Below are 71933 nucleotides of genomic sequence, written 5' to 3'. Positions count from 1 at the left end.
AAATACTCAGAAAGCCCTATTATGGTGGCACAGATGGTACATGGAAAGAAACCAGTCCAGATGAATTGGCACGACTGATGGCCCTTGTAATGTTTTGTGGCCTTGTCCCAGTTAGTTCTTTTTACAGATACTGGAGCACCAAAACCCTGTACCATGGCCTGTGGGCACGCAGCATAATGTCAAGAGACCGGTTCAAAGCATTGATGGCAATGCTCCATGTTGTAGATCATGGTGCTGAAGATGAGCGTGATAAACTACGTAAAATCACTGGCCTGTTAGAGACTTTCAAGGTGACGTGTAAAGCACTTTACCAACCATTCCAGCATGTTGCTGTGGATGAAAGAATGGTGAAATCTAAACATAGGTCTGGTATTCGCCAGTATATAAAGAACAAACCCACAAAGTGGGGAATTAAGCTCTGGGTGTTAGCTGACAGTTTGAATGGTTATACTTATGACTTTGACGTTTACACTGGCCGAAATGTTAATGCTGCACCTAGTGAGAATGGTTTGGGGTATGATGTAGTGATGAGACTCTGTAGCTCTCTTGCACACCAGGGGTATCATGTGTACTTTGACAACTTTTACACATCCCCAAAACTAGTAAAGGACTTGTTTCAGCTCCAGATGCCTTCTTGTGGGACTGCAGCTGAAAACAGAAAAGGTTTCCCTGACTCAGTAAAGAAAGGGAAGCAGTGGGTGAAAGGGAAAGATAGGGGAGCTATGAGGTGGGTCCGCGATAACTGTTGTTTGGCATTGCAGTGGAAGGACAATAGGCCTGTGACCCTTCTGTCATCTATCCACTCAGCAAATGAGTTCCTGCATGTGCAAAGGAGAGAAAAATTCGCACACAGGTGGCATTGTATTAGAGTGAAACAACCCAAGGCTATACATGACTACAATTTTTTCATGAATGGGGTTGACCGGTCTGACCAGCTTATTGGGCAGAGCACAGCCTTGAGAAAGTGCATGCGATGGTGGAAGACTCTCTTCTTTCATATGATGGATATTGCTGTCGTAAACAGCTTCATATTGTTCCAGATTCACCGGGCTGCAAACCCTGATGTAGCTGCGCTCAAGCGACCACAAAAGTATTCTGTGACCGAATTCAGAGAGGAGCTTGTCCGGCAGCTGGCTGGCCTTGAGGAGTATGGAGAGCCCCCAGTTTATGCTTCTGTACAAAACCCTGGGGAATTTGTCTCTGATCACATTCCTTCTGTCTCTGATACAAAGAGAAATTGTAGAGTCTGCTATGACACCAGCAAACAAGCACTCAAGGTTGTTACAAAATGTGATGCCCCTCAATGCCAGGTCTACTTGCACATAACTCAAGACAAGAATTGTTTTAAAGTATGGCATACAAAGAATTATGAACATAGAAAGAGCAATAAAAACAAAAATGAATTGTGAACACAGAAATTGATTAGTTTTGTTCCTTGATTTTTGTTGATTTATCTTGTCATAATTGTTCATTGACTGCACTTTACATGATTGTTCATCATCAATTAGAAACACTGTCTTAGTTGATTGTTGATTGACCGTTGCTGTTGATTGATTTTGTATTGTTTGTTAAATATAAATAAGAAGAACGTTTTGGTACTGTTTATAGTGATTGACAAGAAAGTATTGTTTATTGCACATGAAAACAGGAGGCACTTCCCATTACCATTGATCTGACATTGAGTGTTCATTTACTATTGATTGTTTATTGGAAATGCACTTACTAATGAATTTACATTTATTATTAGATTTTATTGATTGACTGACATGCCTTTTCATCCTAAATAAGAAGCACTTTTTTAGTTGATGGTTGACTTTTTGTCCATTGCTGCTTATGTTTATTGATTGTTATTTTTCGTGATTGATAATTGCACTTCTTTATTGAGTTACCACATCTAAAAAAAAATGACTTAAGCAATATGTTTTGTAATAACTTATGTTTGCAAATAAATCAACTAAATACCATCAAAATTGATGTTGGGTGTTTTGGTGGTTTACAAAAAAAAAGTTAAAATGTACATATTTGGGTTTTTTAGGTGTAAATTTTCAGCGGTCACTAAAAGGTTAACACTTTCTTTTCCAGAAGGATTTGTATTACCTGTCCTAAAGTATAATGAAACATACCATATATAGCTCTGTCTCATTGATATATGGCCAAAATAACTTATTTTGACCATTCTGTCTGGATTTTGAGGTCAAATGTCAAATTGGGCAGTGAAGACATTCTACTCTGTAAAGATTCTATAATTTTCTGCAAACGTACAGGGCATAATGAATTGACCATAACTTTTGAGCAGAAAATGATAAATTGATTCTGTTTTTTTTCATTGAGTAGGGGACAACTTTGCTAGTCTGTCATATACTCTATGTTTTTCCCTATCTACAACAGAAAATAGGGAAAAAATAACATTTCTGTTGAAATCTGTAATTTTTATGATTTTTTCGGATTAATTTTGAGCATATTTATAAAAATAATTATGCTACCTTTACACATAATTATTTATGTTTTATACCATTTTAAAGTGCTCTTTCTTCTGATTACAATGGTGTGTATATTTCATCTCTGCCATGTAGTATGGCCACACAGTAAGGTTATTTGTGCCATGAGGTCATCAAGTGTGGAAAAAATGGAATGTTCGGGGCAGTCAACAAAGGGTTAATGTAAATGTTTATTTTAAACTTGTATATACTTATGATGATTGGTTGATGATTGTGTAACAAAGTGTGTTGACATTATTGCAGATTTACAAAACATGACTTTATTAAAATTGAATATGAAGCAAAAGAGAAACAGCTGTCACATTCTGTGGTTATTACAGGTTAGAATTATCTGTACAGAGACATTTGTTGTCATTTTAATTAACAGCTGCATATTAGAACAACTTTTAACAGCATGTACAAGTATCTTTGAATTGCTCCAGCTCCACTCCACGACGCCATGAGCCTGAGGAGATTTCGATCAGATGGATCTCCATTTCTTTACAAGAGGTCCAATTTGGTAATTTGACAGGCTTGCTTGCTTTTGTGACATTAAAAACTCTTTAGCAACTTCGAACTCAGCGTCAATTATAGTCGATTGTGACAGATCGAGAATATGCTTTATGCTTCACAGCTGGTAGGAGGGGCATCAATGACCGCTAGGGGGGGGGGCACGGCCCTCGAATGCCCCCCCCCTTAGCGCCGGCACTGCTGATGGCGTTGTTCCATTCAAACAACGATGGTAGGCGTTTGCAGTTAAAAGCCGTGTACCTTTAGCACTTTTTAAAATGTGATCCCTGCCGAAATGTCTACTACATACTTTTGTGTGCTGAGTTACAACAAACCTTGTCCTTCTTATTTTATGCATCCACTGCGCTCGAAGGACGCGGTCCTTTGGAAAGCGGTGGAAGCTTATTTCACTATTATAGCGACTCGATCCGGTGCAAAATGGCCCACAGCAATGTTTGTTTGAGCCACCCTCCCTTTCCTGCAACTTAAAACTATCCCTCACATTGTATTTTCTCTTTTTTCTGAGAGCTGAAGTCAAGTTATTCCGTCCGTCCATTTTTCCCGCTACCGTCACTGAAGCCGGAAGTTAACCGGAAACTGACTTGCCGATCACTGGCCGGATCGGAATTACGTCACGGGGCTGGTGCACTCAGCCTATTGGGTGGGTTTTAAGTTTGGTGAGTGTTTTTTTTTATTTACTTATTTTTATTATTAATATTAATATTATTGTTATTATCATCTTTGTTTTTTCTCTTTTGTTTTTCTTTCCAACCCTTTTTCTACATGTATGTTTGTTAAAAAATACAAAACAATGATGGTCACACATGTAAAAGTACAAGATATATTTGATGTGACGTGTTCCAATAAACAAATCTTTAAAAAAAAAAAAGTAGAAGTACTCAGATCTTGTACTTGAGTAAAAGTAGAAGTACTCTGATCTTGTACTTGGGTAAAAGTAGAAGTACTCTGATCTTGTACTTGAGTAAAAGTAGAAGTACTCAGATCTTGTACTTGAGTAAAAGTAGAAGTACTCAGATCTTGTACTTGAGTAAAGTAGAAGTACCAGAGTGTAGGAATACTCTGTTACAGTAAAAGTCCTGCATTCAAAATGTTCCTCCAGTGAAAGTAGAAAGTACTCTCATCTAAATGTACTTGATGTAGCGACAGTAAAAGTAGTCATTGTTTGATTGGTCCATTTCAGAATAATATCTCTGATATGTTTTATAATTATTGATCATTAAAGTGTTCTCAGAGCTGGTAAAGGTGCAGCTAGTTTGAATGGCTTTGTATACTGCAGGGTAGCTGCTGGATTTACTGCAGGTGAACTACAGTCTGATTTAAGGGTTCTTTATATTTACCATCATTAATCCAGATCTGTAAAGGGACTAAAGGGATTCAATAAATGCAGTGGAGTAAAAGTACATCATTTACTTCTGAATTGTATTGGGGCAGAAGTGTAAAGTATAACACAATTGTAATATGTAAAGTAACTAAAGGGATTAAATAAATATACTGGAGTAGAGGTACAAGGTAGCATACCATAGAAATACTCAAGTAAAGTAAAAGTATCTCAATATTGCATTAAGTACACTACTACAGTAAATCTACTTAGTTACTTTACACCTCTGATGGACTACATTTCTTAATCACTTTGCTGACCCTCTGACTTCCTCTCGTGCCACCATCAGGTCAACATGTTTTAGTTTTTTTTAAACAAATACCTTAGCTACTTTGTGTTTGGTGGTAATTAGCAAATGTAAGCATGCTATCATGATACTGTTTAAGTTTCATAGGCTGTTTTGGGAAGGGAACATTGTAAGTATGATCCCTCATTGGTATCGAACCCTTTTTTGGCTGTTGCAATATTTAGATCATATTATAAACTTGACATTTTTTCTGCATTCAAAATGTTTCAGTTAACTTCCCTGAACTGAAAACACACTGTGATAGAGTTAAAATAGTTAGCGGCCTGTCATTCAAGAGTTATCCCGCCCTAAAGAATTGTCTGCTTTATCATGTATTTTACTCTAAATGGAACCATCATTTACTAAATGAATATCACGCTGTATTGCAGAAGACATGAAACGAAAGAGCGAGACAATAAACAAGTTAGTTCAATGTTTACTGAGGTAAAAAAAAGAAGAGAGAATTGGGCTCATTTTCTCAAAGAGTTGCCCCCTGTGGATATTACAGATATGCAGCTTCCACATGGCAACCAGCGGATTTCTTTTTGGGAATGGCAGGGTTTCCCGCAGCACTTTACAGCTTAGGCGGCCGCCTAAGTCAGAGGTTCTCAATTGTTTTTCAGCCAAGGACCCCTTACAAGATAGAGAATACACCAAGGACCCCCCCCCATTCTGATTTGTGACTTTGGGCTATATAAATAAAAATTGACTTGACTTGACATGTATGTCCCTTGGAATAATCTGACATAGCCTATTTTTTGCACTTCTATAGTCTTAGTTATGTGAAAGAACAACACAAGAGAAATGTATTAGAAAGATATTAGTATTAAAAATGTTTGCACCATCTCAACACAGAATACCCATAAAACAATCAATCAATTAGCTGCAAGTAACACTGTACCTAAACAAAATATCAAAGGGAAATCAAGAGAAAAGTGATCATTTGAAGTGCATTTTAGAACCTACACACACACACACACACACACACACACACACACACACACACACACACACACACACACATAAAGATAACACATCAAGTGTTTCACTCTTAGTTAAAACTAAATGATTTATAAAAGTCTAATCACAAAATAAATGCAGGCTATAAACAATTGAACACATGCCTGCATTGCACCATATATCAAGTAAATTGCTAAAAACTGCAACTGCATTGATACAATCCCAAACCACTACTTAATGGCATACGTAATGGCAGCCAGCTCTGGACTATTGGAGTGATGCAAGGCAGTCCATGAAGCTGATTGCTTCTCTCTGCAAGTGAAGACACACATATCAAACTAAATCAATAAATGCAACATATCTGACATTTCTGTTGCTCTCTCACACACACACACACACACACACACACACACACACACACACACACACACACACACACACACACACACACACACACACACACACAGGGGTTAAAGTGGGCCGGAACGATCCAGAACAGCGTTCCGACACCTTCGATTAAGTAATATATCTGATTGGCAGTTTCATACATAATAATGTCAAGCGAGTTCACAGGGCTGCCAACTCTCATACAATTGACATTTTTCACACGCACTCAGCCACAAGCCCATTTTCTCAAGCAGTGAAAAACAAATCTATAACTGATAATGTCATGGCGCGAAAAGAGGACACTACCGCACATTGCGCAACAGCAGCCCCAGGCAGCAGACCATCTGGATAGCGAGAAATACACACACATTTATTATATTGTAATTTATTCCCATGCGTGTTGCTCAAAGTTATCTCAGTCAGTCTCACTTCTGCGTCTCACCCTCTCCTCTCGCGCCATGCGCACCAGGCAGGAGTGAGAGTGAGTTACCGTGGTTACGAGGACGCTCTGAAACTTCTCGCAATCCCCAATAATACGTTATTAGTCATATAACATAGTTTTACAGTTTTGGTTAACATTATACAGGGTTAATGTTTCTTGATTAAATCCAAAGAGGTTAGGCAAGGTGGTGTAGACATGCAGGAAATGTGTTTTAAATTACTATTTTTTCACACACAGACAGCAGACAACACCATCACCTCACACAGATCCACCGCAGCAGGGAGCAGCCTCCGCTATTGTGTGGGGCTTTCGCGCCTTAGCAATCCTCTGCGCTACCAGGTAGGAGGCCCGCTGCACTTTAGCAGAAACAGACGTAACATTAACCATCCGTTGTTGTTGCTGGCGGTAGTCCTCGCCCTTCCTCTAAAAAAAGCCCGGTCTTTTTTTACATAATCTGTATGCTTGGTCTCGAGGTGCCTCTTCAATTTGGTAGGCTTCATCGCCTCATTGGGAAGACACTGCAAGCATATCAGACATTTCGGTTTCCCTTCCACTTCAATAAATCCATATTGGAGGTATTCCTCATCGTATTTCCTTACTTTAGTTTTTCATTTACTTCATTCGTTTTAAAAATCTGTCCATCTTCGTAGTATGCTAGCCGTGTTATATCTCTATAATGCTAGCAGCAGAGCTCTCTGACTGACGTACCAGTTATTGTTGTTTCCACGGTAACGGGTGACGCGCTTGATTTTTAAATGTATATGTAACCCGCTGCCTCTGGCGCGTCCGCTGCCAGACCCTCTTCACCTCCCCTGGACTCTGCGTTGTGTTTATTAATTGTTGTTTATTTGTCGAGGAGCGAGCGGAGGGAAGGAGACACCGGACACAGGAGTTCGGATTGTGGCTGAGACCTTTTTTTATTCTTTGTTCCACCAGACTTCATGGACACCTTCCAGAACACAGGCAGATACACTAAAAAAAACATGGCGTCCCTCCCGGAGCAAACCTCAGAAACTTGCGTCAACAGCGCCACAGTGCCACCCTGTGGCGCAAACAGGTCACTACCTTACATCCGCCCCTTCTTTAATTGATGGCGTCCCAGCCATCAGATGAAACCAAACATGTAAATATAAACAGAACAAAGACCACCCACTTAACGTGTGGCGCTCAAACAATGAAAAATTCATTAGAGGTAATACATGTGTGGTGAATAAATGATTGGGTTGTGTCATGACTGCGTATGTAACTACCACTCAGATACTCAGTACTACAACTGCTGTGTTACACGTGGCCTGCTGCTCGTCTTGCTTTAACCCTCTGCCACAACTTCCATCCTCTTCTGATCTTCTCCTGGTCACCCTCTGACTTTATGACTTGGGCCTCACAGCTTAGTTTCTGTGGGAGACGTCGATTCCTTGGTGGGTTTCTCCTAGGGAAACTGGGACCCTGAGGGGTGTTGTCACCAACTACAGCTCCACTTGTCTCCCCTCCACTCATTTGTCCTGCATCCATGTCCATGTTCTCTGTGCTTGTGTGCTCATCCTGTCTGTTTGTTCTCCCAGCTCGTGTTCTCCCCACATTTTCCTCTGCATCCTCCGTCATCCAGTCCTCAGCTGTATCCGACTCAGTGCCGGCCTCTCTCACATCCAAAGCCTCCTCTCCCACTGCTCCTCCGCCCTGCTCAACTGGGAGAAACATACATTGTGTCAGGAGGTTCTGGTGAATCACTCTTTCTGTCCCTCCATTCTCTGGTTGCACCACATACACAGGGATGCCAGGTTGCTTTTTCACCACAATGTATGGACGAGACTCCCACCTGTCTCCCAGTTTCTGCCGCCCCTCCACATGACATACTTTGACCAAAACTCTATCCCCTGGACTGAAGACTTGACTCTTTGCTTTTCTGTCATAGTACTTCTTCTGCTGCTCCTTAGCCTGCCGCGACATCTGGTTGGCCTGAGCGTAAGCCTGTGACAGACAGTCGTGGAGAGTTTGGACATAATCACTGTACCCACCTGGCTCATTCTTGGTGGGGAGCCCAAAAATCAGGTCAACTGGGAGTCTGGGATGTCTACCGAACATCAGGTAATGTGGTGTAAACCCAGTCGAGTCATGCCGTGTGCAGTTGTATGCATGTGTCATAGCATCCAAATGCTCATGCCAGCGGGGCTTCAAGTGAGGCTCTAACGTCCCCAGCATGTTTAACAGGGTCCTATTGAACCTTTCCGTGGTCCCGTTACCCTGGGGGTGGTATGGTGTGGTGTGTGTCTTAGTGATGCCAGTACACTTGCACAGCTCTTTCACAACAGCACTTTCAAAATTGCGCCCTTGGTCTGCATGCAATTTTGCTGGGAAGCCAAACCTGCAGAAATAGTTTCTCCATAGCACCTTAGCAACTGTGCGTGCTTTTTGATCTTTGGTGGGGTAGGCTTGTGCATAGCGGGAGAAGTGGTCTGTCACAATTAGCACATTTTCAATACCACCTTTGGATCTCTCCAGGGTCAAAAAGTCCACACAAACAAGCTCCATCGGTGTGCTACTGTGGATGCTGACCAGGGGAGCTCTGAGATTTGCAGTAGGAGTCTTTCTGAGACAGCATCTCTCACACTGTTCACACCACGCCTTGATTTCCTGGAACATTCTTGGCCAGTAAAATCTTTCTCTTATCATCTGCAATGTCCTCTCAAATCCCAAGTGCCCTGAGTCATCATGAAGAGCAGTCTTGACTGCTGTGCGGAGATTCTCTGGGAGCAGAAGCTGCTCCACTGCCCCTCTCTGACAGTCTTGAATGCAGCGGTACATGATTCCATCCTTTACCGTTAGCCTCCTCCACTCCTTTAAGAGAAGGCACACTTGCTCACCCCCTCCGACCCTCTCGCTGCGGCATGGTTTTTGGTTCCGGCTCCTGAAGTGCAAGACTGGGCCAATCACAGGGTCTCCCTTCTGCGCTGTGCGGATCTCCTGCCTTGTCATGGCAGGGAGTGACTCTGTCCCCACGTCCCCATAGGGCTCACTTGCTTCTGGGAGTTGGCTGGGTACAGGCTCTGTGGAGGCAGCAGCACCCTCACCTGGAGGGCTTTCTGGTTCTGGCATGGTTTGTGTCTCCCACTGCCCGCTGGTCACCCGCTGGGGGCAAGTTTGTAGGACCTGGGTTACTTCCTGAGTGGACAAACGAGAGAGAGCATCGGCATTTGAGTTACTCTGCCCCCGTCTGTATTGGATGTCGAAGTCGAATGCAGACAGCCGCGACACCCACCGCTGGCCCGTAGCATCCAGCTTCGCTGAGGTCATCACATACTTAAGGGGGTTGTTGTCTGTCTGAACAGAGAACTTGCGTCCGTAGAGATGGTCATAGAACTTATCTGTCACCGCCCACTTTAGAGCGAGGAACTCGAGTTTGTGTGCAGGATACCTCGTCTCTGCCGGGGTCAAACCTCTGCTGGCGTAGGCTATGACCCTCTCAGCTCCATCCTGCACCTGTGCCAAAACAGCGCCAAGCCCACCCCCAGAGGCGTCAGTCTGAAGGAGAAACGGCAGGCTGTAGTCTGGGTAGCCCAGTACGGGAGCAGTCATCAGCTTTCTTTTTAGGGACTGAAATGCCTCCTCACACTCATTAGTCCACAGGAAGGGTGGGTCAGGATCCACACTTCTCTTTCCACCTCTCTTTTTCTTCCTGGGGTCACCAGAGGTGAGACGGTACAAGGGAGCAGCTAAGGCGGAGTAGCCCTGCACATACCGTCTGTAGTATCCAGCAAATCCCAAAAACTGCAACACTTCTCTCCGGTTGGTAGGCCGCGCCCACTCCTTGACCCTGCTGATCTTCTCCGGGTCTGTCCTGACGCCCTCTGCAGACACCAAGTGACCCAAATACTGCACCTCTTCCCTCCCCAGCCAGCACTTGGAGGGCTTTAACTTCAAGCCATGCTCTCGAAGCCGATCAAACACCAGCTGCAATCTCTCCAGATGCTCATCAAAGGTTTTGGAGAATATAATGAGGTCATCGAGATAAATCAGGAGATGAGTGAAGTTGAGATCACCAAAGCAGCAGGTCATGAGTCTCTGGAAGGTGGACGGAGCGTTCTGTAGCCCAAACGGCATTCTGTTAGCCTCAAACAGCCCCATGGGAGTACTGAACGCCGTCTTGTGCCTGTCCTGCTCCGCTACTTCCACCTGCCAATAACCAGATGTGAGGTCGAGAGTGGAGAAGTACTTTGCTTGACCCAGAGCCTCCAGGGCCTCCTCTATCCGTGGCAGAGGGAAAGCGTCTCTTGTGCCGCAGGAGTTGAGCTTCCTATAATCGATGCACAGCCTCAGTGACCCATCTTTCTTAGTTACGATCACTACGGGTGATGCATATGGGCTCTTACTAGGCCGGATGACTCCTGCATCCACCATCTCACTCAACAATCGTCTGACATCCTGCCACTGGGAGGGGGGGATCTTGCGATATGGAAGCCGAAAGGGCTTAGAGTCAACCAGAGGGATTTCATGCTGCACAGTCTTTGTGTGGCCATAGTCTGTGGGATTCTGTGAGAACACACCTGCATTCTTCTCCACCAGCTCCCTAAGGAGGGAGCGCTGGTGTTCGTTCTCCACCGCCGCTTCACTAAGATCCACCGCACAGCCCGCCACCACCTGATCGAAGCTCAGACAGGCTCCATTGTCCCTTCACTTTCCCCGTCCCCCTGCTTTTTATCAGGAAACTCCACAACATTGTCCACCAGGAAAGCATTGGCTAGTTGTGTATGCGGTTTGATTATAATAGCACGCTGGGACAGGTTCATTACTCTGACTGGGGCACAGCCTCTTTTCACATCAGCAAGCACTTTTGCAACCAAAAGATCTTGAGGGAGCTGCAGGGATGGGTGGCCTTCAATCAGGGCTGTGTAAGTCTTCCTCTGTGGGCCTGCTTTAATCTTGCACATTAAGTCCATCTCTTTCCCTCCAGGAATGCAGATCTTCCGGCCGGTGTACACAACAGGGCCCACTGTGTCATCGCCTTCACTCTGTTTGGTGTCTCCAACCTCCAGTAGAGCTGTGTACCACTCTGGATGGCTTTCTTTGACTTGGTGGAGAAACTGCTGGCCATAGGTTGCTTGGAGATGGCTTTTGACAGCACGAGTGACATTGGTCCCTACAAGCAGAGGGACTGTGGAGCGATATTCAGAATCTGGAACGACAAAAGCTGGTACAGTCTTGTACTCTTTTCCCATTACCTTCAATTCGATGCACAGGACACCTCGATGAAGCACTTTCTGGCCTCCAGCGCCTTCTATGGGTACTTTAGAGGACTGCAGCTTTTGCTCTCGAAGGATGGGGTGGTTACGCCAGTATGTGTCAGTAACAGTTGTTACTTGGGAGCCAGAGTCGATGAGGGCCCTGCACTTTATTCCATTGACTTCCACCTCTCCCTCGTTCCTGGGACCCACCAAGGGAGGGCCCTTTACTCCATCACTGGTCTCTTCTTTCTGCAATAGGGGACCTTGCTGCCCGCCCATGGTTTCCCCGGCTACCATGGGCGCTAGGCAGCAAGGTCGAGATGACCCAGGCGTGTTCACCTCTGCAGGGCTCACTGGTTGAGGTTGTTGAGCCCATGCTGGGTTGGGATTGGGAAAGACTTCTCTGCAGACACGGGCTATATGTCCTGCTTCCCACACCGGTAGCATGTGACACTTGCACTGGGGATGGGATTCACTGGAGGTGGCTGGGGTCTTGGGGGAGGGATGGGGACTGGAGCAGTGATTCTTGCTTCAAGGTGAGACAACTTAGCCATGTGTTCCTGTTGACTCAGGGTTAACTTTCGGACCATCTCCGTCAGCTCTGATAACTCTGAGGCATGTTTTGTTCTCTCCGTCTTCACGAGTGCACTACTCTCGGATGCAACATGCACTTGTGCATATGTTTTCTTTGATTTGTGTTGTGACTGGAACTTTTTAGTTTCTCTTGCTAGATTTCGCAGTTCAACCTGCAGCTCTCTGAAGCTGAAGAGCCTGGGTTTCATTGGTACAATCCTTGCATATACCTCTTCATCATTGAGCCCTCTCAGAAACTGCCGGGTGAGTTTACTATCACGATCAGGAAAGGGCCTGCCTCCTCTTTGGTTCTCCTCCACAGCCCGCAATGTAGACTCCAGCACAATAGCATAAGAGCAGGCAGACTCCCCTGGCCGCTGGCTGCACTCATAGAAGTCGGCCAGTGGATCCAAGGAGCCCTGCGTGTCACCATACTCTGCTCTTAATTCCTCGAATGCCTTCTCTGGGGTCTGTTCATGGGGGGGAAGGTTCAGGACCAGTTTCCTGGCCTCACCACTCAAGTGTCGCACCACAGTAGAGAAGCGGAGATGTGTGGGCAACTCTATTGCCTCCAGAAGATACTGCATATCACGTGTCCAATCATCGACAAGTATCTTGCTATCCGCGTTACCTGTGAATACTTGGACATTCTTTACCTGATGAGTCTGCATGAACCCGCCATAGGTCATCTGTGAGACGCCAGGGTTAGCTGTGGTTATGGCAGGAGTCCTTGGAGGTGGGCCAGACGGGTATGAGTGCATGAGTGGGTTCGTGGGTTGAGGCTGGGGCATGGCATGTGAGAAAGCGCCAGGATACATGATGGCATGCGGGTTGACTGTCGGTGTCTGTAGTTGCACTGAGGCGGGGGCCTGAAGAGGAGCTGTGTGGCTAGAAGCTGCATTTACCATATTCAGAGGGCTGGGCATTGTTGTGTTTGGATCCCATGCACCGGTGGCAGGCGCCGGAATGGGGGGATACAGGATCTTGAGGGTAGTGCACAGGGCCTGGTGCTGTATGCACCTGGGGGGCAGGAGTAGAGTGTGCATAACCAGTGTAACCTTGAGAACCAGGTTTAAAGGGCTGGGTGAGGTGCTGAACGGCAGCTGGGTGTTTCACGGAGGGCTGTGGCACCATTTGCATTTCTGGTTGGGTGGGATGTGGGGGGCTGTGAAGAGGTAAGGAGGCTTGGGACCCATAGGGATCAGCTAGAGGTGGGTTAGCAGGGCCAGTAACTGTCTGCACTGCTGGCTGGGGCACAGGAGCATCCACTGAAGACATGACACTTGGCAAATTGTAATCTGACCGATTGGTCTGATGTCTTAGTCCTGCAGCTGGTGTGACGTCAAACCTGGGCAAGGGAGCCTGCATTGTAGGTTCAAAGCCTCGCCAGGTGGGTGCTTTGGCAGGATTAATCCAGTAAGGGGACAGCACTGGGGGTAGTGGGGTCAGCTGTGTGCTTACTTCAGGCCTTGGCGGGTGCCCGTGGGTGTGAGGGTCTCTTACGTGGTGCTGTGGGCTCACCATGCCAGGGTCCGCCATGGCCCCATCACTCAAAGGGTGGATTTGGGTTCCATGGTGGGGGCTTGTTGCAGGACCATGGGAGGATTTAATGTCTGAGGCCACAGCAGAGGTTGCCTCCAGCCTTAATGGGGAATATGCATAGTCACTCCACATTTTGTCTCACTAGCTGGGGCTGAATCTGTATACTGCAAGGCTACCTCAGAATGTAAATGTTGTACGTGAGATTATTATGTCTTGTATGATAACGTGTCATGAAGTATGTGCAACACTATTATCAAATTTTAACACAACCTTGTACACAAACTTCTAAAATGTCAAGAATAGCAATTAACCACTAGCACTACCACTTCATAATATTGTTACTAAATGAAATTTCTTTCAAAGCATTTTTTTTTTTTACACAAAAATCACACACTTTAATGTCCCACTCAATGTTTGGAAGGATACGCTGGTGAAGGTGGACGTTCTTCCACTGCACTCTCCAGAAGCAGGCATGCAACAGTAAGCAACTGTCCCTTATGCCCAGCCGTATTCTTCACACAGTTTATCAGGAAGAGCTGAAACTGGGCACACCGTCCGCTCACTGATGAAGATGCAGCCCGGGCATCCAGCGTTGTTTGGGATGTAGGGCGCTGTCCGTTTCAGTTGCTCTCAGTCTTTGGTCTCGGAGCGTCACAATCCGGGTCACGGCACCAAAGATGTAACCCGCTGCCTCTGGCGCGTCCGCTGCCAGACCCTCTTCACCTCCCCTGGACTCTGCGTTGTGTTTATTAATTGTTGTTTATTTGTCGAGGAGCGAGCGGAGGGAAGGAGACACCGGACACAGGAGTTCGGATTGTGGCTGAGACCTTTTTTTATTCTTTGTTCCACCAGACTTCATGGACACCTTCCAGAACACAGGCAGATACACTAAAAAAAACATGGCGTCCCTCCCGGAGCAAACCTCAGAAACTTGCGTCAACAGCGCCACAGTGCCACCCTGTGGCGCAAACAGGTCACTACCTTACATATAGATTTGTTAGATTAGAACGTAATCTATGAACTATTTTAGATTTTCTTTTAATTATTTGTTGAACTATGAAGACTTTTGTAAAAAAAAATGTTTAAAAAAGATTGATAATTTAAATGAATGAATCTGAAAACTTTTCACGGACCCCACTTTGAGAACCACTGGCCTAAGCAACGCACATGCCGCCTTAAGGTCTTCCAAACAAAATACCAGCGATATTCGCCGTGTTACTCTGTCCTTTTTTTCTCTCATTCCAAAACGTGACCCAACGCCAGCCTCCCTTCTCTGCAGAACGCATTTAAAAAGTAATAATTTAAAAAACCGTGTCATGAATTGGAAAAACCAACCAAGCGACGAAGCAGGCCTACCTCACCCTGCGCGCCTTCTCTCTCTTTGCCTACTCTGTCGATCCTGTCATCCAGTTGTATCGGGTATTACTGCTGATATCTAAATGCTTCTCGAAACTCCTTGAAGACACAAAAATCCTCGGTTTTCTTACTTTTTTGAAACTTCAGAATTTGTATTTACCGCTATTCAATGACAGCGTTGTTTTCCCTCGATAGTGGGCGGAGCCGTAATTTCCCCCGGATGTGACGCATGTGTTACTCTCATCTAATTGACGTTAGCTCTGATGCTAACTAGCTACTGTTCCACTAGTTTGACAGCGGGCGGAACTTGTCATAAAGTCTGCGATGATAAGCCCACCTATTTAGAGGGAAGATATGATTGGTCATTAGACATTACTCTCTGTGCATTTATAGCTGGACCACCAATCACCTATCGTCCCAGTAGGCAGATTTGAAGGATTTATTTCTTTGGAAATGTTATTAAATTAAAAATTAAATACAATTAAATTAAAGTAATGAAAAGTATAACTAAAAAAAGTTTTTAAAAAAACAAAAAAAATGTTTTTAAATATTATTTTTGGGAATATCTTAGGCCCTCAGAGAGCGTCTAGAGGGCCCTGACGGCTCGCCACTGCTAAAACTCAAGGATCCAACAAACACCAACAGAAAAACCAGAACTTAAATCACAAGCTGGGCAAGGCAGGAAAAACACAAGGACACTATAAAAGAGGAGTGTGACATTTTGGTTTACTAGTAAGCTTGTAGCTAGCTAGCTCAGAAGTCAGTTAGTTAGCCTAATGTTTCTCATGAAGGCTCAGTAGAGAGGCTTTAATTGTCATGCTTTGAGATTTTAAAAACATAAAAGCCAATCTGTTTTATGTTGCTGCTGCCCCTTAACTTTAGAGGAGCTTGATTGTTTATTCAATTCATTTCAAAAAGGCAGCAATGTAAAAATTAAACCTCTCAACTTTAGGCTTCAACTTTTAGTTCCACAGTATCACATTCGATCTATGTTAAAAACTAAACTGTTGATCTAAGAGGGTTCAAAATTGCTATTTTTTCTTTACAAAGTTTGGTGCCACATGATATTAAGTTCCATCAGCTTTAAAAGTTTGTCCTTGTTGATGCAACCTTGTCTGATAGAAGTAGTCTGAAGATGGGATCTGTTGGATACACACTAGCTTATATGATATTACTTCTGAGGACCAAACTGTTTACACACATTTTGTTTGGAGAAACTCACACTCGGTCATAAAGCCTGCCCTCACAGTTTTGGGTCATAGAATCCAATGAATTTTCACATGGCAATAACGGTTATACTTTTATGCAATCTTTCTTCTTTTGGTCTCTGGTGAAAGCAAATCTCTATTCCAGAAAGCCACTCCATCCTCTTTCAGCAACTCTACATATTTTATTTTATAGCAGACCCTGAGACTTTCCGTTCTCTTTCCATCAGGCATGGTTTAGGGCAACACATTAACCTGGATCAGAGGAGATCTAAGAGCCGCCTGTAGACAACCATAGGCTCATTCATGGAGATGGCAGGTAATGTTTCCTCTTGGTTTAGACAAACTCACGGTATTCCCAAGTGCCTGTCACTGGTCATTTCCTCTATCCTAGCCGTGATGGTTACTCCACATGATCTCTTTGAAGCGACGCATTCACCCTTGTTTCCGGCCAGGACAAGAAGATACACATTGTGTTTTTGTACATTAAATAACTAAATGAGTAAGACAATATTTGTTTGGTCAGCTCTTGAGTTAAGTAAGGTTAATGGCTGTTTGTTAAGATATAAGCATGCAGCAACAAAGAATAACCATTTTTAACAGGGATAACATCCATATATAAACTATTTCACATTTGTAAATGGACGTTATTCTTCATGCTCCCTGCCACAGGATGATTTACTGCCTGATGTTCCAGTAATCCCACAGGAGGAAGTCTGTCAGTGGGACAGATGTGTGGGAAAGTCGGCCTTTCTAAGAGCCGCTGCTGGCGGGATGACGTGATGTAGAGTCAGGGAGGCATCTAAATCCCTGACCGACCCTTAATCAAGGATGGCTTCTTTCTACGTCGGTTCCTATCATTTCTATTACATTGAGTAATCAGTAATAAAACTAATTTTATACTGCTAAATGTAATACATCCAATGTGTTTTCCATGAATTTAACAATTAGAAAAGCTTGTATTCCCTTAGTTATATTAAAAAAAACATATTTTTTAGTAAACGTATTACATTTCTAATCATTGTGGATTACTAGCAGCATTACAGTGTCAGTAGAACCTAAAAAGAGCATACGGTGTGTGTTGTAAGAATCAGATGTTCTCTCTCCTCTGTCAGCTGTTCTGTTCTGTAGGCTAATACTTTAAGAGTGAATCTATACGCCTACTGCCTGAATCTGCTTTTCGGTTTCACTTTATTTGGTTCATTTGTTCTGTTTTTAATTCAGCAGGTGAACCTATATGTTCATTAAATAGTGTGAGTAAGTTTATTAAACTAGAACGGAGCGTTTTCTGTCAGCTCAGATTGTATTCCTGCTTTTTTAAACTGAAATATGTGCTCATGTGTTTCAGTGTTGCTGTATAGGCTGCTGCCTGAATATGCTTCATGAAAGGCAGGTTTTCCTCTAAATAAAATCATTTCTGATCCTGAATAACTTGGTTTCTTCTTTTCTAAGGTCCCATTGTTCCCATTGTGTTGTCTTACATAACACACTTCAGTAAAAACATCTTGTCGTTTTTCTTCTTGTATTTTGCTTTTGATGTTGAGGTAATCCAAACAGATTGGTTACATTTATTTTATATTGTGATTCTTGACATGATTAGAAGAAGAAAAATAAGAAGTAATTGTAACCAATTTTAGTTTCAGAATAACCCTCCTATCCCTGACTGACTGATATGTCAAAATGTTCTTAAAAACCAAACAAACTCTGGCCTGCTGCAGCTTTGTGTGTACGGAGAGCATTGTGCGCCCCCCTGTGGTAAACCTTAACATCTACGCTACAATGAGCTGTAGTAGTAAGTGTTCACTTTACAAACTTGATAAAGATCAACCTTCTTTGCATAGACGGCATCTTAGAACCTTTAATAAAACAAAACTAATTACAAATATGGAATACATTTCTGCTAGTACAAGGAGTTCACTAACACACGAGTTACGATCCACACAACGTAGCAGAGAGAACAACAAGCAGATTGATGTCATTGCTACAGATGAAAGCATTTCATCTTAATCTCAACACAGGCCATACACAGAGAAGTAGATATGTAAAGAAAAGCTTTCAGTCTGACTGAAACACATACATCACATTGACATATTGTTAATTCTGTTGCAATAACAGTGAGGCAGTGTGGCATTTCCAATGAGTCAATATCGCTGATACAGCATAACAACCGCTCGGATGGGACACGGTTCCCCGGCTGGAGTCTGGAGATTCAATAAATAAAAGAATACAATCTATATAATGATCAGATATGTTACATTTCACAGCAGCACACATCTCCAAATCAGCACAGTCAATGTTAGTCCCAAAATGATATCACAATATGATATTATGCTGTATATATTGATCATAAAAATAATTCAAATCTTTACTTTTTTCTACTGAAACATCTCATGCACAGGGAGCTTCAGGTTTGAAGGCATGCTGAATGAGTTTGGATGAAGATGCTCATGAAAATCATCTGTGAAAATCACTACATTCTTAGTCACATCAATGGGTTAAGGGGGGAGGTTCACACATGACAACAATAAAAAATACCAATGAAAAATACACTGAACAAAATCAAAGCGCCACATTTTGGTAAGTTTGAACTCACAGGACAGCACAGGGAACATAATAAAGTTACAGGCACTTGTTTTCTGTAATAGGTAGGTCAGTTTGAACCTGTCCAGAAAGCCAAAAACAGGAAATATTACAATAATATCAACCATTTCTTCTTTTTTATAGCTCAACTCTGCTTCCATATTAAAGTCTCTACATCTGTGTAAAGAACAGCCACAGGAAATATAAGTCCGTGTCTTCACCGAAGCTTCAACATCTTTTTTACAGTTATGAATATTACACACAACTTAGCCAGAATTTTTAGGGATATAGTTGTGATTAGAGAAACATATTATCTGCCTCAGACTTTGTGGAAAAAAAGCTCTGTGTGAGGAGTTAAAGGCCCTAGGACAGCAAGAGACCAACAAATGCTTCTAATCTAAAAAGCTACAGACCAGTATCAAATCTGCCAATTTAAAGTCGAGTTTTACAGAAATGTATTTTTAATTTTTGTTATTGTATTCATTCTAACAGTATTTTTTGAGTGTATAAATCTGGCTTTGATGCTCATTGTAGTGCTACTTCTGACACATCTAATTTGGGATGAATCAGCTATACTAATATCACTCGGGCCAGAAAGCATGTTGCAAGCTTAGGTGCACCATCATCACACACACACACACACACACACACACACACACACACACACACACACACACACACACACACACACACACACACACACACAGCAGTGAGAATTCATGGAACTCATGTGGTTAGCAGCAGCCTGCAGTTATTTCCAGGAAAAGGGTCTGATAAACCCACTGTACAAACCTACCTGCAGACAGATCAGATTAGAGACTCGCTGCAGAACATAGTGGAACATCTTACGAGCTCAAGAGCCATAAATGCCCCTCAGAAGTAGCTGGCACTTAAAGGAGAAAAATATTGAGGTTTTTAACCACCGGTGGCCAGAGACAAGACACTAATGTTACTCTGTATAGAGTGATTTGGAGTTTTCTTCTTTTTGTAGGCCAACAAGGAAGTTGGCATCGCAAGAGGCTGTCAACAAAAATCAAAGAGATTTTTTGATTGGATTTTCAAATACTCCAGAAAATAAGATATTTGGCACAAACGTTTATGACACTAACAACTAACTAACAACACTTTAATTCAGCAGGATAATCTCCACATAATTAAAACACTTTAATGATTTGTGAAGAGTATATGCAATTGCCAGTAGTAAAATGGTAATGTAAGGCTATAAACCAGCTGCATGACTAGCGCATGGTTTCTCGTTAACACCGCTTAGCTTAATGCGGCTAATGTTCAGCATGAGGACATTTAGTAGTGTCATTAGACTTGTTACCAACTGCTGTTTTTATTACACATAGCTTCGGACACCGGTGTGGTATTTACTGGCGTATTTATATCGTGGTACAAAACCTGAGGAAAACCTTTGTTAACCCCAGACGTTAGAAAAAACAACAGAAGTGGTAAAATGCTTACTTACCACACAACTGCATGTGAGTATAGCATACACTTTGCTAGCACGTTAGCCAATTAAACTTCTAAAGGCCATATGTCGTGTCCTTTTAGCTTGTTGTAGCCAAAGAAACGTGGAAATGTTTTGGGGATGGAATTGTTATTGAAGTGATGCTAATTAGCAGCATTATTGTTTGGACTTTAGCAGCAGGAAACAATGTTTAAACATGAATGGACAGCTTCTACAGTTTCGGCTCATAAACATGAACACCTGTCCCCAGGCATATACTGGCACACAATGTATACTGAGTTCACTTCTCCAGTCACTTTGGTAAGTCATCAATGTTTTAGTCGAACACAAACTTATGAGGAGCCACTGGTCAATGTAAAGTCATCTTCTTGCTGGAACTTTGTATATTCCCTCCAACAATCCATACCGAAACCAAAGATAAACAACACAGACCTTGAAGACAGATGGCAGTTACCGGGGATATTAAGTTGGTGAGGAGCAACAAGATGGCCCCTGTTCTTTACCTAGAGCCCAGTGAGGTCGACGATGGCCTTGATGAACATGGTGTCGTCGCGTATGTAGGAGTTCTTGGAGTCCAGTTTAGAGAGCGGGCAGAAGAGCGGGCAGCCGCTTGCGATGTTCATACCGCTGACGGGCCTCTGGAAGGACGAGGAGGAGATGTCTGGCCGGAAGGCATCAATGATGTGCTCCCTGTTGTTCTGGTCCAGCAGCATGAGGGTGACCTTGACACACGAAGCATTTAGGATATTCCGGATGTATTTAATGTCAAAACGTTGGTCTAAAAGCAGCTTCCTTTCGTGTCAAGTTTTACACTGGTGTCAGGACGTGGTTAGCTTAGCATAAAGACTGTCAGATGGCTTACCTCTAGCCAAAGTAAAATAATAACACAATGGAGCTCCCTCAAAAACATGTGGCTAGTTTTTTAAGAAAATAACAATAAATATGTGTGTGTATATGTACATTGTGATAGTATAAAGAGTTGGTGAGAAAACAAAGCTTATTCTAATCTATTAGTTTCTAGTTTCCAGACCACTTTGTAAGACATCTATTAAGCATACTTAAATTAAGTTTTAGTGGAACCTAAATTCAACCATAGTTTACATTTCTGTAAATGAACACATACAAGATCCAATTTGATTATTAGTGAGCTTTAGAGCAATCTTATGAGAGCTTTTTCTTGTGCGGTCATGGCCATGGCTAAAGTCAAAGGTGGAGTTAGCGGAGAAAGAAATCAGAAATGCGCCATATCGTAATATATCGTATCGCTATACTCAGCATATCGTAGAATCACAATACTATCGTATCGTGGCTTAAGTAATACAATTGTGGGGAGCTTGGTGATTCCCAACCCTAGTAATTTCATTTATACTATCACATTTATTAGTTTATTATGTTTTGAATTATGAATCTCAATCTGAAAATTAACTAAAGTCATGCTGTAGTGGAAGCTGAAGTATTAAGTAGCATTAATGCAGTTACTTATGACCTCTGGATATATTAACTTATATATTCACAAGTGCCTGGTGGCATTATGTTTACAGAGCTGAGAGCTTTTTTAATTGCCTTTTAATGAATTAGATTTGTATTATTGAGTCCTGTGCTTATTGACTTCTGTTAAGTGTTTTTAGTCATCACAAAGTTATTACTAGGATGCACTTTATGTTACCTTTTGATATGAAAATTGCTTTATTAATAAAGTTTGATGGTTTGATTCATTATGTTTTGTCAGTGAAAACTAATGTTTTTACCTTCTGGTTGAAAGGCCACTTGAGGAGTGCATCGCTGTTTCCTCTCATCACCACGAAGAAGAGCGAAAGATGTGTTCCCCGCCCCGTCCCGTCGCCGTTCAGGTAGATCCGCAGGCGCATCTTGTAGCCGTATTTACTGGTATAAAAAGCTGGAAAACATTTTAGAAGTTTGATGATGTCTTTTCATCAGTGCTGTCAATCGATTAAGAAATGTAATCGCAATAATCACAACAATAAGTTTGATTAATCACAGGTTTAAATACTAGTATAGTATTTAGTTAAATGTAATAGTAACTACAACGGATTGTATTTTCCTCCAAACCCTGGTTGACAGCCCTACTTGTATGTGCTGTGACAGTGGAAGCCTTTAATGAGACCGGTGGCTCCTCACTGTGTGGGTCAGAGCTCAGTGATTACCGGGGGAGAACATGGCTGGGGCGCGGCCGGCCACGGCGTCCTGCCTCTTCTTGGTGAAGTCGGAGATCTTCCACACAAAGATGCTGTCGTATGTGGCTGCAGACATCTCTCTCATTTTCCCCTCCATCTCCACGATGGATAGGTCCCACAGACTCACCGTCCTCTCCAGCTGACGCACCTGCAGCACAGGAACAAATCTGTCCGTGATTCTTTACCAGTGGTGTAAAGTACTTTGACTCAAGCACAGTACTTAAGTTACATTTTGAGAGAATTCTACTTTACTTGAGTGTTTAAATTATTGGCTGCCTTGTACTTCTACTACGCTACACTTCAGAGGTAAATGGTGTACTTTTACTCCACTACATGTGTTTAATCCCTTTGGTTACTTTACAGATCTGGATTAATGATGGTAAATATAATCAGCCCTTAAATCAGACTTTAGTTCACCTGGAGTAAATCCAGCAGCTACCCTGCAGTATACAAAGCCATTCAAACTAGCTGCACCTTTACCAGCTCTGAGAACACTTTAATGATCAATAATTATAAAACATATCAGAGATATTATTCTGAAATGGACCAATCAAACAATGACTACTTTTACTGTCGCTACTTTAAGTACATTTAGATGAGAGTACTTTCTACTTTCACTCGAGGAACATTTTGAATGCAGGACTTTTACTGTGACAGAGTATTCCTACACTCTGGTACTTCTACTTTACTCAAGTACAAGATCTGAGTACTTCTACTTTAACTCAAGTACAAGATCTGAGTACTTCTACTTTACTCAAGTACAAGATCTGAGTACTTCTACTTTACTCAAGTACAAGATCTGAGTACTTCTACTTTACTCAAGTACAAGATCTGAGTACTTCTACTTTACTCAAGTACAAGATCTGAGTACTTCTACTTTTACTCAAGTACAAGATCTGAGTACTTCTACTTTTACTCAAGTACAAGATCTGAGTACTTCTACTTTTACTCAAGTACAAGATCTGAGTACTTCTACTTTTACTCAAGTACAAGACCTGAGTACTTCTACTTTTACTCAAGTAAGACCTGAGTACTTCTACTTTTACTCAAGTAAGACCTGAGTACTTCTACTTTTACTCAAGTACAAGACCTGAGTACTTCTACTTTTACTCAAGTACAAGACCTGAGTACTTCTACTTTTACTCAAGTACAAGAACTGAGTACTTCTACTTTTACTGAAGTACAAGACCTGAGTACTTCTCCTACCTCTGGTCTTGACTGAACACACGCTCTGTGGAATTTAATGGTTAAAAACAGCTTTTGGTAATTATGTATACGGATATAGGTCTCTATAGAGTTGTATTGCAATCCCTCATGTATTTTACTCAGTACCAACATTGAGGTACCTTACTTGAGTATTTTATTTTCATGCCTCAGGTTTTTGCAGAAAAACACAAGTTTATAAAACATTATATTTATTTATTTTGTTGTTTTTCCTTCATGTTTTTTTTAAGAATTTTTTGGGCAACCAGTGCCTTAAATATAGTGACAGTGCAGGTCAGAAACAGAGAGACAGAGGGGAAGATGCGCGGCAAAGGGAATTCTAACCCGGGTCCACCGCATGGGGATCAAACCCCAGTATATGGCCGCCTGCTCTACCCACTGAGCTATACGACGGCCTTCCTTCATGTTTTGTAATCATTTATAAACTAAGTTGATACAGCTGATATAGAAAATGAAAAAACATTAGGGAAAAGCGTTCATTCGTTAAGCTGCTGAAACAAAGGATAAAAAAACATGTGACATTTTGTTAGAAATTAAACTAACCAAAAGCTTAGACAAGAAAAGCTTGGTCGATTAAATGGAAAATAAATAACAAATATTAAAGTAATGTTTGCATATATTTTGAATTATTTTAAGTTTTGTTATTTTAGATTTCTCTAAATGTAGTACTTTCACATTAATTACTTAAAGATCGTTTCGATGATGTTGCTTATTTATTTTTAATTCAGTAAGCATACCATTGCAGGATTTCACATTTTTACTTTGTTGAAGGATCTGCCTTTTGATGGAAAACCATGATGATCAGAACAAGCCACTCTTTCATATTCAATTCAGTTCTGCTGCCATGACAACCTTATATCCCTCCTGGATCATTAGCTTGATGCTAGCTGCAGTGCAGAGGTCACCTTGTTGTTGAGGATCTCGATCTTGTCCTGGTCCAGTCTGTGTTGGCGGTTGTAGGCCTCCATGATGGTGCAGGAGCGCTCCATCTCTCGGTTGAGGACGCACACGATGTTCTCGAACGTGCTGACTTTGAGCTCCAGCTTCAAGGAGCGGCGGCTCAGCTCCACCACCTTGGCCTTCTCGCTCTGCAGCTGTAGCTCCAGCGCAGCCGCCACGCCACTGGGCAGCGGGGTGAAGGAGGTGGCCACGGTCGTGGCACATGCACCCTGCACGGGGACCGCAGCGCCCCCTCCCCCCACCAGCTGGCTCATCTTGAGCTCCAGCTCCCGGAGGGACTGGTGCAGCTCCTGCAGCTTGTGGCTAGCTGCTTCCAGGCTCTGGGGCTGCAGGCTCTCCAGGCTGACCTTGATGCCCATGATGAAATGCAAGAGCATGTTTAGGTGTTCGTACGAGCACTGCCTCTCGTGGTCATGGGCCTTCTCTTTCTCCACCTCCATTCAAAGAAAGACACAAGCAGAATAACACTTTTAGATCAAAAGTACGCATTCACACACACATTTACACACACAATCACACACACCATTTGCCACCTGCTCGGGAGAGATTTACACTATCACACCACTTTTTTGGATTGCCATCAAAAGCATTTTGGTGTTCAGTAGTTTCATTAAATATTGAAGAAACAAAAGCAGCAATCACTTATTTTATTAAATTCCAGATGATTTTGCTGAATCTGTAAACAGTACGAAATGATTTCACTTTTCTTCTTCAGTTTAAATAAAGGCTTAAACAGTCATGTTGTATATTATTAGAAAAAAGTCAAAGCACATGCAATATACACACACACACACACACACACACACACACACAGGATTCATTTGCAGGCATACAGCAACAAGTGTGCATGCCTGTGTTTAATACCTTTGCAAACTAACTCTTTGAAAGACTGTGGTTTTACTAACATTATTTTAGGTTTTTAATAAATTCTCTGTCCACAAAAGGGTAATTTTTTTGAATTTTGGAGTTATTACCTGATCCAGTAGTGGTTATATAAGCTTTTCACACACATAGTAAATAATGATGAAAATGTCTACTTACAGACGTATCGCAGCCAACAACATGAAATCTGCATGGTGCTTTAAATTTAGTGCAGAACTTAATATGGTCCACATACTGCAAAACAAAAAAATGAAAGAAGCTTATGATTTATAGAAAGGGTTGCAGAAGAAATGGTAAATGAGACCAATGCAACAAAACCATAAGAAATGGCTTGAACAGAAACACGTGGGGTACCTTTCCTCTGGGGATCTTTTTCTTTGCACAACCCTCACAGATCATCGGGTACTTTGGACAGATCTCATCATGAGCCTAAAAATAGTATGCAATGTGAGAGATATCTGATCCAGGTGCAGTAAGGCATCATTACAAGAACTTGACTAAATATATGTTAAGTGTACATTTTGCAGCAACATGTCTGTGAAGGCATGGAGGATAGTCTCTGTGTTTATGTCCATTGGACATTCTGTAATTAAACCCTCAAACAGGAAGTTATTAAACCCTCCAGCAGGAAGTGATTAAACGCTTCAGCATGAAGTTATTAAACCCTCCAACAGGAAGTTATTAAACGCTTCAGCAGGAAGTTATTAAACCCTCCAACAGGAAGTTATTAAATGCTTCAGCAGGAAGTTATTAAACGCTTCAGCAGGAAGTTATTAAACGCTCCAACAGGAAGTTATTAAACCCTCCAACAGGAAGTTATTAAACGCTTCAGCAGGAAGTTATTAAACGCTCCAACAGGAAGTTATTAAACGCTTCAGCAGGAAGTTATTAAACCCTCCAACAGGAAGTTATTAAACCCTCCAACAGGAAGTTATTAAACGCTTCAGCAGGAAGTTATTAAACCCTCCAACAGGAAGTTATTAAACGCTCCAACAGGAAGTTATTAAACCCTCCAGCAGGAAGTGATTAAACCCTCCAACAGGAAGTTATTAAACGCTTCAGCAGGAAGTTATTAAACCCTCCAACAGGAAGTTATTAAACCCTCCAGCAGGAAGTGATTAAACCCTCCAACAGGAAGTTATTAAACGCTTCAGCAGGAAGTTATTAAACGCTTCAGCAGGAAGTTATTAAACCCTCCAACAGGAAGTTATTAAACCCTCCAACAGGAAGTTATTAAACCCTCCAGCAGGAAGTGATTAAACCCTCCAACAGGAAGTTATTAAACGCTTCAGCAGGAAGTTATTAAACGCTTCAGCAGGAAGTTATTAAACCCTCCAACAGGAAGTTATTAAACCCTCCAGCAGGAAGTTATTAAACGCTTCAACAGGAAGTTATTAAACGCTTCAGCAGGAAGTTATTAAACGCTCCAACAGGAAGTTATTAAACCCTCCAACAGGAAGTTATTAAACCCTCCAACAGGAAGTTATTAAACGCTTCAGCAGGAAGTTATTAAACGCTTCAGCAGGAAGTTATTAAACCCTCCAACAGGAAGTTATTAAACGCTTCAGCAGGAAGTTATTAAACCCTCCAACAGGAAGTTATTAAATGCTTCAGCAGGAAGTTATTAAACGCTTCAGCATGAAGTTATTAAACCCTCCAACAAGAAGTTATTAAACGCTTCAGCAGGAAGTTATTAAACCCTCCAACAGGAAGTTATTAAACCCTCCAGCAGGAAGTGATTAAACCCTCCAACAGGAAGTTATTAAACGCTTCAGCAGGAAGTTATTAAACGCTTCAGCAGGAAGTTATTAAACCCTCCAACAGGAAGTTATTAAACGCTTCAGCAGGAAGTTATTAAACCCTCCAACAGGAAGTTATTAAATGCTTCAGCAGGAAGTTATTAAACGCTTCAGCATGAAGTTATTAAACCCTCCAACAGGAAGTTATTAAACGCTTCAGCAGGAAGTTATTAAACGCTCCAACAGGAAGTTATTAAACCCTCCAACAGGAAGTTATTAAACGCTTCAGCAGGAAGTTATTAAACGCTCCAACAGGAAGTTATTAAACGCTTCAGCAGGAAGTTATTAAACCCTCCAACAGGAAGTTATTAAACCCTCCAACAGGAAGTTATTAAACGCTTCAGCAGGAAGTTATTAAACCCTCCAACAGGAAGTTATTAAACCCTCCAACAAGAAGTTATTAAACGCTTCAACAGGAAGTTATTAAACCCTCCAACAGGAAGTTATTAAACCCTCCAACAGGAAGTTATTAAACCCTCCAACAGGAAGTTATTAAACGCTTCAGCAGGAAGTTATTAAACGCTTCAGCAGGAAGTTATTAAACGCTTCAGCAGGAAGTTATTAAACCCTCCAACAAGAAGTTATTAAACGCTTCAGCAGGAAGTTATTAAAGCCTCCAGCAGGAAGTTATTAAACCCTCCAACAAGAAGTTATTAAACGCTTCAGCAGGAAGTTATTAAACGATTCAGCAGGAAGTTATTAAACCCTCCAACAAGAAGTTATTAAACCCTCCAACAGGAAGTTATTAAACCCTCCAACAGGAAGTTATTAAACCCTCCAACAGGAAGTTATTAAACCCTCCAACAGGAAGTTATTAAACGCTTCAGCAGGAAGTTATTAAACCCTCCAACAGGAAGTTATTAAACGCTTCAGCAGGAAGTTATTAAACGCTTCAGCAGGAAGTTATTAAACCCTCCAACAGGAAGTTATTAAACCCTCCAACAGGAAGTTATTAAACGCTTCAGCAGGAAGTTATTAAACGCTTCAGCAGGAAGTTATTAAACCCTCCAACAAGAAGTTATTAAACCCTCCAACAAGAAGTTATTAAACCCTCCAACAGGAAGTTATTAAACCCTCCAACAGGAAGTTATTAAACCCTCCAACAGGAAGTTATTAAACCCTCCAGCAGGAAGTTATTAAACCCTCCAGCAGGAAGTGATTAAACCCTCCAACAGGAAGTTATTAAACACTTCAGCAGGAAGTTATTAAACGCTTCAGCAGGAAGTTATTAAACCCTCCAACAGGAAGTTATTAAACGCTTCAGCAGGAAGTTATTAAACCCTCCAACAGGAAATTATTAAATGCTTCAGCAGGAAGTTATTAAACGCTCCAACAGGAAGTTATTAAACCCTCCAACAGGAAGTTATTAAACGCTTCAGCAGGAAGTTATTAAACCCTCCAACAGGAAGTTATTAAACCCTCCAACAGGAAGCTATTAAACGCTTCAGCAGGAAGTTATTAAACCCTTCAGCAGGAAGTTATTAAACCCTCCAACAGGAAGTTATTAAACCCTCCAACAGGAAGTTATTAAACCCTCCAACAGGAAGTTATTAAACGCTTCAGCAGGAAGTTATTAAACCCTCCAACAAGAAGTTATTAAACGCTTCAGCAGGAAGTTATTAAACCCTCCAGCAGGAAGTTATTAAACCCTCCAACAGGAAGTTATTAAACCCTCCAACAGGAAGTTATTAAACCCTCCAACAGGAAGTTATTAAACGCTTCAGCAGGAAGTTATTAAACCCTCCAACAAGAAGTTATTAAACGCTTCAGCAGGAAGTTATTAAACCCTCCAGCAGGAAGTTATTAAACCCTCCAACATGAAGTTATTAAACCCTCCAACAGGAAGTTATTAAACCCTCCAGCAGGAAGTTATTAAACCCTCCAACAAGAAGTTATTAAACCCTCCAACAGGAAGTTATTAAACGCTCCAACAGGAAGTTATTAAACGCTTCAGCAGGAAGTTATTAAACGCTCCAACAGGAAGTTATTAAACCCTCCAACAGGAAGTTATTAAACCCTCCAACAGGAAGTTATTAAACCCTCCAGCAGGAAGTTATTAAACCCTCCAACAAGAAGTTATTAAACCCTCCAACAGGAAGTTATTAAACCCTCCAGCAGGAAGTTATTAAACCCTCCAACAAGAAGTTATTAAACCCTCCAACAGGAAGTTATTAAACCCTCCAACAGGAAGTTATTAAACCCTCCAGCAGGAAGTGATTAAACGCTCCAACAGGAAGTTATTAAACCCTCCAACAGGAAGTTATTAAACCCTCCAGCAGGAAGTTATTAAACCCTCCAACAAGAAGTTATTAAACCCTCCAACAGGAAGTTATTAAACCCTCCAGCAGGAAGTTATTAAACCCTCCAACAAGAAGTTATTAAACCCTCCAACAGGAAGTTATTAAACCCTCCAACAGGAAGTTATTAAACCCTCCAGCAGGAAGTGATTAAACCCTCCAACAGGAAGTTATTAAACCCTCCAGCAGGAAGTTATTAAACGCTCCAACAGGAAGTTATTAAACGCTTCAGCAGGAAGTTATTAAACCCTCCAACAGGAAGTTATTAAACCCTCCAACAGGAAGTTATTAAACCCTCCAACAAGAAGTTATTAAACCCTCCAACAGGAAGTTATTAAACCCTCCAGCAGGAAGTTATTAAACCCTCCAACAAGAAGTTATTAAACCCTCCAACAGGAAGTTATTAAACCCTCCAACAGGAAGTTATTAAACCGTCCAACAGGAAGTTATTAAACCGTCCAACAGGAAGTGATTAAACCCTCCAGCAGGAAGTTATTAAACCGTCCAACAGGAAGTTATTAAACCCTCCAGCAGGAAGTTATTCAACCCTCCAGCAGGAAGTTATTAAACCCTCCAACAAGAAGTTATTAAACCCTCCAACAGGAAGTTATTAAACCCTCCAACAGGAAGTTATTAAACCGTCCAGCAGGAAGTTATTAAACCGTCCAACAGGAAGTTATTAAACGCTCCAACAGGAAGCCTGCATTTCTTGACGTGGGCCCAATTCCAATTCAACGCCTAGATACTCCAACTGAAGTCTCAGCTAATTGAGGCTCCTTCGTTCAGGTGGAGCGTGTAAATACAGCGGCAAGCTTCGGGACAAACTCCCCTCTCTTCGCCATACATGGATCTGTTATAATTTGCTTAACAACGTTTAAAAGTTTATTTTTGTAAATCTCTTTTTTTTGTTTTAAATCCGATTTCTTTATGAGCTGCTTGGTTTTTGCAACCGTCCCTGTAAATATACAAAATGTTACTATCAAATGAGCACGTCTATCATTTTTCTAGACTAGACAAGAGTTTATGAAGCTAGCCGTTAATAGTGAGTGTTTCATGAGGGACACAAAGTGGAAGGCACCTGGTCAGGTAGGGCAGCAGGTAAAGGGCCGATGCAGGCTTCCTGTTGGAAGGTTTATTAACTTACACTCCCCACTGGTTGGTTTAGAGCGGCGCTTAATGTGGCGAACCCTTGATGTGAATGCTCAAATGAAGTGGAGGTGTAGGGGTCAGTTGGGCCCTAACCAGCTACCCTACCTGACCATGTACAAAGCTGTCTCTTTCATTCATGGAACCAATGTGTTCCCTGAAATATTTACTAGTAAATTGTCCATACAGATGTTAATGACTTCAAGGTTCCATTGCATTTTTATTTTTTTACCTAGGATTATGAATAATGAATTCTATAATTATAATTATAAGTTAATTTGGGGTTGGTGTTCTTTTTTCATGACTGACCGCCTCGCTGAACATTATTCCTTACATAAATCTCTTCCTTAATGAAACACTCACAGTGGGATGACAGTCTGACCTTTATGTTCTTTAACAGGAAGGGCTCTTTGCAGTATTTGCAGTTGAGCGTCTTCTCAGGACATTCTCTCTCGTTGTGGCGCTCCTGCTCGTTGGCTCTCATCAGCTCTTTGCAGGAGGGACAAAGGATGATCATGAAGTCACAGTTTCCCTCATGGCAGGCCTGAGGGTCAGCACAAAAGAAAACATAACCAGGACAAAAAAAACCGCATGTTTTTAAAGAGGACATATTCTGCTCATTTTCAGGTTCAAATGTATGTAGTGTCTCTCCTGGGACATGTCTCCATGCTTTAATGTTCAGAAAGCTCTTTATGTTTCTCATACTGCCTTTGCTGCAGCACCTCTTTCCACCCTCTGTCTGAAACAAGAGCCCAGTCTGCTCTGATTGGTTAGCTGGCCGACTCTGTTGTCATTGATCAACCGCTTAGAGATGTGACGTACCCCTTAGCCCAGGGGTGTCCAAACTTTTTTCACCGAGGGCCACGTACAGAAAAATATACGGAGAGTTGGGCCACGTATAGAGGTGAATATCGCCTCATAAGTTAAGTTATAAGTTAGCAAAACAAATCAAATGTAGGTGAATAATGCGCAATACTTTCAAATGGTCTAAGGAAAAAACAGACTACATCTCGTCTCTCTTTAGGGGTTCATTTATTTTGTTGGCAGCTCATTCCTTAAAACAGAAGCCGCAGATTGCTGATAATGTGAGTAAATATGAAGGTTACATTTCAACCTTGTTATAGAAATACCTTTTTTTATTTTTTATATCAACTAAGATTTGTTGAAAATGTTTTAAATTCTAAATGACTAAAATTATTTGAAATTGGGCTCATTAATATATTTGAACATATATATTTGAGAAGTTCAATATAAGACCAGCAGAAGTTTAATTTGTGGGCCATATTCCATTATACTTTTAGAATTTAATGGGGGCCGATTACAAATGGCCTGCGGGCCGCATTTGGCCCCCGGGCCGTAGTTTGGACACCCCTGCCTTAGCCTATCACGTACAATGTGTTGGAGCAGTAGCCAAAAGAAGTGCGAGTGTTGCATAATGGTGTCACTATGTTACGGAAGTAAACAAAGGAGTCCAGTGGAGGTGTTTCAGGCAGGGGGGAGTGTGTAGGAGAGAAACTCGCTCTGGAGGGAACACAGGGATTTTAGCCTTTGCAGACCATTTACATGCACAAAAACCTATAGAACACACTACAGAGAGGGAAACCCCCAAAGAGCATAAAAGGACATCCCCAGAGTATTAGCCTAACAAACTAAAAATGCTCTTTTTAGTTATTAGTAACATTGAAATCTTCTAGTAACCCCAGGTTTTTAGAAATATAACAGTAATCTGATTACATCTTTTTTATGTAACTTTAACGGAATACAGATACCTTTTTTTTTCCTGATTATGTTGTCGAGTTACAGTTCGTTATTCCCAAAGCCTGTTTAATTTAAAGCTTCCTTTAACCAGTGATCAGTGGCAGAAACATTCGTCATTATGGTGTTTAGAAAGGGCGGAGACAGTGGGTACAGCAGCCACTCTCAGAATGAGTGTATGGGTGTAATGTCCCAGCCTTCTTTACCTCAAACTCTTTGATAGTTCCCGTCCACGTGCATCCTTCGTTGGGACAGACAGCTGACAAGGCCTCAACCTCTCTCCGTGATGCGTTGTCAGGAAAGGCCTGCGTGAAGAAGCAGAGGTTGTTGATGTTGATTTGTTATAACAGTCTGAGAACATTACAAACACTGTGCATCATTTTCCTGACGAGCTCTATTTTCTCTCCTGGCTCTAATTCTATTAGCACATGTTCAGTTTCAGGACACAATACAGCAGTGTTGGGTGTAACGCGTTACAAAAGTAACAGAGTTACAGTAATGTATTACTTTTTGCTGTAACGCAGTAATATAACGCATTACTTCTGAAATGTGGGTAATATAATACCCGTTACAATTCTCAGTAACGCAGTTACAACACATTTTAACCCTGACATGATGTGGTGTTCTGTTTCTAAGAATTCACAAACATCGCGAGACATTCCGACACCAGAGGAATAATTTTGCCGGTAGAATAGTAACTCAGTAAACCTGTTTACTATTGGTTAAGAGGGCTGCAGAAACAGATTCGCAATGCAGAGCTGCAGGCTCACAATGCAGAGCTACAGGCTCGGAGAAAAGAAAAGAAAAAGACAGGAGTGCGCGCAGGCCAAAGCAACAGAAGGTAGCTTTCTGTCGGGCTGCATGCCTCTTGAACCCCGAGAAGTTCAGAGACCCGTGGAAGTGTGGAAGAGAAGCTCCCTCTGGAGGGAACACAGGGATTTTAGCCTTTGCAGACCATTTACATGCACTAAAACCTATAGAACACACAGCAGGAAAGGGGAAACCCCAAAAAGCAGAATAGAGCTTCTCTAAATGCACACATACAGTATACAGTATTTAATGTAACACATTGCAACTAAATTAGCCAGAGAATTACATTTCTCAAATACAAGTTTTTCTCTACAACACATTTCCTGGTGAATGGAATATCCCTGAGAATTTCAAAAGGGATGTAGAAAAATCACAGGTTCAATGTTATAAAGTTCCTCAGATCTCGATCCTTCAAAGTGTATCACTTGCACAGATCAACTGAGTGGACCAAATTATGGAAAGGCCACCTGAGAAAACACTGTTCCTGTATACAATGTTTTAAATATCATCTAAATAAAAGACCATTGTATCTGCGTTTTTGTAAATGCTTTTCCATTTGTATTTGATATCCATGTATCCAATTTGAGTTACCGTATTTCTCTTGTTTTGTTTTGTTTCACTTATAGTGACATTTCACATTTCTTTATCCCCCTTAAACACAAAAGCACACACTCACATGCTACTACACATAAATACATACATACACTTTTTTCGTTATCACATTTCCTTACTTTTTGTAACATTGAATTGTTGTTTTGATTATCTGTTCTTCCAATAGTTTGCAATCACTTTTGAATTCTTATCATTTTTGTAGAAAATCATTTGGTGTTTTCTATAATATTGTGGGGGTTTTTTTAAATTCCGATGGAGGCTTTAAATTAGCCCAGCGGGTTTTGGGGTAATTGTGCGAAAAACGAATAAATAAGACGATATGTAGTGTAAAAACTGTACGTACACCGCCTTGCTTGAGAATGGAGGTGGGTTCCTCAAACAATTCTTCTTTGATGCAAGCGCTGCATTTTTGAGGTCCCGAACTTGAAAGGGGGAAAAGCAAACATGAGATTAGTGAAGACACATTAAAAATACTTATGATTTACCATCTGTCACACAGTATATATACTTAAGATGACCATAAGCGCCATCTAAAGTCTGCAGTCACACTCTGCTAACGGAGAAACCGTTCAGTAGAGATAATTTTGTCGCACATATAGAGTTTAAGCCATTAGTTGATAAAGTGATAAGTTCGAAACAGAAAATGAAATCAAAAACTATTTCTTGTAGAATTTAAACATTTTTATTAGTTTATTAAACAGGTTTTGAACAGAACTGGTTTATGACTAAAATGATAATTATAATTTATTTTTCAGCTTATTAGTTAAAAATATATTTTGGCAGATTTTTGTTATTAATGTAATTATTATTAGTCATTATGTTTTTTTAGAATTTCACACAAAAAAACACTTTTGGCTTTGAGGCATACGACGAGATTTTTTTCTTTGTTTTCTGTTACTTTACTGCCTGTAAAGAAATATGTTGAGTAATTTGAGTCAATTTTTTATTGAACAAAATTAGTCAATTGAATAACTCAACCATGGTTATAGTAAGAAGTGATTTCAGACATTTTACAAATAAAACAACTATTATCGTTCATTGAAAAAAACATTGGCACTACATCAATAATTATAAGCTGCAGCCTTTCACACATAATATTCAACTTTTATAGAAGATATTGCAGAACCTAGGGGCATTACCTTAAATACCTAACAATTATCTGAAATGCTTGGTTTTTTTTCTCGCTTAATGTTAGACCATTTCCTTTAATTTTTTATTTTTTAAAGTACATTCTCAAAGGGCAAAATGGCAGGTGCTCAAGCCCCCTTTGAGGTCTATCTGTGCACGTTCCTGGTAACTCCGTGCCTTGCTCCGGGCAGAGGTTATCGGGGCCAGACTACGAGGGCACCAGTCGTGCCTTCACGTATACGGTCACACAGGCTGAGATATACAGAGATGAAGGTGACAGGTGAATTGCCTGTACGCCGAATTTTGCAGTGGTTCTTTACTATCTATTTATCGTTATTTGTCGTTGTAGTCGTATAAAGTGTGACATATTACCGTACGCTTTTGTATTTAATTGAAAGATATTTGCAGCAGGGTTGGTGCCATCTCTGGTGCTAGCTCCACAGCTCTGACACTCACCTCACAATTTTGTTGAAGCAGAACGAACAAAAGCGGTGGCCACATTGAGCTTGCAGGGGCCTCCTCAGGATTTTCTGGCACGAATTGCACAAATGCTCGTCGTCCAGGTTGTTAACTAGGATTTTCTTTGGGAAGCCCGGTTTGTTGCCTTCCAGGGTGGATGGTGGAGACGGCTCCTGTGCAGCCATTATTCCCCTTTGCAATGTCGAGATACTCAGCGGGGTGTGTTCAAGACAGCAAACACAGCTGAACGTAATTTTATCAATAATTGCCAACAACGACCCATTTCTCTTTGACAATTCTCATGGGTTTCGTGTGTTAAATGTGACAGATGCTGAGGATGCTGTGTTTAGTTGTAAGTTACTACGTGGACCGCTAGGCGCCGCAAGCCCGACAGAAGAGCATCATCCAGGCGAGTCCCGTCAGGAAGCAGGCTGAGCTGCGCTGGATCATTGGTCCAGCAGAGCAGAGAGGAGCTGCAGCAAGGCAGACGCATTTAGCCAGGGAAACCCCCGGAAATGTTCTCATTTCGTCTTCAAAATAAAGTCAAAGTATTGTGTTTTTTATCACGAGCATGGTCATTATGTATAAAATGGGATTTTTACTAAACGTGTCTGAAATTCGTGGATACACATTCAAAGATTAATAGATTCAAAGGCTTAACTGTCAAATGTAGTGCAATAAACTAGTAAAATAGATACAGAGAAAAAAGAATGTAAATTACATTATGTACAGTTTAAGAAAATACTGCATAGTGCAATAATATTCAAATATGTGGACTGTCAACAGGTAGATCATGTGCAATGAAAAAACCAAAATCTTCCCAGGCTCCTCCAATAGTGCAAAATATCCTTTTAAGAGATACAAACAAATAATGAAATGCATAATATTTTTGTAGCGACCCTGCAGTGCTGATGGGGAAGAGACTCAAAAGTGAGGGGGGGGGGGGGTTAGGGTTAGGCCCTAGTTAGCTGGACAGGGCCGGTAGAAAGAGGGGGTGGGAATTAAGAGAGTAGAAGAAGAGTGTGGAGCTGCGGAGATTGAGGAAAGCGAAGAAGAAGAGAGAAAGACAATTGGGGAGAAGAACGTACGCCGCATAGATAGTCTATCATGTTTTGTTGTTTTGGGCAGTCTTCCAACCCCGAGGTTAAGTCTGTGGTGAGGGTAATAAAACGTGGTTCTCTGGTTCAACTGGATCCTCCGTGTCCTCCTTATTCAACTAGCTAGCCAGCCATGCTGCGGAGCCGCGAATGCTACAATATATTAAAAACAAACAGCAAAGTTAAACAATACAAATGCAGAGTTAATTATTAACTTAATTAATCCTGCCTTCATTTATATGTTTCTTTTGATACGAAATACACATTTTGCATTTATGAACCACCTCAACTGGCTCCTTTTAACGCGAAGGAGCAGCGGTTCTACTCCGAGTCCCTCCCAGATGACTGAACTTCTCACCTTATCCCTAAGGGAGATAGAGGTAGACAGAGAGCTTTGCCTTCTGGCTCAGCTCTTTTTTCGTCACTCTCTCTCGTGCGGTAAAGCGACTGCAGTACCGCTCCCACTGCTCCGATTCTCCGGCCCATCTCACGCTCCATTGTTCCCTCACTCGAGAACAAGACCCCGAGATACTTGAACTCCTTCACTTGGGGTAAGGCTTCATTCCCTACCTGGAGTGGACAGTCCATCGGTTTCCTGCTGAGAACCATGGCCTCAGATTTGGAGGTGCTGATCCTCATCCCAGCCGCTTCACACTCAGGCCGCGAGCTGATCCAGTGAGTGCTGAAGGTCACAGACCGATGAAGCCATTAGGACCACATCATCTGCAAAAAAGCAGTAGTGCAATCCTTAGCCCACTGAACTGCAGACCCCCTCCCCCACGACTATGCCTCGAAATCCTGTCCATGAATACTCCATCATAATTGATGGAGTACAAGATTTGTCTGGGAATGAACAAGAGGCCATATGCCTACGCTATGTAGATAGTGATTTGCTACCTCATGAGGACTTTGTAGGCCTCTATCAAGTCTCCTCAACAACAGGGAAAGAGTTGGCTCGGATGGCAACTGATGTCCTCCTTCGATTGAACCTGCCCTTATCCTGCCTTCGCGGGCAGAGCTATGATGGGGCTGCCAATATGGCAGGTGGAGCTAAAGGCGTTCAGGCAGTCATAAAGGAAACACAGCCTCTTGCTCTCTACGTTCATTGTGGTCCTCATTGCATTAATCTGGTGACTCAGACAGCCTGTAGCACAAGCACTATTGTGTCTGATGCGCTGGATTTAGTCCACAAACTTGGCAACCTGTACCATCTATCTGGGAAATATAAGACAATATTTAAGGAGGTTGCCCAGTCGGAAGAGACCCCTCTGCCCCACACGATGGCTCATGAGGGTGGTAGCTATCCAGGCAGTTGTAGATCAATATGAAAAGATTTTGGTCAGTCTTGAGGAAATGGCATCTGGTTCCTCTGACACTTGCATAACTGCAAGGGGGCTTCTGGAGAGGTTTCAGAAGGGGCACATTTTGCTCAGCCTGATTATGGCCCTTGAAGTTCTAAAAGAACTTGAATGTCTCAACCGCTCCCTTCAGAGCAAGACAGTGAGTGTCTCAGGGATGCTGGCTGCGGTTGATTGTGTGAAAAACACAATTCAAGTGAAGAGATCTGATGAAACATTTCATCGTACATATACCCAAGCCTGTGATATGATCCAGGAGTTGGACATTGAGGCTATCCAGACTCCTCATATCCGGAGACCCCCAAAGCACTTCACAGGAAATGCACCTGCATTTAGACTACTTCCCCTGAGGAGTTCTACAGAATAGAATTCTTTAAAATGTTGGATGTAGTTGAGGTCCAGTTGACAAAGCGCTTTGACCAGAGCAGCTTCCAAACACTCAACATACTGGAAAGGGTGTTAATAACTGGAAAGGTGGAGGATGTGGATGTGGTCAGTTCTTACCCAGAACTACACCAGCATTCTTTGGAGGTACAGCTGGCAATGTTCAAACTTCAGTATCCCTGCAGCACGGTCAGTGAAGTGGTGGATACCCTGAGAGCTATGCTGCCAGAGGTTCGAGGTTTGTTCACTCAAGTAGAAGTGTTGGTCAGGCTTCTTGTTGTTGTGCCATGCTCCTCAGCAGAAGCTGCGAGAAGTTTTAGTGCCTTGAGAAGGCTTAAGAGGTGGCTGCGCTCTTCAATGTCTCAAAAGCGCACAATGTGGCTGTTTGCCACATCCACCAGGAGCATCTTGACAAACTTGACTTAGGGGAGATTTGCCAGTCATTTGTGTCTGCAAATGACAAAAGAGGTCACACTTTTGGAGCCTTTGTATGATCTCTTCCTTTTGTTCTAACTGTAAAAATCCTGCTATAGGCATGATACAGATAATAGGGCAGAAATATGATTATAGGAGAAGATATAGAACATTTAATGAAAGGACAAAAAAAAGGGAAATCAACAATTTTGGGGAAAGGATGGAGATAGTAAAAGCAAGTCTTTAACAGGTTGTAAGGTTGTATTGAGTTATAGTTGTATGTTCTGCAGGGCACTGAAGAGGGCTAAGTTTGATGGTAATAGGCTCTGAGTAGCCTAGGTACACATTTTATGTTTCCTCATAACTTTTTTTTCAAAAGATTTTTTGTTGCATGACATTAAAATAGGGCTATATGTTGCCTCAAATTTACCTCATTCTTTTCTAATTCACTCTTTGATTTTTTAAATCCTCATATTTTGCTCTCATTAAAAGAAAATAAAGTGCCCAAAAAGTTGTCAGTGTCAGTCCTCTGTGTATTACACTAAAACATAATAGTAGTCAGTAATTGCAGACCATGTCGGCTCCAAGGAAAAACAATGAAAGAGGGAGATCATTTTGAATGTAAAATGCACCAGAATGCGGGAAATTGAATCTACTTCTTTCAAAATTTTATGGGGGTGGACCCCCAGACCCCCCGCAAAAATGTGTCCCCCCCACATTCAAAAAACTGCTGACGCCCTTGCTTCCACGCAATGTTGATGAGACGTGTCAACCATGACAGTCCCTCAACACCCAGAGCCTTCAGCATTTCTGGGCAGATCTTGTCCACCCCGGGGCTTTGCCACTGTGGGGTTGTTTAACTACCTCAGTGACTTCCCCCCGTGAGATTGGTGTTGATCCCTCTTCATACTCCAGCTCCGCCGCTAACATAGAGGGCGGAGTTGTCGGATTCAGGAGTTCCTCAAAGTGTTCCTTCCACCGCCCTAACACACTATCAGTTGAGGTCAACAGCGTCCCATCCTCACTGTACACAGCTTGGATGGTTCCTTGCGTCCCGCTTCTGAGGTGTCGGACGGTTTTCCAGAACAACTTTGATGCCGACCGAAAGTCTTTCTCAATGGCTTCTCCGAACTTCTCCAACACCTGCTGCTGCCCTTCGGGCCTGTCGATACATTGCAACTGCGTCAGCAGTACCCAGGGATAACTTATCCCGGAAGGCCTCCTTCTTCAGTCAGACGGCTTTCCTGACCGCCGGTGTCCACCAGGAGGTTTGAGGGTTACTGCCCCTTGAGGCACCTAAGACCTTGAGACACCAGCTTCCCAGGCGAAGCTTTGAACACCGCCCACTCTGGTTCAGAGAGGTGACGTTCCATGTCCCCAAAGCCACCTTCTGCCGCCCGGGTCTGGTCCATCGGGAACTAACTTTCAATGTTAGTCTGGCCCTTTACCTGAGACCAATTTGCCATGGGAGACCCTACCAGGAACACAAGGTTCCAGACAACACAGCCCCCAGGTTCATCGGGGCACACAAATCTCTCCACCACAATAAGGTGCTGGTTCTAGTTTAGTTTCCTGTAATGACATTTTAGATGTGAACATTTTTCACTTATTCCAGGGCTTTTTCATATTTACCATCCATATTGGTTGAACAGCTGAGGTTCAAGCCTCTGATGGACAATGTGTAACGAATGGACAGCGCCAGAACAGCAACAAGGGACATTGAGGTTTGATAGATTTCTCAAATGCTGTTTCCAAGGTCAAGAATAAACTACTAGTCCAATGAAATGTTTGTGTGCTCTTATAAAAATGAGAATCCAAAAACATAAGCTTTATTTTTTTAAATGAGCAGAGAGCAGTGTTTTTTTTCTAAATTTGGTTTTGAACAGTTGCTAGAACAAAATTAGTCTATGTCTACAGTTATGTATACATATGTTATTAATTTGCGCTTTTTGTTTCAATAATTATTTGGGCTGATTTCTTAAACAAGAACACGAATAACCTACTCTGTTGTCCAATGAAATGTTTCCATGCTCTTATTGCACAAATGGAAATGCAAAAACACAAGCCTTATTTTGAAATCTGTAACGGAAGTTGTTGGTGTGTCTCACGCTTGACGCGGTCTGTGTAGCTGCTGTCTTTGCAAAGGAATGTCGCTGCGGCTGCTATATCTCAGCTGGGATGGAGGACTGACAGATGTTTTGAGCAAAAGATGTCGGGACAGTGATGTGGTGTCTTATTAAATAAACGTGAGTACTCGTAGATGATAGCACCTGAGAGATGACATTCAGTCTAGCTGCCGTTTCATGTCACTGAGCTGGGAAGCTAAGCTAGCTAATATCGGCTGGTTAGCTAGCCAAACAGAGCCAGAGGATAACATTACCTTTCAGGCAGTGTTGGTTACACGTGACCTCCTCACTGTTTCAATGTCGACATACCGTTTCATATTTCATGTTAGAAATGCTTTCAACATTGCTTCAAAGCCCTTACTAAAGCGCTAACAGTCTGGGGCAGCTACTGCTAGCAGGATAACGTTAAAGGGACAATTCACCTCAGGAAGAATTGAGCCCCTGTGTTGTTACCGTGCACTAATTTATTGCTCTGTTCTTGTTTGAATCTGAGCTGTGAGGCTGATCCTGTACTGAATAATGTAAAAGCAGGGACACTGTGACACTTCACATAAGGATTACATTTAAGGAACAGCTGGAAGGCCTAATGTATCCGTCATATTTCAGATATAATAAACTAATCACAGAAGTGGGAGGAGTACTCAGATCGTGTACTTAAGTAGAAGTACCAGAGTAAAGAAATACTCTGTTATAAGTAAAAGTCCAGCATTCAAAATGTTCCTCCAGTACAATTATAATGGTATAATAATAATAATAATAATAATAATAATAATAATAATAATAATAATAATAATTAGCACCGAAATGTATTTAAAGTACTCATGTTTTGATTATAATTATTGATCATTGAAGTGTTCTCAGAGCTGGTAAAGGTGCAGCTAGTTTGAATGGCTTTGTATACTGCAGGGTAGCTGCTGGATTTACTGCAGGTGAACTAAAGTCTGATTGAAGGGCTGATTATATTAACCATCATTAATCCAGATCTGTAAAGTAACTAAAGTGAATAATAAATACAAATAAATGTAGCGGAGATGATTTACCTCTGAATTGTAGTCGAAGTACAAGGTAAGAAAAGTGTACGAGTCCCTCAAAAGTTCGTTAAAATGCTTTATTCTTCTGTGTCTCTTTTTATTTTACAGATGATGCTCCAAACACCAAAGTAGTCACATCCACCTCTGACTGGCGATCAGGAACATCCAGTCAGATTTAAGAGAAAACCCCACTGACTTCACTCAATATTTAGTTGTTTTGCATCGTGTTTCCCTCTAAGCATGGATCTGTAACTACCTCACAGATCCTTAGCCCTGCTTCACTAATCCTTCACTCGCTTTGTGACCAATTGTCAGGGGACTTCCACCGTACCATCGCGTGATACTGTACCAGCCTGTGAAGCAGTGTCAAGATGTTTTCAGCGTTTAAGAAGCTGGTGGGATCTGAGCCGGGGCAGTTCAGGGACAAGAACATTCCGGCTGGCCTGCAGTCCATGAACCAAAGTTTGCAGAGACGCTTTGCCAAAGGGGTCCAGTATAACAGTAAGTAATGCAGCCAACCAGATCCTTCTGCAGTCAAATAAGTCTTTTCTTTACAAAATCATGATTCTCTTTCTGTTTTCTGACAAACTTCAAGTGAAAATAGTCATCCGTGGAGATAGAAACACTGGAAAGAGCACTCTTTGGCATCGACTGCAGGGCAAGAAGTTTGTGGAGGAGTACCTGCCCACTCAGGAGATCCAAGCCACGAGCATCCATTGGAATTACAAAAGTAAGTCATCAAAACTCACGTCATCTCCGAACTGATTCCATTTGATCACCACTGCTTTTTCATTTTTCTATTTTTGGGTTTTCTTAACATCTGCGCTTTGTGCCTGGGTGATTTATTTCAGTGGCTCCATATCAAGGTAAAAATGTAGATTTAGTTTCAGCTAACCCAGCTTTAGAGTAGCTACCCTGTATTTGTTCTTCCTTATAAAGGAAACCACTTCCTCTTCTAGTGTTTGCAGTTATTGGAATTATTCCAATATTTAATTAATATTAGAGTCAGCTGCACATTAAAAATGATTCCCCTCTGTGGCAGACAACGTGAATATTAAAAAGACTCTCTCTGTGTCCCTCAGCTACTGATGATGTGGTCAAGGTAGAAGTGTGGGACGTAGTAGACAAAGGTAAGTGTTGACACACACACTTTAACACATGTTAAATAGACAGACTTTGGTCCTCTCGCTCTAAGAAGTTCCACCTTTTTCTATCTTGTGCTGTCAGTATTTCATGACATGGAACCGGCGCACACTTGGTTGATTGTTTTTCTGTCCTCAGTGTTGATGTTGTCTTTTTTTGCACCTCTCTTGCACTCATCTCAGGCCAAAAATACCCTCTTCCTGAAGGTGTAGGTGAGCCCCATTATAGTTTGTAGAAGTTGAACTGCCTTGTGTGCTGTGGGTTTGTCCCGCCTCCTTCCACTCTTATCTGAATGTCTATATTCTCAAGGTTTGGCTACTCCCAGGTGTGCTGAGTGGCTACATTTCTGAGTTTGGCTGAGTGTTCTGCTGAGTGTAGATAGAGCCTGTGCACCGTGTGAGCCTTCGTTTAATAACAGTTGTGTCTTTTTTAACGATAACCTGTGAGTATGTTTTGATAAGATGCTTTTCCATAAGGGCACATATCCACATAGTAACTTTTTCTGAGCGCCGGCGGCTTCCTATAATTGATTCCAATAAGAACGGAGCGCTTTTTATGTGAGCGCCAAAAAAAGCTTTTTTAGAGCGACTGCTGTGAGCGCTTCTATCAATCAACCAAACTGTATTTATTTAAAAAATGTTTAAAATACTACGCCACCTGTTCATTGTCCTCTAATATTATTTTCTTTTTTCTTATGTTATTTGTGTCTGTTTGAAACAAAATCTCAATAAAAAGTAAAAACATATACTACCCCACCCCTTATTAGCTAATTAATACCAAGTAACACATAACTTTAAGATTGTTAAAAACACTTAAAACAAATAGAAGTCAATAAACACAGGACTGAGTAAAAGAAGAAACTTGTCATTAATACATTACCATTAAAAGATCAATTAAAGGTTAAATGGAATGTAAAATCGCTGATGACGGCAGTGTAGAGATTGGGGGATAAGGTTTTTTTTACTGTGTTTTTCATCATAGAAAAGATAGATAGATAGATAGAAGTATTTCCCAATTTGGGAATTGTTTGCGCTGCTGCAGCATAAAAACAAGGCATTGTACATTACAATAGAAATAAAATAGCATTAGTAAAGTAAAATATACATGTCGGACTAAAAACGTACACAAAATATTGAAAAAATATATATATAAAGCAGGATATTATATATACATTAAGTGTGTAAGGAATGGCTTGTTAAATAGAATATAAAAAATGGGAGCAGGGAGCAGATTCATACAAAGTGTGAGAGCACCAGAGCGCTTTTTTGATGAACTGCTGAGAGGACGCCCAGCGCCTTCCTGCCAAAAAAAGATGCTATGTGGACACAGGCCGTAAGAAAAGTGGCTGTGCTGCTCTGCTTGTTCGCTCACCATAATCTAACCAAAAGCAATAAACTAAGTTGTGACGTCTTGTCTTTTCTTGTCAGCTAATACTTGTAATTCCTTGTTCCTCCAGGCAAAGGCAAAAAGCGCGGAGAGAACTTGAAACTGGAGAATGAGCCCCAGGAGGTGATTATCACATGGCTGTCATGTGCTCAGGGAAACATTTATAGCATGTGGGTCAGGGATGGAGTACGAGGTAGGGTCGCTGTGTCATGTGATTAATCCCTTTGTTTGATGTGTGCAGTCTGATGAAGTGGCCCTGGATGCAGAGTTCCTGGATGTGTATAAGAACTGCAATGGAATCATCATGATGTTTGACATCACCAAGCAGTGGTAAGAGCGGCCCGTCTGAATATGCATGAAGAGATACGGTTTCAGCTGAGAGCGCGCCGGCTGGCTTTTGTTCTGCTTCAAAGAGAAACACCTTGAAAGACATTTCCATGTGGCTGTTTCATGCATAACGTCAGAGGGAATTGAGATTTTTGATGATGCACCAATGTAATGATGTATTTATTGACTTGCTGTAGGTACTATGGTGCAACGTCTACTATTGTCTTGTGTAAAGGACTTAAAGGGCTGCACACTTAACTGCCATTTTATCAAAATCTAAATATGGGCTGGTGCATCTGCCCAAAACACTTCTGTTAGGAGAAACACGCTGCAGCTTCAGTAATGATGCAAATATAAAAACACAAAGTGCCCAAACACATGCAAATGTAGAAACGTTTTTCACCAACTCGACCAAACATGCACAGCGTTAACTAAAAGCGCTGCATAAACGAAAGACTGCCAATATAAAAACCGATGCGGGGACACTTAAAAGTGATGCACATTTGTTTATTGTTACAATGTGATCACATGATTCCTTCCAAAATGATTGCAGATCTTCTGTAAGCTAGCTAGCTGACATTGCTAACCGAGTCATTTCATATATACTGACACAACTCAGTTTACAGTTATGAGACAGACTAACTGCCAACAGAGACAGTTGGACAACTTTATAATCCTGAACGTCACCAAGCGCTCCGGTCCCAGCTGTGTGTCGCTTTTAGTAAACGCTGCGTATGTTTTGTTAAGTTAGTGAAGGTGTTTGTTCATTTGCAATAGTTCTTTTGGTAAAAGTCAGTTGGTGCTTGTAGGGTTTTTAAATCTGAAGTAGGAATAGCCAAAAAATAATCCAGGAAGCTTCTCGTCACGTTAACAGCGTTTATTTGAACAATGATACGATAAGTCTAGAAAGAAACTTGGCGAGGTCCCTTCCTATTTCACTGTTCCCCAGACCACATTTAAGTAGTTAAACCGTCACACAGATTCACAGGAAGAAGCCCCGATCACCCATCAACACGTTTTAACATCTTTGTTTTGGTGTAAAATCTTCTCCCATTGGTTGGCGGCGGGGGCCGGATCCTTTTGGCCCCTTGTCGGCACATGGGCGTATCCCATGGATGTATAATAAGAACTGGATACAGCGTTGGAGGCGGGGCCTAGTTCATTCCTATGAGAGCTGCTCATTGGCACATGAAGACAAAATGGCCTGAGATTCTCGAGAGCAATATGTCACAAATGACCCATCATGCCTGGCTGTCGAGAGCAAGCCATAGAGCATGCGCAGTTGAGTTTCCCCTTAAGCCCAGCCCCCGATCTCCTGCTCTCGGCTCAGTAGAATGAACGGAGAGAGAAAATCAATCTGGATTCAGCTTTTAGTGCATTTTACAACTTTAAGGGCTATAACAATAGGTTCATACTGGGTAGTTTGTTTGGTTTAAAAACAATTATCCACCGATTTACAGACGTCTCTTTCCCAATGTAAGTGAATGGGAAAAAGTCTTTCTGGGCCGGGTGACGTCACAGACTGATACGGAAGTGGTAGTACCCGCTGTTTGGCCTCTACGAATATTTTCTCAAAAGTCCGGAGCACTTCCTTTGGGCCTTGGCGTATCCCCGCCTCTTTGTGCTTGCTGCTCCATTGAGATCTTCTGTCGCCCCCTAATGACGTACTCAAATAACATCCTTTCATAACATATTATATGGCTAGAGAAATGACAGAATAAAACACATGGTAACAGTTGATGCATTGATTATTCTCCCATGCTTCAGTTTGATTGCACCTCTGTGAAATCAATGCCTCCAAAGAGTATATGTATGCACCATGACCATGTTATATAACTTTTAGGCAACAAGGAAATCAAACTCACTGATATAGAGAATTCTTTAAACTGCAATATTCAGGCCATGAGACTTACTCTTTCATTTTTTAGATTTCTCTTCAGATCCCTCCACAGATTTAATATGATTTCTCATTTGCAGGACTTTTAACTACATCCTGAGGGAGCTGCCCAAAGTACCCACCCATGTGCCGGTGTGTGTGCTGGGAAACCACCGGGACATGGGCGAGCATCGCGTCATCCTCCCTGACGACATCAGAGACCTGATCGCTGGACTCAACAGGTAACAAAAATATCCGGGGCTACAAACACAACGAACACAGGGACACCTGGTGGGTTATTATCGTATAGCAGTAACAACGCACCTCTGATATAAAGGGTTTTAGTCTCATGTGGAAAATAAAACTTCAACAAGCTCTAAAGCTACACATTAAATGTATATAGAAATGTAATGAATTTATATCCTAAAAACCCACGTGTTAAGCATTTTCTTTTACATGATGTATTAATGTACCTTATCGGTTAGCTTAGAGTCCACTGTGGGCTTATGTGTATTAACCCAGTGATTGGTCTTCATGTCATATTTCATATAGGTTGTAATGTGATATTTCTTAAATAAGCGTAATACGTTATAACGTTAATAGCAGGTGATAATGTTCTTATACTTATGATGAAGTCTTCCTTCTGCACATGGCCATAATCCAATTTAATCTCCTCTCTTATCATTAGCCTGAAATTATTCATTCCCTTTAGATTATTAATAATGATAGTAATGACAATAATAATAATGATAGAAAAAGATAATGATAATAAATGTTTCTTCTTTCTGTATGAGGCAAGAAAAACCCAAATTAGCCAAATAAAAATGTCAAACATACATTCTTTTTAATAGCCATGTCTGAAGTTGCTGTGTTCATTGTTAGAGGCGTTCCAGGGGTTTTAGACCTCAAATAATGAATAAAACTATTCATAATACTTTCACCTTTTCTTTTCCAAACAAAGAACTTTAAGCAGTAGGCCTCTGATGTATTTATTATAACAATATGTAGGACTGAAGCTGAGGGTAATTCTTTGTGAAGGCGTGGTCTGCGTAATATTGACTTTTGATTAATTATGCACAAGTGTACTGAAATGTACTACTTTTTAATCTCCATATTAAACACATATTACCAGAATTTGTCCCAATTTGACAAGCACAGTGTTCTAAACTGAAACCCTGATGCACGTTAGAGATAACTGCTTGTGTTTTACAGGCCAATGGGAGCGTCTTACATCCATTATGCTGAGTCCTCCATGAAGAATGGGTTTGGTCTGAAATATCTGCACAGGTTTTTCAACATCCCCTTCCTGCAGCTCCAGGTTTGTGTTCCCACCCTGTACTGGTTAATGAGGGTTCTAATGACATTTAAGGCTTGAAAACAGACCCTGTCAATCATTCATGATTAACATGGACATCTCTTATATTACATGTGAAAAGTCAAACATCCCAGAAATATGTGCTTGAAAACAAGTCAATTATTAATAATATTTTGTTTTTTTTATTGATTTTGCCATATTTATACTACTGTGTTGAAGTGTTGGGCAACACATATACGAGTAATTTCAAACCTTTATTGACACTACAGAAAAAAAGCCAAAAGCCATGATTTAAAGGGCTATAAGAACATATTTAGGTTCAAGAAAATGTATAAAGAGAGAATAATTAGTCAGTTTGAAGATTTTAGGTTACCTGTTTTGCATCTGTGACTGACAGACCCTCTATTTTTGATTAAGGGGTTTGTTCTCCCTGCTTCTTTCCATCATGGGCTACAAAAACTGCTTAAAGTCTACATGTTTTGTTTTATAAGAATTGCTATGCCTGGGATAAACTAATACAATAATGTGTGTGTGTGTGTGTGTGTGTGTGTGTGTGTGTGTGTGTGTGTGTGTGTGTGTGTGTGTGTGTGTGTGTGTGTGTGTGTGTGTGTGTGTGTGTGTGTGTGTGTGTGTGTGTGTGTGTGTGTGTGTGTGTGTGTGTGTGTGTGTGTGTGTGTGTGTGTGTGTGTGTGTGTGTGTGTGTGTGTGTGTACGCAGAGGGAGACCCTCCTGAGGCAGCTGGAGACAAACCAGCTGGACATGGATGCCACTCTGGAGGAGCTGTGTGTCCAGCAGGAGACTGAGGATCAGAACTATGAGATGTACTGTCAGCTTTGTTTCTCCCCTCCCCCCCCCCCCAAGAGACATGACACTTTTACCTCCTCCAGGTTTCTGTTGCACAGCACATTTTATATGTTTGTATAGGTTTTGCACACCCAGAGCTTGTGTAGTTTTGAGGCTCAGAACACACTATAGACCGTAGCTGTTGAATTTAACACCAATGTATGATATGTCCTTAGTTTTCTGGTCTTATCGTGAGAATACATACTTTTTCTTTTCCTCAAGAATTCATTATTAGAGGATAAATTGCCGTTGTGACACTTTCATAGCAACTGGAATAATAGTTTGATAATTTCCCATCTCTTGTAATAGCAAAGAGTTCCTCCTGTCGGACAGATTTGTGGATATGTTTGAATCTTCTTGAGTAATCTTTTTTTTAATTCGCATTTTGAGAAATAATGTGGTTACAGAGCATACTAAAATACAGGATATAACAATCCCCAAATCAGAGATAATAAGATATGGTTAACAGGTAACAGATACTCAATAATTCATACATCAATTCTTAACCTGAGAGTCATTACTAATGTTGTGGTCCAATACCTCCAATCTGTTATCTGTTGTCAAACATATGAATGTTTTTTTAATTCTGATGGTATTTTTTTTCCATTCTTTAAATTTCATTTACAAGATCCTTTCGTTTAGAATTATTATAATATAATCTTTTAACCAATTCCTTGTGAAAATATTACGGTGGCTGCGAGGGGACAAAGAAAACCTCAGCGAAATCTGTCAATATGTTTTGCGAGATCTCGCAAAATGTTCTAGCCTATCATGCACCCAGTGAGAGCCGTAGTAAAGGCTTTTTTACTTTAGTTTTCTTCAGAGCGCTGTTAACAATGATAAAGCATCGATTATCATTTTAATTTAATTTAATTTTCCGGTTTCCGTTTCATTTCGCGGGGCTCTACCTTCGTTAGAGTTCAGTGTGACTGATAGCGCGAACACCCTCAGCACTGCAGCACCGGTCGCCGGTTTGTGTGATACAGTGATGGGGGAAGTTATTGCATTAGCCTAGGTAATATATCGGGGGGATTTTCTGCTCACCTTGTCATTTTTCATCCTCCTGATGTCCTCTTCTGGGACCGCTCTGGAACGAAGGAACATTTCCAAACCATCCTCCATGTTTGACTGTGCGACGTAGACAGGCTCTGACTATTGATTATCTAGCTGTGTAGTTCTAATCTAGACAGTAAACGACGGCCTCCCTCTGACGGTGCTGCAGTGCTGAGGGTGCTCGCGCTATCAGTCACACTGAACTCTAACGAAGGTAGAGCCCCACGAAATGAAACGGAACCCGGAAGATTTTATTAAATTAAAAATGATAATCGATGCTTTATCATTGTTAACAGCGCTCTGAAGAAAACAAAAGTAAAAAAAAGCCTTTACTATGGCTCTCACTGGGCGCATGATAGGCTAGAACATTTTGCAAGACATATTGACAGACTTCGCTTAGGTAGCCTACTTCTTTTATTCTTTTTTTTTTTAATTCAATGTCCCCTTGCAGCCAATGTAAAATATTGCTCAGAAACAGGAAAATCCGAGAGGGAGAGATTTTTATTTCAAGAAATCCTAAAAACAGTGGACAGCTCTCTTAAAGATATTTCCCCGGAACCACTAAAAGCTGTACTTGATCTGAGTATGGTTTTATTTGTGAATTTGTTGAATTTTGGGTTTCTTAAAATATTGAATTAGACTTTGATATTTAAATTCTTGAGTCCTGTTCTAGCCTGTATCACAAACCGTTGTAAAGACATTAAAGTGTCCGTAATGACTTCTCCTGAGTCATTCCCACAGTTCATAACCAGCTCTGTTGTGTTCCCTGCAGTTTCCTGGAGAACCTGGAGTCTCGCAGTAAAGGCTACGGCTCTCCTGGTCCAGCTAACGGTCAGAGTCCCTCCTCTGGCTCCCAGTCCCCCATCGTCCCCCCAAGCGGAGCCTCCACTGGCAGCTCGAGCCCCAGCACCCCTCAGCCCCCCTTACCCTCGCAGGTGCTCCCACAGTCACCAGCCGTGTCCGCTTCCCTCCCTCCGCCTCCGTCCCCAGCTTCTCCTGCTGTTGAGTCAAAGCCTCCGGCCCCCGCTCCTGATATCCTTCAGGCCTCAGCTGCACCCGGAGCTTCGGGCCCCCAGAAACGCGGCTTCATGTCCCGCTGGTTTGGTTCATCTGCTGCTGAGGCTGCTGCCCCCGGTGAGTCTCTCCTACATGTAGAGTGGTGAGGTGATAACGTATTATTGTGAGCCGACCCAGACGTTAGCATCACAAATAGCTCCCTCAACAAAGACAAATGGGTTTTTCCAATTGGATATTGCTATTTCTGCAGAAATTAAGATCAATAAGATGTGGCAAACAAATGTTTATGATACTTAAAAGTGTAAATGCAATCGCCAGAATTGAATAGCTAACGTTATATCAAACTACATCTCCACTGCTGAGCTAAAGGCGGTCTTGTGTTGGCTTGACAGCGATTTTTAGTCTCTCGACATTAGGAATGCAGAAGTAAGCATGGCTAGGGCTAAGAAATAAGATCTATGGTACACATTTCTGATACATACATGATTTGTTCAGCTGGATAATCTCCACATGTTAAAACTTCTATGCAGTCGCTATCAATAAAGATCAAGCGTTAGTCTATGAAGGAACTACTGCACTGTCACATGACTTCAACACCGCTAAGCTAAAGGCTGCTAATGTTGATGTTTATTATTAATTTAGACATTTGTTAGCAACCGCTGTTCTTGCAACACAGAAGCTTCAGACATTCACCAGTGGGGTGTCTACTGACCTATTTTATGTCGTAGAATAAAACGTGAAAATCTCTTCAGCTTTTCTTAAGCACAGACCTTATTTCAGGCTAACAACCAAAACACGTTCACAAAACCGTTGACTCTATGTGGGAACCTGAAGTGGTAAAATGCTAATTTTGGGGGGTTTTAATAATAATAATAATAATAATGCATTTTATTTATATAGGCGTCTTTCAAGGCTCTCAAAGTCGCCGTACACAAAATACAAACAAAACCAAACACCAGCAGAAAAACAAGACAATAAGAACAGAGGATGTGTGATGAGTAGTGATCAGGGAGGATATGCTAGTGTGAGGAGATGTGTTTTGAGACGGATTGAGAGGTGAGAGAGTCAGTATTCCAGATGTCCTGTAGGAGGGAGATCCAGAGTCGGGGTGAAGAGCGGCTGAAGTGGATGGAAGCAGAAGACCTTAGAGCGCTGATGGGTGTGTTGATGCGTAGGAGGTCGGACAGGTACAGAGGAGTGAGGCTGTGGAGAGCCTTAAAGTGAGGTGGTTAATGGACAGGGTTCTGGTGATGATGCGGGCGGCAGAGTTTTGGACCAGTTCTAGGACTCATTCCTGCACCACTCAATTACTCCAGCAGTAAAGGCTCCTCACTTCTGGCTACTATTGATGACACAGTCACTAGTCCATGTAGCAGCCTCTGACACTGTGGTTGAATCTATAGAAAGCATACTGTATCAGAACATTCTATGCAAACAAACCTTTTGATTTATTTATAAGTTCTGATTAGTTACATTAAACCACTGCAGGAGGAAAGCGATGACGTGATGAAACCAGCTCTTCTCAGACCTCAAACGATTTAAAATATGATGGAAATATGACCATCATGTTCTTGTCGTGCATTTCCATCCCGCTGGTTTGTGAACATATTAGAAATCCACTTCTAACGATTACAATAATGAGCAGTCATGTTAAAGGTCCCCTATTATGCAGAATGCACTTTTTGATGTCTTTTATACAAAGTGTCAGAAAATACAACCCTCTCTCTTTTCGTCCAGACCCACATCTCTAAAAATGGGGGTACAAACGAGCTGATCCAGATTTGCTGCCGATATGGCGTCATAACCGAAATGTGGGCTGGCTTTACATTGAACTCCTGGCAACGTCCTTGTCCACGTGACACTTCCCAACGTATCGTCCCCCATATACAGTCGAGCTGAATCCCCTTCGCAGCACCTCTGTGTCTGTGTATTCAGCAGGATGTCTGCAGGAGGGACTTAGAGTTGTTGTATAATACATATAATGTCTCTGTTCTGGTGGGAAACTCTGAGAAGTGTTTCAGAAATAATGCTGGATGTGGTTTGGAACATAATATGGGGTTTAATCACGGCAGCGTTTAGCTGAGTTTGTCCAGGTAGAAAACTCTCTTCAGAGAGATCATGACGCTCTAAAGGGGCGTGGCCAGCAGCAGCTCCAAAGGGGCGTGGCCAGCAGCAGCTCCAAAGGGGCGTGGCCAGCAGCAGCTAGTTCATTTAAAGCTACAGTCACAGAATCAGCACTTCAGGAACAGGGCTGAAATAGAGGGGGATGAGGCATGCTACAATGGGGGATCTGTTTGATATTTTGAGCAAAACACTTCAGAGACATGTTTTGTATAGATATGGCCCTACAATATATTGTTCAAATATAGCATAATAGGAGACCTTTAAAGGATAAAATAATGCGCACAAAAGAACATTGTGTTCTTGTGTGCAGTGTGTTTTTCTTTTAGATCGGACCAAGTCACACTTTAAACACAGATATCTGAACTTAAAGCTGCAGGAGCACAACGTGAAATACACATATTTGAATAAATCCCTCTGAGCCCTTTTTTCATACGTTTGGCTCGCCTGGTCTTGCTGCATAATCAACTAATATACATGTTTGTATTCATAACAACCAAAGCTATCAGCATATGTAGGCTGCAGGGATGTCACATGGATGAACAAATAGTAATGAGACAATAAGTACAGAAGAAAACACAAGACGAAAATGTTATCACTCAGAAATGTATTCAAATGCCACAGTGAAAAGAAGTCTCTAGACATCAGAAAATAGTTCTTTCAAATCTTGGTGAATTTCAAAGCATCAACATAAATATGTATCTACAATATATGTGAAACTTACGACTGCGAAGAAACTTTTCTGAGCTCAGAGTGTTGCGATATATAATGAATGAGATAATGCTGTAATTGTTTCCTCACTCCTTCACGACTCTGCAAGTTAAAAGATTTTAGCTATGAAGGTGATGGACCTAAAACATCAAATGGTTTATTCATAAGCAGTAAAGTGTGCAATTGTAACTGGCTGACTGTGTTTATTTTTAGATCACAGTTGCAGTCATATGTAAATCAAATAGTCCCAGTTCGTCTGTGAAATGCAGAAATTGAGAATGTCCAGAGGTGTCATGTGGCTTCACGCTTTGATTGTGGTTTTATATGGTGGATTTATTTGACTGCTATCTCGTACGTTTGTTCGCGTCTCCCTCAGACGAGCCTCCTGCACCGGCGTGTCCCTCTAAGGTTCACAGTGTGGATGATTTTGTGCCGGATGAGAGACTGGATAAAAGCTTCCTGGAGGACAGCCTGCCCTCCAAAACCAAGGCACCCCCGTCCACTACAGCTGTGGACAGCGACAGGTCAGATGCTTACACAAACTTTCATTAGTTATCAGAAAGCCTTCATGACTCCCACAGCGGGGAAACATACAGAGATACAGAAAGAGTGACATAGCTAGTTTGGTGACCTTTTTATTAAGCAAACATTGAAATGATCCTCAACATGGAGGAGAGACGAGGCTTTCTTTAGTCAAGCCAACTTTATTGTCTATCTTTCCATTAGACAGAGAGTTCGAAATACGTAAACATATACAAATATATATATAGAAATATGTATATACATACACTCCTATACACCCAACTTGTATACAGCTCTGGGAAAAATTAAGAGACCACTCCATATTGTTCTTAAATCTTTATCTCTGCATGTATGGCAGCCATTCCAGTGTCTGATTCCAACACAGAGAAATGTTGTCAGTAGTTTATAGAGTACAATAAAAAAAACAACTCAAAGACATATCTATAAATAATAAAACAAGAGAAAATGATAATGCTGCAGTGGTCTCTTATTTTTTTCTGCGGCTGTATATACATGAATATATATACACACATGAAAGGGCATAAATAAAAGAACAGCCAATAAATACAAAATAACACAAAAAAACGTTTCTTCAAAACGTTTGCAGTTGGATATATTAAGAAATGTACATCAAGATTTAATTGTTTTATTTTAGGAATACACTTTCTTTGCTGACATGGTTTTCAGCATTTAAACTATACAATGATTGAACTTTACTATATATTATGTATAACGTTTTTTAACACACTACACTTTGAATTTTGCTGACTTTTTAAACACTCCAGTAGTAAAGTGTACTGGTTGTCACTGAGGCTCTGGAGCCTCTGAAGAGCAGAGGCTGGCATTGAGTGGAGGTATAAGAGTGGTTTCCTGTCCCTGTCCCAGTGATGGTGAGGGGAGAGGGAACCCCATGGTGTCCGCTTTCCAGGATGAGCTGGACCCTGACGACACTGAGCCAAGCCTCCCCCAGCCTAAGAGCCTGCCCCTCAATAAAGACGTCACTCTGACCAGCGACGACGAAGCCCCCACTGTCGCACAGGACCAAGACCTGGACAGTGAGCCGGAGCTCAAAGCGTAAGTCCTTCCCCAGGATCACACTAACGCTCACTATGCTGTCTGTCAGAGGACGGCTAAGTTAGAGTTAACCAACCCGGGGATTACTATTAACTAGCGATTCACTTTATTTTAAAGAGGCTATATTATGTTTTTTGGGTCTTCCCTTTCCCGTAGTGTTATTGGTTTGTTTGTATGCAAATGGTCTGCAAAGGTCTGTTACCTCCAAAGGGAGTTCCTCTCCCACACTCCCCCTCCCTGCCAGGACTCCTTTGTTTACTTCCATAACATAGTGACATCACTATGTTACTATTGGCTAGCTTCAACATCTTGTAGATGATAGGCTAAGGGGCGGGGCATCTCTAAGTGGTTGGCCAATCACAACAGAGCCGACCAGCTAACCAATCAGAGCAGACTGGGCTCTGGTTTCAGACAGAGGGTGAACAGAGGTGCTGCAGCACAGGCAGTATGAGAGAAATAAAGAGCTTTCTGAACATTAAAGCACGGAGACATGTCCCAGGAGAGACACTACATACATTTGAACCTGAAAATGATCAGAATATCACAATCAGAATACCTTTATTCGTCCCACAGAGGGGACATTTACAATAGTTACAGCGAAGAGACGACAACAGCTTAATCTCTCTCAAGAAGCATAAGAACAGAATATTCATATTAAAGAAAAAACTACAAATGACACAATATTCAAAATACACATTCTAACCCTTTTCTGTGCAATCCATACTTTATAAATCATTCTTAGCATCTAGACAGGTAATAAAATGCATAAAACACTCTATAATACTCTACTCTAGAACATCAGTAGTAGCTTTCTTAGGGGCCGTCAACTGCCCCAGAGTTATAAGAGCTCAACTTTTTTGAATGAAGCAGAACTAATCGCTTGTCCATGTGATGAAGAGCAACCAATCACAGCTGGCAGATGTCATTACCTCTGTAAATATCAGTCTACTCGCAAATATATAAAACATTTTATTGTTTATTTTAGCAGAGATCGTTAGTTTTACTTTAAGAGCCGTACATTGATTTTCTGAGCACCTCTGCTCAAATGTCACACAATTATGAATATCCTCTGCTCTCTCTCTGACTGCATGTAAAGGGAACATTCAGAATGGCAGTCATAGTATCAGGGAGGGAATTCAAAATGCAATCATTTCACCTGTGTTGTTTTCACAAGGAGATGGCTCCCTGCACTTCTCATATGAGGAACACATACTCACTTGTTCCAGCTGAATACATCTGTTCATTCTGCGTGGCTGCATTGTGCCCACATAATGTGACTCAAAATGTGTAGATTACTTTCAATGCAAATACATCACCTGAGCTGTGAGGCACCTCGATGTAGCTGAGAAGGCTGCTGACTGCCTGTGGTATGTCAATTTAAAAAAGACACTAGTACACTGAATTAAAACTCCATATGGACACAATGTAAAATCTCTGTTGGAAGTTACTGGACAACAGGAACAAATAAATAAAAGAGAGAATGTAAACATTGTATATAGCATAACATTTCCCCCTGTTTCAGGCCTGTAATCATCACTAAACCCAAGGTGGCGTCCAAAGCTCCAGAGGCCATCTCCCTCACTCTCACCCCGGCAGCAGAGCAGCCGCCCCGGCAGCAGGCCAAGAAGAAAGGCAGCTCCCCCAGAGGCGAGGACTCTGACACGGACCCCGAGGCTCCTGTAGCCCAGCAGATGCTCTCCTTCATCATGGACGACCCTGACTTTGAGTCTGAGGCATCAGACACCCCCAAAATAACCAAGGTACAGTTTCAGCATGACAGCAGAGTCACTCGGTTCACTTCTTGCTGCAGGAAGCACAAGCTTTTAACCTGATTTCCGGTGAAATCTTCAGCATGATACAAATCGGACATAATGCTAATACTCTGGCATTGACACTGCAGGAATGAGTCCTAAATAACAAAATACTTGGCATTTTTACACTTCTGTCAGTAAAATATGTCAATAAATACCCTACTGGTGTCTAAAGCTACTATGGGCTTGGTTGCTAACAAGTGACTAACTAAGATTAAAAGCCAACTTTAGCTGCCTTTAGCTTAAAGGATGCGATCTGATGTCTTGGGACCATGTTTTAGTTCCTATTTAGCATTGCGCTAGTTTCTTACTCCTGCCGATGCATTCACGCTTAAAAAATCAAAAAGTGACGTTAATATGTGAAGACCATTTGCTGAAGTACCATAAATGTGTGTTTGCCACAAGTCTTATTTTCTGCAATAATCCACCCCCTTTTAGTTGAGGGAGGTCTTGTGATGCTGACTTCCGTCGGCCTTGAAAAATGACTGCACCACTTTTAGTTTCATTTCTATCTCACTGTGACATCCCTAAGCCTTATTTGAAAAAAATCCGGGGATTGTTCATTTGTGGTTGCTCCCTTCTTCCCAGGACATATTTCCGGTCCGAGATGAGCTTCTGTCCGACCTGTCTGACGACGACCTGCAGTTATCCAAGGCGGCGGAGCCTCTGAAGCCTACGCTGATTTCCTTTAAACATAAGGACGACACCGACCTGTTTGGCCTCGGCTTCCAAGAAGAGACTCCCGCAGCCAAGGAGAGCAGCGAGGAGCAGGAAGGCAAGGCCCTCCATGTTCCTCATTAAGAATCACACACGTCTCCCCCAATGAGCTTGCATAATATCTGCCCACATGAGTCAGTAAATCTTGAGGGGGAATCTTTGAGGAAGTCACAATTTGAAATAATTTCCGGTTGATGGTGTCTCCATGGAAACACAACAGCTATGTCAGCTTTACTCCTCAGATTCAGTTTTTTTCAACTTCATTTGAACATATGACTCGGAAATGTTGAGAACCCAACGTTTTTATGTTATAATACAGGTCCCCAGCACATAGAAACTGCTGGATGTTAACTTGCATATGTTGGGCAATTTGCACAGTTAGCATAGGTTGCGTTAATTAGCATTAATTACAGTTATGTGAAAAATAGTTCAAAAATAACTTGGCAGAATTTGACATTTTTGGAAGTTATTGAGGATGATGATTCCATTTGATGCTGACAGGATCAAAAATGGCCTTTTGTGTTCTTGGTGGGCTCATTCTAATTCATTTTAGGTCAATTTGGAAGATTTAGGGGACTCTGGATCATTTGGATTGGATGCATTGCCTATTTATTAGAAAATAAATGTTCCACAGTAGAGATAATAATGTTCATCTTGTCTTCTCTTTATCCAATTCTAGTCATGGTGGTCAAAATCAGCCCACCGATGCTGGCAACTAGAATATTTAAAATGTGACCAATCACTCTAGTCGTGCACCACTGTGACACTTCTGTACGTCTCCTCTTATCTTTCAGAAAAAGAAAGTAAACACTCCTCCAAAGACAAGAAGAAAAAGAAGAAGAAAAGCAAAGAGGTAACGTGTGTTTTTGTTGTGTATACGACGTATGTCCAAAAGGCATTCATATCAACACAAAAAAACGTCTTTCTGTTTTTCAGGAGGATGAAAAAAACAAGAAGAAACACAAACACAAGAAGAAAGAAAAGGACGAAGCTGCAGCGGGAGACGAGAAAGAGAAAAAGAAAAAGCAATCTCGGAGCAAGAAGACCGAGGTGGACGAGCTGGAGGACTTTCTGGGCGGGGGAGCTGCGTCCGTCAAAAGAGAGGATGGAGATTACGAGGAGCTATAAAAGCTGTTCAGTGAGGCACAGCGGCGAGGCGCGGGGTCCTTTAAAAACCTTGTTGTTCCTTGACTTAAGAGCATAAAGCATCTCCAAGCCATACCTAACCCACACGGCTGCCGACAACACCCAGGTAACACGAGCTAGGAGCGGAACGTTCCTTCTGATCAATTCCCCCCCCCCCCCCCCCCCCCCATCTGCACTAATGCTCTCACTTCCATTCCAGCCAATAGGAAAACGGCGGGGCGGCCCACGTGTACTGTAGTGAGTCCTGATGATTGGCTCTTTGTACTGATTGAATATGTTGGCGTGTGTAAATACGGTTATCATTTAGAATTTGTGTTTGGTCGGTGTCGTTATGGAGAGCATGCTTAAAGTGAAAAGGGTCTCCTTCACATTCCTGCTTCCTTTTTTCTTTCTTTCCTACGTGTTGGAACGCTTAGTCTTGTGTCTCTAAATATAAACCCAGAGTGAGTGGATTTCAGATTTTTTTAAAGAAATACTTCCCGGGCTTCACTATCGGAGCACGTTCACACTGAGGGTTTTTTTTGGGGCTATTTTTAAACGGTGTTGTCAGGGTGGATTTAACATACTCCCTTAGTGATGGTTTGCTGTGTTTCCGTCCATATAATGGGACAGAGTCTGTCCCGTGTACTGTAGTCTGCCACGTCTCTTCTCCAAGTCACAGCAATAATGTAAGACTCTTAAAAGACTTTTGTTATCGACTGATCCCATGTTTATTTTTAAATAGTATATATGACATAAGGAGATACGTTTCCAATAACACTTCTTGTACCCTAGATACAATCATTCATGTCTTTACTGAACCTTATTAGAACATCATTAGTTATAATCATTTCTATACCATATAAAAAGTGAGCATTTCAAATACTGTATCTCTGTAAACATCGATGAACGGACTCTACAATATCTGTCATATAGCTGAAAACGAACCTAAATAAAATGTAATTATAATCAAAATAAAACAGAAATACAGTCAAATGAATAAATGAAACGGTGCGATACGAGCGCTGGTGTCTTTTTAAGAATAAACCTGCTTAGTGTGGACGTTATCTTGGTGTGAACACCCCCCCCATGTCTTTGCTGGTGATTTTATGATTTCCTCCACTGTTAAACCCTTTCAAAACCAACACACACACACACACATACACTCACTCCTTGTGTTTTCTGCAGTTGCCTTAAAGGAGGTCACTACAAGGGAATGATGTGCCGCTATCCTCATGAACCATTTCAAGTGTTCTTACTGTAAAAGTGTTGGAATGTTGCCCGAGCCTTTTGTTGGTCAAACGGAGCGGACGTCCTCTGAAACCCTGTATTGCAGTGATTCATTACATTGGTGTGGTTCGTTTTGATCCTTCTAAAGGAATATTAATGTGTTCATATTTTCTCTGTAAGTAACATTTCCTGATGCTTTTATCCTTGTTATTTATTGCCTCTATTATGTTTTGTTGTCAGGATTTAGACTGTGCTGAAACAGCTTTTAACGGTTTGCTGTTCATCTGTCACACCTAATACAGCCGCAAAATGGTTTACATGTACGTGGGGATGAGAACTACGAACAGTACAGAACGGTTTCTTCCATAAATCGCTAAATGCTTCAAATAAGGGAAGCGTCGTAAGAGGAATAATGTGTATTTTTCACTGACAGATTTCTTACAGTTTCCATTTCCATGCTTACAAAGACGTGATGTTTGAGACTCCAAAGTTGAAACTATGCAGCATTGATCCTGAATACTGTGTGCTTTTATTTGTCTTTTGTCAAGTGATTGAGGATAAATGCTGAAAGCACAGTTTCAAGCATGAGACTTCAGTGTACAGCAAGAAAAGAATGTATAAAATATAGAAATAAATGCGTATATGTGAGGAGCTTTGTTCCAAAAATGATACCTACACTGTTTGGAAATAATGCCGCTGACTACCTAAAGAAGATTTCCAAACTAATAACATTTCTGAGAGTGGGCGTGCACTTTGGAAAGGTTTCCTCCTTTCAGGTATTTTTTCCAAATGGATGTATGACATTTTGGAATGAAAGCCTTCATTTATTTTTCACCCCCAATGACATGTTCCATATTTACACTGTGTGAGTGTGGTTTGTCCAATAAATGCAAGCTTATTTCTTCATAAAGAACAAATCTTGTGTCTTTAAAAAAAAATAAAGACATCTGTGGATGACTCTGTGCTTGTATGTGCATGGTGCTGGAATGAAGCCAGGCCTCTGCCTCCTCAACAAAGACCAGATGTCTGGCCAGTTGCCTTCAGGCAATCCGTGATCCGAGAATTCTATTTTCAAAAAAAACATGTTGCATGAAAGATAAGCAGTGTTTGACCTTAGAAACGTGTGTTGAAATGCTGTGAAAGAAAGACTTAAGTCTTATGAGGACATTACCCCTATATGTAAATTGGTCAAATTTGCTATAACTTCTATTAAAGATAAATTGTGTCAGTTTAGCACTTCAGAGCCTCTATTATCTCCAGTTTTTATACTATCCATATACATACTAAGGCGAGAACCATGCTGTTTTGCCTGAACTAAGATGTAGATGTGTGTAATGTTGACCTTTGGAGCAGAGGTTGGTCAGCAGAATCCAACAATTCAGGTATTTAGTTGTAATAGCAAATTAGTAGCTTGAGATAAAGCTGCAATAATCTGATCACATAAAATGATGAAATATATAGTGGAGGGTGTGGTTCCTCAGGCTCACCCAAAGATGATTCAGCAGCTGCTCGGCTCGTCTCTGAATGCTTTAGCCTTTTTTTAAACAAATGTTTCTTCTCCAAACAAAATCATGTCATTTTTTCTCAGGAAGTCATTGATTGAACAACATCCGTCAACACATTGAATTGGTTGAACTCTATTTTTGTGAAAACAGTGTTTTTTCTCAGGGCGTCTTTATTAACAATATATACACAAACAAGTGAGACACACAATTATACAAAGACATGCGAATGAAATGCAAGTCAAGTCAGGGTTTCTACTGTTGTTTCAATGAGGGAAAACTGCACAAATTAAGGTTTTATTTTCTGGCACTTGGGGCAGATGAACAAGCTTAAATGCAAAACCTTTTGTATGTTATAAAATAAAACTACACAATGACCTGTCACGCTGCCTTGATAGGTCAAATGACTTTATTCCAATGCAAGTACATTTTGCTGTGGATTGTAGGCAGGTACACAGCGTTTAAACACAATCAATCTACTACAACCTAGGGTATTACCGGAGTCCTGAAAAAGTTTATGTTTACAACGCCTTTTGAAAGTGATACAAAAGAGATCCTTACACAGATAGTTTTATCCTAATGATCACATGACCATAACAGTTAGTGTATTGATTAAATCATTTGTGAGTAACTCGTTTTTGTGCTAGTTTGAAGCATGGATGTTTTAAGCATGGTTGTATGAAGTAAAACATCTGTCAAAATTAGCCGCCTACCGCAAGGCCGTTTCCTTGGAACTCGGGCTTTTATTTTGAAAAGCTTTAAAATCAGTATCGAGCGCTCTCATTGGCTCCTCTGTCTGCCAATGAAGGAAGCGCTTGTTCGATTGTCCTGCTTTCTCCATGTGAGTAGTGCTACATGCTAGAGAATCATCATGGTAAGTTTAAAAAGCCTAAGTCTTGAATCTTAACACGTATTTTATAACGTATTTTACATCTTTGTTTTGAACCTTGCATTAGCATTCGAGCTAACGATAGATGTTACTTAATGTATCATATGTGCGCGTGGTACAGTATCTTTATTCAATGTAAACATCACAGTCTGGTGCACAACGTATATCCTTTTTATCTTGCATTATGTATATGACCTATTATTTTATATATTGTTACGTAGATCACATAGCTAACTTAACAAGCTATCTATTTTTCTATCTGTATGAAAATGGCTCTTTTAGGACTGAACCAGAACTGCATTTAGAAATCCTGTTATTTACATTAGCCTTTATTATAAACCCAAATATCTTCTAAATGAGTATCAAAATCAAAATTGGTCGCTTATCATGGTGTATATTCCATGGTGTCATGATAAACCTCATTTTAAATTGATTCCAGTTTTATGACTTGGACTGCAAAATGTGGAATGAATACATCATTGAGATTATTTTATTGAGGGATTGATTATTATTGACATGTATGTTTAAAATGGTCGTCGTGTGTTTTTAGCAGGATCTTCAACAAACAAAGATATTTTATTAAGTCTAGATGATTATATGATTTTCTTACACTCTTAAATCAAAATTACACCTCTGCGATTTGAACATTGCACTAGCCCATATTGTGACTTCAATTCATTATGTAGCCCTGCTGACACTTCAATGTTGTTATATAAGTGTCAAATGCACACAATTTACACTTAATCACTCAATTTTGGCCATGGATGTGTAATTGTTAGCCTTTTATTTTATTACTAAAGTGCGCTTTTCTTCTCTATATTTGATAAGTTAGGCTACATTATTATGTATTATCGCATGCCTTTTTTTACCTGCTATGCCACTCTTTACTGTAACAATGTACATTTCCCCGCTGTGGGACTAATAAAGCTATTCAGATTCGAATGATATCGTTAAAATGACGTTAGTGTATTTGAGGATTTGGTGTAATATTATTCCAGCTTCGTCGAGAGGTGAGACAGCGGCGAGAGTACCTGTACAGGAAGGCCCAGGAGGACAGGCTCCGAACCATTGAGGAGAAGAAGCAGAAGCTCAAGGGAGCCCTTGATGGTGGGAATGCAGGATCATCAGTTCCATTGTCCCTGCGTGATCAAGCACTGATCCTGGTTTAACACAAGCTGTCCTTGTCCTTTTGCAGAGAATCGTCTCCTTCCAACTGAAGTACGCAAAGAAGCCCTCGAGCTGCAGAAACTCCTGGAGTACGACGATGAAGGCGCAGAAGGTTCGTGTTATAGTCCCCTCTTCTTTAGGCAGCATGCTCTCTGATGAATCAGTGCAGGCTTCAGTGTATTCATTGGCTCTGATTGGCTCTTGTTCCTGCAGGTGTCAGCTCCCACATGGATGATGAATATAAATGGGCCGGAGTGGAAGATCCTAAAATCATGGTGACCACATCCAGAGACCCCAGCTCCAGACTCAAAATGTTTTCCAAGGTCAGGACTTGCTTTGGTATAATGGTGCATACAAAGACACAGAAAGGAGAATATGTAGCACAAAATAGTACTATTATAAAAAAAATGTGAGAAACTGTACAGTAAAACATTATGAAATATAACATATACTACATTCAAAGCGGAGAGCTGTGCAGATTTAAAGAGAGCTAATGTGCAACATGTTGTGCAGGATTTACAATATTAAAAAGAACAAGATATAGTTCACAGAGCATACCTTTGACACGTATGTCTAACAATTCCACAGAAGAACAGAGAGAATTGGGGAAGTAATCCGCTGTAGTGGTGTCTCCGATGTTTATAAGCTCTTCCCTGGTGAAAGAGCTCGGTGTACTGAATAAAACAAGACAAAACAGAGCGCCCCAAAACACAGAGGCAGCCATCCACGGCGCCATCTTGCATGTGTATGGATCAGTGTCACTTTAAGTGTACTGGTATGGTGATATTAAAGTACACCCTGTTCTAGAGCGGAGTTAGAAAGAGAGCAGAGATTAAGTTGTGCTTAATGTCAATTGTTCCAGGAGGTAAAGCTGATGTTTCCCGGAGCCCAGCGCATGAACAGAGGAGGCCACGAGATCAACGCACTGGTGGGGGCCTGCAAAGCCAACAACGTCACTGACCTCGTCATCATACACGAAACCAGAGGACAGCCAGGTACGCACGCTCAGCTCAGTCTCATGTTTAGACATGATTGGTCGCTCTGGCTTTGATCAGGAGACTCCTCCTACAGGAAGCAACCAAAGCAGAGTTATCTCTGTTAGAGTGCTGCTGTTCTGAAGCACATTTTTCGGCAAACCTGGAAGATATCATGGCAAAGAACTCCCTCGACTAGATGCAATGGGAACAAACATTTATGAGAATCTCAGGTTTTTTTCATCTCTACATTTGAACTCCACTTTCATGATTTGTAAATGCAAAACATCAGAAGCTAACTTTAATGCTATAAACAAACTACATCGCGGTCACTAGACTGTTCATCTCTACAGCTTAGCACTGCACTGCAGGCGGCTAATGTTCGGCGTGATGACGTTTAGTCTGTTATTTAGCGACTTGTTAGCATCCACCGTTATTATGACACAGACGCTTCTGACATTCACCAGTGGGGTGTTTACAAGGGATGCACCGATGCTAAATTTCTTTGCCGATGTTAAGAATATAAATTTGGCCGATGTTTTAATGTCATTTTTCTCCCACTGTTTGCCAGGAAACACTAAAAAAATGTCTCGCTAAATGGTTTCAGTTTCAAAGGCTGAGGAAGTTTGTTAGTGTAACATCAACGGACTACGCTTGCCGCAGATGTATTTAGACTGCATATTTTAAGTTGATGGTTAAACTCACAAATATTTTAAAATGTGTAGGATTCAGGAGTAAGGTATGAAACACTATTTGATGGAGTGGTTACCTGATTAAATGTACGATTACGATTCTGTAAACAATTTCTTTATAGAGTACACTTAGTAGATTGGTTTGTTAGAGAGTATTTTAATGTGTTCTGTATATTTAATTAAGTTTAGATCCTCCTCTGAATATAGGTATTTTTTTACTGAGAATATGTTGTTTTTTTTACAAATGTTTATGTTTCTCTATTTTTTTTTTAATGCTGCTGTGACAAGATCATTTCCAAGATAAATAAACTGTCTATCTATTTATCTTAAAATCCAAGTAAATCAGAGGTCTTCTTTATGCTGTTTCTTACCTCCAGATGGCCTGGTGGTGTGCCACTTGCCTTTTGGCCCCACGGCATACTTCACCCTGTACAACGTGGTGATGAGGCACGATGTTCCCGACATAGGCACCATGTCTGAGGCCTACCCCCACCTCATCTTCCACAACTTCTCCTCGCGCCTCGGCACCAGGGTGAGTGCAGGACCATTGCACACATGCCATAGATAAATTCCCCTTCTCCAGGGTTGGGAGGGTCACTTCAAAAATGTATTCCGTTACAAATACTAGTAACCTGTGAAAAATAATACATAATCAGTGACCTATAATGAGTTTCATAATAAAAAAGTACCTGATTAATTTCCTTTATCTTTAGATTAGGAGCTTTTATTGTCATATGCACAGCAGCTACAGAGTAGATATGGCAATGGAAATCTTAAATATCGAGCTCCTCCAACAATGCAACATAATATATATAGAACATAAAACAATAAAACACATTTTAAAAATAAAATGAAAATAGTGCAAAAAGAAACGGAGTAGATTAAAATAGTGCAGATAAATTAAACTACACACAGCCGCGGACAAAATGAAGAGACCACCGCAGCATTATATTTTCTCTGGTTTTATTATTTATAGATATGTGTTTGAGTTAAATGATTATTATTATATTCTATAAACTACTGACAATGTTTCTGTGTTGGAATTCAACAGACACTGGACTGGCAGCCATACATGTAGAGATAAAGATTTAAGAAACGTGTGGAGTGGTCTCTTCATTTTTTCGGAGCTGTATGTGTAAGAAAAAAAATAGATAAAGTAAAAAATAAATAAATACAATATTTTCGGCTCAAGCGCAGGACTCTTCAATGCCACTTTTGGTGAGGAGAATGTTGTCAGTGACCAAGTAAATGCAGGAGTCTATAAGCATGTAAAGAGAATAAGATCGACAAGAGAATGTAAAATCAAATATTGTAAGTAAAATAAAGTACTTTGTATTGTAGTAATAAATAATACAATTAATACAGATGAATGATTTATGCTTATCAAATGCAATGCAGATAAATACTAGAGGAAATAAATATCAATAAGATGTTTTTTTACTTTGGTTCACCTGCTGAATTAAAAACAGAACAAATGAACCAAATAAAGTGAAACCATAAAGCAGATTCAGGCAGTAGGCGTATAGATTCACTCTTAAAGTATTAACCTACAGAACAGAACAGCTGACAGAGGAGAGAGAACATCTGATTTTACAACACACACTGTATGCTCTTTTTAGGTTTTAGTTACGCTGTAATCCTGCTCGAAATCCCAGATTTTTGAAAAGTTAACAGTAATCTGATTACATCTTTTTTATGTAACTGTAAGGGAATACAGGTACCTTCTTTTATTTTGTATCCGGATTATGTACTCCAGCTCCATGTAATCTGTTACTCCCCATCCTGTCGGTTTTTTGGGAGTAGCTAATGAGTTGTGCTCACGCAGGTATCAAACATCCTCAAGTATCTCTTTCCGGTGCCAAAGGAGGACAGTAGGCGGGTCATCACATTCTCCAACCAAGAGGACTTCATCTCTTTCAGGTCAGTGTGAAATAGTCGTTTACAGTAGCTAAATTTGGCAATGAACATTTTATGTATCAAGTTCCTCCTACAGTGCAACATACAATTGATTAGGATATAGAAAAAAATGCAAGAAGAAATAAAATAGGTGTTAGAGAGCCAATGTAATACTCTCTCTCTTCCATTTTTTGGTCCTAGTTCAATAAAGATAAATACAGTATAATAATACAAAGAAGTAAACATTAATCAATGTAAACAGTGCTAAGAGTTAAACCTTGTTCTTTTTATTTTATTACAGACATCACACCTACAAGAAAACAGACCACAGGAACGTTGAGCTGACGGAAGTCGGACCCAGGTTTGAAATGAAACGTAAGTAGAGTATGTGTCGATGGATTAGCTTAGCTGCGCCCAGAATGGGAGCAGGAGCACACATGCAGTCAAATACGAAAAGAAATCTTGTCTTCTCCTAACCACTTCTCCTCGACCTCAATGAAAAACAAAATGTGGTTGAGGAAAAGGGTGAGGAGAATACATCAGGAAATAAGAGAAGTGATTGCACTTACACTGAGCAACGTGTTTATGATGCGCCAACCCGTTATTGATGTGCATTCTCTGTGGTGAAACTACAACTCCCATAGAAAGACTACAAAGAGCGGCATCTATATACTTAAAGCTACTTATTGATTGTTCATGTGGGCTGGATAAAATTGGTCAAATTAAATTAATTAAAACTAAAAAAGTGAAAGGGAATGGTTGATTGCACCCCCCATCACCCTCCTGTACACTTGCTTTAATTAATGAGTCCCAATTAGTATGATGGTAGGACAGTATTTGAATCCATAAAACTACATGCGGTACTTGTGTGCATATCGCCATTCGATCATCTTGAATAGAAAACACCCCCCGGCTTGGTAAACATTATGAAATATTGACTTAGTATTTGACTTATGTTCATAGTTTGCCTTGTAGTTTAACATATTATCGAAAGTTTAAAACCTTTAATAATTTTAGCAAGTTGTGGCATATGTTAACCCCTTCTCTTTTGTGCAGTGTACATGATCAAACTGGGCACCCTGGAGAACGAGAGTACGGCGGATGTGGAATGGCGTCACCATGCGTACACACACACAGCCAAGAAGAGGAGGTTCCTCAGTGTGCAATAAAACTAGTAATGAAGCAGTTGTACAAAACTGTGCTTTGTGGACTATGTTTTATAGCATTCTTAAAATGATTATGTTGTTTTTGAAATGACAAGTGAGTTCTCTAAATATAACTAAATGATTGATCTTTTCAAGGAGAGGGTTTCACGGTCAAACTGCATCATATTCATCAAGACCAAATGCCAACTGTTCTCATTGTATTATAACTGTTGTACTATTTTAAAATAAAATGTGTTTCTTTACATTCATGCTGGCTCAATGGTGAGTTTTTTGTCCAAGGTGGGGAAAATAAAACGTTCTTACGTATCCATATTTGTATGAATAACAATGCAAGACCCCTTAATATAACTTTTCACTGAAACAGAAAAATAAATGTAGTTAATTTACATGAAATAACTAATCTAGGAAATCGCTCAAACCTAAAACCTTGCATTCTTGATCTCCTGAGGGGAGATGCAGCTGTTTCCAGACCATATTTTAAAATAAGGTTAGTGATCAAGACCAAACATCGTTGGGACTGTTGCAGAGGACATGACAGATGTTATGAGAAGAAATGCCTGGTGCAGTTTTGCACGTTCCCATGAGTGTAAGCTGTTCAGATCTCTGCATTTCTGATACTTCTGAATTATTTCCCCAGGGAAATATGGCTTATAGACAGAAAAGGTTCCTGCAGGACTGAGTTAGTTTCTTCATAGGTGTGTGCACTTAAGTGGCTTTGGATAAAAGTGTTAGTTAAATGTAATGTAAAAAGTCACTGTTGATCAGCCTTCAATGTGGAAGATATCACCCCAGCTATCAGGGCTAACTCGGGACCTAACTCGACTCTCAAAATGTTCAAAATGTTTACAGCAGCGGTTCCCAACCTGTGGTCCGCGGCCCGCTAGAGGGCCGCGAAAGCATTGCAAGTGGGCTGCCAAATAATTTGCAAAACATTATCATTTCTTTTTTTTCCAAAACTTAAATTGAAATTGATGGGGGGAACTTTCCCGCGGGACCACATTGATGATGGACCTGATTGGTCGGTTTTGGTAAAAAAAAAAAAAAACATCCACAGCTAAAACTATCCAAGTGTATAAGTAAGAGATAATGTGCAGTGAGGCGGTCCTTATGGGGAGAAGAACACCCGACAGGTTGATCAGGGAGCCCGACGTGAAGCCATCTCTTGCTCCTGGCTGCACCTACATGCTGTAAATGCAGCATTTTTTTTAGGCCTATTTATTTAATGTACTTGCTTTGGCTTGTTTTGATGTTTGGGTTTTTTCTGCACCATTGTATGTGTGATTTGACTCACAACATCTGATGCGTGTAACATATGTGCAATTGTTATGTATTAAGAATGCATTTCTCAATTCCTGAATGAAATCGTTATTCATTTGCCTACTGCAGACAGCCCCTCACTTTTTAGTTTCTTGTTTCTGTTTATTACTGATGGGCAGCTCCTTTTCTAAATGAAATAAGAAGTAATTTGAGAACTTTATTTAGCCTCCATATTGTTTAAAACATTTGTATTCTTAAGTGGGCCCTGAGTCGAAAAAGGTTGGGAACTGCTGACTTATAGAAAAGGTTTTCTCACACTGGGGACAGCTTTAAAGTTTCTCTTTAGAGAGAGTTGGTTTTTCAGGTTACCACTCTGAGAAAAAGTCACACTCACACTGTTTAAATTTAATTCAATTTAAATTCTAAATGTAAAGTTAATCTAACTGTTTTTAACTGTAGCTCTTGAACTGAAGGCTGCAGGTTTAAACATGTTACTCATTATATCACAAATTTTAAGTGTTAATAAAATGAAAATATTTATTATTATAAAACGTGATGAATATATTAAATATTATATAATATTAAAGCAGTTTAAAACTAACTAAAGCAAATAAATAATAAATGTAAGTCAAACAGTCTTTGTGTCAAAACATTTAATGAGAAAATAGAAAACAAGTTCTAATTGTAAAACTCAGAGCCTTAAAGCAGCAAGAATCACATTCACTGAGAACAGAGAAAAAACTAATGGCCATCAAAATGAAGTCAAACAATGAACATGAGATAATATCAGATTATATCAATGTTTGTTCAAACAAAACATGAATGTCACAAATGTAATTTATCACTTCTAATACCTAACATGTCTTAATATGTTCAAGATCACTTCAAGTAAAAAAATGTAATTAAATAAAAAGCAACTCAAACATTTCAATTGAACAAAAAGTGAATTAAAAACGATTCAGAGAAAATTACACACAGGAGGAATTACCGTGTTGGGCAACAAACATTCTGAACTCGATGCTCACTAAAGTAGCAACTGCACACCTAACGACAACACCTTGAAATACTTGTGGAACCTTATTCGATGTAGATTACATTAAAAACATGATTGGATTAAGAAGTCTAATATATGCAGACCATATTAAGAAATATATGTAGACCATCAAGGGATGCTTCTCTTCACAGATGTTCCCTAAACGTCTCATTTGAGGCAGCAACAGTATAAGGCTGCCTGTAAGTGTGTGAGGACAGCACAATACGCTGGTGGATTTTAAGGGTACTTCCTTTGGAGAAAGTCTTCCCGCACTGGTCACAGCTGCATATTTTCTCTCCAGTGTGAATAAACCTGTGCAATTCAAGTTTACTTGATCTTTTGAAAGTTTTATGACATTGGCCACAGCTACAGTGGGGCAAAAAAGTATTTAGTCAGCCACCGATTGTGCAAGTTCTCCCATTTAAAAAGATGAGAGAGGGCTGTAATTTGTATCATAGGTATACCTCAACTATGAGAGACAGAATGAGGAAAAAAAATCCAGGAAATCACATTGTAGGATTTTTAAAGAATTTATTTTCAAATGATTGTGGAAAATAAGTATTTGGTCAATAACAAAAGTTCATCTCAATACTTTGTTATATACCCTGTGTTGGCAATGACAGAGGTCAAACGTTTTCTGTAAGTCTTCACAAGGTTTTCACACACTGTTGCTGGTATTTTGGCCCATTCCTCCATGCAGATCTCCTCTAAAGCAGTGATGTTTTGGGGCTGTCGCTGGGCAACACGGACTTTCAACTCCCTCCAAAGATTTTCTATGGGGTTGAGATCTGGAGACTGGCTAGGCCACTCCAGGACCTTAAAATGCTTCTTACGAAGCCACTCCTTCGTTGCCCTGGCGGTGTGTTTGGGATCATTGTCATGCTGAAAGACCCAGCCACGCTTCATCTTCAGTGCCCTTGCTGATGGAAGGAGGTTTTCACTCAAAATCTCACGATACATGGCCCCATTCATTCTTTCCTTTACACGGATCAGTCGTCC

The 71933-nt window shown here is 41.0% G+C and overlaps 3 protein-coding genes across 7 annotated transcripts; 2 read left to right on the top strand and 1 right to left on the bottom strand.

The window, feature by feature from the left end:
* Positions 1 to 18343: 18343 nt before the first annotated feature.
* Positions 18344 to 35862, bottom strand: LOC134873839 (TNF receptor-associated factor 2-like). Its single transcript, XM_063897720.1, has 10 exons — positions 35675 to 35862; positions 34434 to 34512; positions 32875 to 32973; positions 31296 to 31457; positions 26026 to 26100; positions 25831 to 25905; positions 24735 to 25223; positions 22576 to 22753; positions 22159 to 22307; positions 18344 to 21132 (listed from the first exon to the last, which is right to left on the bottom strand). The coding sequence occupies exons 1-10, from the start codon at positions 35860 to 35862 to the stop codon at positions 20914 to 20916; spliced, it is 1713 nt and encodes a 570-aa protein (XP_063753790.1). The 3' UTR covers positions 18344 to 20913.
* Positions 35863 to 41028: 5166 nt separating this feature from the next.
* rabl6b (RAB, member RAS oncogene family-like 6b) lies at positions 41029 to 61315 on the top strand. Of its 5 annotated transcripts, none has more exons than XM_063897222.1 (18): positions 41029 to 41176; positions 42196 to 42588; positions 42683 to 42817; positions 42939 to 42953; positions 43170 to 43217; positions 43413 to 43442; positions 44687 to 44739; positions 44858 to 44946; positions 46921 to 47061; positions 48032 to 48137; positions 48852 to 48955; positions 50803 to 51164; positions 54256 to 54403; positions 55287 to 55475; positions 56998 to 57235; positions 57875 to 58061; positions 58798 to 58856; positions 58940 to 61315. In XM_063897222.1, exons 2-18 carry the CDS (start codon positions 42459 to 42461, stop codon positions 59129 to 59131), a joined length of 2226 nt encoding a protein of 741 aa, XP_063753292.1. In that variant the 5' UTR covers positions 41029 to 41176; positions 42196 to 42458; the 3' UTR covers positions 59132 to 61315. The 5 variants fall into 5 exon arrangements, with proteins under 5 accessions (XP_063753292.1, XP_063753294.1, XP_063753295.1 ...); XM_063897223.1 differs by having other exon boundaries at positions 41039 to 41176; positions 42403 to 42588; XM_063897224.1 differs by lacking the exon at positions 42939 to 42953.
* Positions 61316 to 62605: 1290 nt separating this feature from the next.
* On the top strand, positions 62606 to 68892 carry imp4 (IMP U3 small nucleolar ribonucleoprotein 4). The gene is made up of 9 exons (XM_063897227.1): positions 62606 to 62734; positions 63748 to 63856; positions 63945 to 64028; positions 64130 to 64239; positions 64779 to 64911; positions 65960 to 66114; positions 67408 to 67502; positions 67780 to 67853; positions 68535 to 68892. Exons 1-9 carry the CDS (start codon positions 62732 to 62734, stop codon positions 68645 to 68647), a joined length of 876 nt encoding a protein of 291 aa, XP_063753297.1. The 5' UTR covers positions 62606 to 62731; the 3' UTR covers positions 68648 to 68892.
* The last annotated feature ends 3041 nt before the right edge of the window (positions 68893 to 71933 follow it).

The sequence above is a fragment of the Eleginops maclovinus genome, chromosome 12 (assembly GCF_036324505.1).
Source record: "Eleginops maclovinus isolate JMC-PN-2008 ecotype Puerto Natales chromosome 12, JC_Emac_rtc_rv5, whole genome shotgun sequence".
NCBI classification, from domain to species: domain Eukaryota; kingdom Metazoa; phylum Chordata; class Actinopteri; order Perciformes; family Eleginopidae; genus Eleginops; species Eleginops maclovinus.
Note: the sequence above shows the minus strand (reverse complement) of the source record. Positions and strands in the feature narration are given on the sequence as shown.

Coding starts and splice junctions, on each gene's coding strand:
- LOC134873839 (XM_063897720.1), bottom strand. CDS start 35,862: ATGGCTGCACAGGAGCCGTCTCCACCATCCACCCTGGAAGGCAACAAA. Junction 32,974..34,433: donor CCATTCTCAAGCAAGGCGGT/GTACGTACAGTT, acceptor TTCTTCACGCAG/GCCTTTCCTGACAACGCATC. Junction 22,754..24,734: donor TCGAGATCCTCAACAACAAG/GTGACCTCTGCA, acceptor CCTGTGCTGCAG/GTGCGTCAGCTGGAGAGGAC.
- rabl6b (XM_063897222.1), top strand. CDS start 42,459: ATGTTTTCAGCGTTTAAGAAGCTGGTGGGATCTGAGCCGGGGCAGTTC. Junction 42,589..42,682: donor CAAAGGGGTCCAGTATAACA/GTAAGTAATGCA, acceptor ACAAACTTCAAG/TGAAAATAGTCATCCGTGGA. Junction 58,857..58,939: donor AGAAGAAGAAAAGCAAAGAG/GTAACGTGTGTT, acceptor TCTGTTTTTCAG/GAGGATGAAAAAAACAAGAA.
- imp4 (XM_063897227.1), top strand. Junction 64,029..64,129: donor CGACGATGAAGGCGCAGAAG/GTTCGTGTTATA, acceptor TTGTTCCTGCAG/GTGTCAGCTCCCACATGGAT. Junction 67,854..68,534: donor ACCCAGGTTTGAAATGAAAC/GTAAGTAGAGTA, acceptor TCTTTTGTGCAG/TGTACATGATCAAACTGGGC.